At 31.9% G+C, this 71,215-nt stretch overlaps 6 protein-coding genes across 14 annotated transcripts in view; 3 read left to right on the top strand and 3 right to left on the bottom strand.

Annotated features, from left to right (window-relative positions):
• Positions 1-10,740, top strand: part of LOC118047973 (uncharacterized) — a 12,613-nt gene extending 1,873 nt beyond the window's left edge. The window contains exons 2-15 of one of the 6 annotated variants that reach the window (XM_073410160.1): positions 45-469; positions 541-820; positions 1,335-1,621; positions 2,727-2,909; positions 3,224-3,970; positions 4,082-4,176; positions 4,281-4,340; positions 4,422-4,510; positions 5,741-6,325; positions 6,700-6,771; positions 7,126-7,196; positions 7,290-7,347; positions 9,212-9,485; positions 9,661-10,740. In XM_073410160.1, the coding sequence (XP_073266261.1) occupies positions 57-469; positions 541-820; positions 1,335-1,621; positions 2,727-2,909; positions 3,224-3,970; positions 4,082-4,176; positions 4,281-4,340; positions 4,422-4,510; positions 5,741-6,325; positions 6,700-6,771; positions 7,126-7,196; positions 7,290-7,347; positions 9,212-9,485; positions 9,661-10,373 (3,927 nt within the window). In that variant the 5' untranslated portion in view covers positions 45-56 and the 3' untranslated portion in view covers positions 10,374-10,740. Of the gene's footprint in view, positions 470-513; positions 821-1,051; positions 1,114-1,334; positions 1,622-2,726; positions 2,910-3,223; positions 3,971-4,081; positions 4,177-4,280; positions 4,341-4,421; positions 4,511-5,740; positions 6,326-6,699; positions 6,772-7,125; positions 7,197-7,289; positions 7,348-9,211; positions 9,486-9,660 lie in introns of those variants that run through there. The other 5 variants (XM_035057453.2, XM_035057452.2, XM_073410161.1 and 2 more) reach the window with 5 other exon arrangements.
• Positions 10,741-24,846: 14,106 nt separating this feature from the next.
• LOC118047974 (mitogen-activated protein kinase kinase SIPKK) lies at positions 24,847-28,464 on the bottom strand. 2 transcript variants are annotated; one of them, XR_004687412.2, is made up of 9 exons: positions 28,168-28,464; positions 28,013-28,097; positions 27,717-27,851; positions 26,839-27,063; positions 26,554-26,736; positions 26,245-26,468; positions 25,714-25,831; positions 25,457-25,551; positions 24,847-25,225 (listed from the first exon to the last, which is right to left on the bottom strand). XR_004687412.2 is itself a non-coding variant. In XM_035057455.2 (9 exons), exons 1-8 carry the CDS (start codon positions 28,248-28,250, stop codon positions 25,465-25,467), a joined length of 1,068 nt encoding a protein of 355 aa, XP_034913346.1. In that variant the 5' UTR covers positions 28,251-28,462; the 3' UTR covers positions 24,847-25,225; positions 25,457-25,464. The 2 variants fall into 2 exon arrangements, 1 of the variants encoding a protein (XP_034913346.1); XM_035057455.2 differs by having other exon boundaries at positions 25,786-25,831; positions 28,168-28,462.
• A 5,390-nt stretch (positions 28,465-33,854) lies between these two features.
• On the bottom strand, positions 33,855-36,206 carry LOC118047975 (pre-mRNA cleavage factor Im 25 kDa subunit 1). Its single transcript, XM_035057457.2, has 7 exons — positions 35,971-36,206; positions 35,802-35,847; positions 35,015-35,108; positions 34,824-34,894; positions 34,664-34,750; positions 34,479-34,589; positions 33,855-34,120 (listed from the first exon to the last, which is right to left on the bottom strand). Exons 1-7 carry the CDS (start codon positions 36,123-36,125, stop codon positions 34,052-34,054), a joined length of 633 nt encoding a protein of 210 aa, XP_034913348.1. The 5' UTR covers positions 36,126-36,206; the 3' UTR covers positions 33,855-34,051.
• Positions 36,207-46,835: 10,629 nt separating this feature from the next.
• Positions 46,836-49,500, top strand: LOC118047977 (uncharacterized). 3 transcript variants are annotated; one of them, XM_035057459.2, is made up of 7 exons: positions 46,837-47,037; positions 47,177-47,241; positions 47,716-47,832; positions 48,512-48,635; positions 48,733-48,850; positions 49,093-49,154; positions 49,224-49,500. In XM_035057459.2, the coding sequence occupies exons 1-6, from the start codon at positions 46,898-46,900 to the stop codon at positions 49,147-49,149; spliced, it is 621 nt and encodes a 206-aa protein (XP_034913350.1). In that variant the 5' UTR covers positions 46,837-46,897; the 3' UTR covers positions 49,150-49,154; positions 49,224-49,500. The 3 variants fall into 3 exon arrangements, with proteins under 3 accessions (XP_034913351.1, XP_034913350.1, XP_073266297.1); XM_035057460.2 differs by having other exon boundaries at positions 46,836-47,037; positions 48,524-48,635; positions 49,093-49,500; XM_073410196.1 differs by having other exon boundaries at positions 46,838-47,037; positions 49,093-49,500.
• Positions 49,501-49,854: 354 nt separating this feature from the next.
• Positions 49,855-52,760, bottom strand: LOC118047976 (uncharacterized). Its single transcript, XM_035057458.2, has 6 exons — positions 52,575-52,760; positions 52,411-52,485; positions 52,189-52,319; positions 50,718-51,222; positions 50,359-50,469; positions 49,855-50,249 (listed from the first exon to the last, which is right to left on the bottom strand). The coding sequence occupies exons 1-6, from the start codon at positions 52,659-52,661 to the stop codon at positions 50,187-50,189; spliced, it is 972 nt and encodes a 323-aa protein (XP_034913349.1). The 5' UTR covers positions 52,662-52,760; the 3' UTR covers positions 49,855-50,186.
• A 9,092-nt stretch (positions 52,761-61,852) lies between these two features.
• On the top strand, positions 61,853-64,730 carry LOC118047978 (WD repeat-containing protein VIP3). The gene is made up of 2 exons (XM_035057461.2): positions 61,853-62,298; positions 63,990-64,730. The coding sequence occupies exons 1-2, from the start codon at positions 61,960-61,962 to the stop codon at positions 64,614-64,616; spliced, it is 966 nt and encodes a 321-aa protein (XP_034913352.1). The 5' UTR covers positions 61,853-61,959; the 3' UTR covers positions 64,617-64,730.
• Positions 64,731-71,215: the final 6,485 nt, after the last annotated feature.

Here is a 71,215-nt window from a genome sequence, read left to right as displayed (position 1 = left end):
ATGCATTATTGTATCTATTGGGTTTATAACACAGAGTTTGCTAGGAATCTGATGCAATGGCAACGTCTAGTAAGTTCGATATGTCTTCTGATAGCCCGGATAGGCCGATATACTCTAGTGGCCATCGTGGATCCCACTTAGCTGCTCAGATGGACAGATCGAGTAGCTTTCGTGAGAGTACAGAGAATCCAATCCTATCTTCTGTCCCGAACATGGCTCGAAGTAGTGTTGTGGTAGCACAGGGAGACGTGGTGAACTTCTTCCAATGCATGCGTTTTGATCCAAAGGTGGTGGCTGCAGACCATAAATCTAGTCGTCAAGGGGACTTTAAGCGACACATGAATGCTGCTCTTGGAATTTCAGCAGATGACTCTTCTGGTTCTTTGAAAGGCAAGGTGGTATTGTCTCCCTCACCTGAAGAAATCAAGCGAGTAAGAGATGGTCTGCGTGGAAGCTCTGTCAAGGGCAGGTAGTTTTTGAATATTTTGCATTTTACATAGTACCTTTCACTAGTTTAATTAAGTTCTATTAAATAAATAGGGAACGTATGAAGATTTTCACTGAAGCCTTGTCTGCATTCAACAAGTTCTTCCCAACCATACCGTCAAAGAAGAGGTCTAGATTAGAAGGTTATTCTAATGATAGGCCTAATGCTTCAGTATCAAGCGATCGGTCGGTCCTTGTTCCAAGCCTGGGTAAAATGGGAATTCAAAATCATTCTGCCACCAGTGGTTTTGAACTTGAACAGCAAAAGTCAGAAGAACGGACCAAAAATATTGTTCCAAACAAGCGCACACGAACTTCTTTGGTGGATGTGCGGGTATGCAACTTCCTTTTATTACCCGTTCATGATTGTTTTATTTAATTAACTTGTAAAGTTCAGTATGATTTGTCATGTTGGTTATTGATTAGACATCATCACCTTATCTGGGTTGCATTTGTAAATTAGTAGTAATACATTTGACCCTGTTTTGATATCTCCCACAATATTACATGGAAGCCTGCCTGTTTTAGCTAATTTGCCTTTTTATTTTTTTCCTTTGCCTTCCAGAATCTCACTGGATTCAAACCCCTTCTTCTTCTTCTTCTTCTCCTTTGAAGTAGGACGGGATGGTACTATGTTGTTTAAATACCACCTGTTATTTACAACTAAAGTATAAGACTTCCTTCTTTTATTTTTTGTGGCGCCTTGGTTTACAATGCGTATTTGTAATACTAGTGGTGCCTTCCAGGTTTTCCAAATGTCATGAACTTTCCAGTGTCTTAGTTTCCTTAAGATATTGTTATAAGCTTTTAATTCTCATAAGCTCTGACTAATAAAGATGGATGTGCAGGGTAATGCTCTGGTCAGGCCATCTGGTATTGTTGACAGAGACAGGGAAATGCTAAGGCTTGCAAATAGTGGTGCTGTTCAAGGTGAGGATCGAAGTTTATCAATTGGTGTTGATGGTTGGGAAAAGACAAAAATGAAGAAGAAGCGTTCTGGGATAAAGCCAGATGTTGCTTCAAACATGGTGTCAACTAAACCCTCAGATGGCTATCGGGAATCAAAACAGGGAGCGCTGCAAAGACCTGGTACTGATGCTCGTTCAAGAATGAATATTGATTCCCATGGGTTCAGGTATGCCTTCTGAAAGTGATCTATTTCTCTACCTGCGTGCGATGACTACAATAGCACCTGTGAACATACACCACGATGTTTTGCCATTTCGTTTAGTCATCATTTTTCCATAATTTTTGAGTTCCTTACACTACCTCTGTTATCTCCTAATTATTGTTTTTGAGCCTTGTGGTTGCTTTACTCCAATAGGAGGATTTGTATCAAACACTCATGCAGTTTTCTATTGTTTGTCACATGATATTATAATGCTATCTTTATTTTATGCCACTGTTGTTTCTTTCCTTTTTGTTATCATCCTCTTTCCATTTATGGTTGAGTCTAAGGTCTAGAATTTTTGTGGGAGCCAACATCAATTTTATGCATTTACACTACTTGTTGTGGGACAAGGGTGTGTTAATTAAAAAAAAGGGGGAGAAAAATGACACACCATTATGGTAAAATGTAGTTGTTTCTTTTAATTTTTGTGATTATCTCTCCTATATATGATGTTTTCCTGAGCTGTATTTTTCTTATATGGGCTAGCTTCAAGAAATTAGTGAAGAAAAACAACCCAGTTTACAGCAATAAAATTCAAAGCACATTTGGTTACATGTACCTTCGTGAGATGCACAGTTACAGCCTTGAATGCCTATTTATGAAGGAGATAAAAAACATATTTTGTAGAGATGTAATATACTGGTTATCTCAAATTTCACATCAAGATTTTTTTTGCAATAATACAATTTTCCTTTTGTTTCAGTTGTGGAAGTAGTTGTCATTGAGGATTGCTTTAATGATTATGTGGTTAGTATATGATGTGCTTGACTAGCTGTAAAGATTTGTGAAGTTCTTGCCACTCTTTGCTAAGATCAAAACCCATCACTAGTTCTGGGATTTTGGTCCAGATTTTGGCCTCACATGATGGTCAAAATGGCTTTCACTGAAACAATAATCAAAAGTAAATTCAGTTATTCTAAATTATTGTTAGAATCCTTTCTCTGTTTTTTTTTTTTCAAGCTTAATTTAACTTTAGAGGAAGATTTGTTCGGTTATATACTTTTGGTAATTGCTTTACATCCTGCAATCTCCAGTTTGTGAGGCAAGATTAACTTGTATTTCTCTATAGGCCTGGAGTTTCTAATGGTGCTGTTGGAGTTGGAAAAATAGATGGTATCTCACAACCAACAGGCTTGAGCGTGCGATCGATGACCCCTAGGACTGACCTGGAGAACAGTTCTCTTCTAAATGATAGGAGAGAACGCCCTCTTGGTTCAGATAAGGAAAGGGTGAATATCAGAGCTGTTACTAAGTATGCACTGCATCCTTAACACATTCATTCACATACCTTTGTTGTTATTTATATTCCATAACTGTTGTTGTTTGTTGTATTCCATTACCTTTGTTGTTATTTATATTCCATTCATTTAGCTCTGTTTCTTTCCTTATCATATTGGATTTTTCTCTTTGGATAAATGGAAAATCTCTTGTTCTTTGAATTGTTTTTTCCTTGACTATTTTATAGGAAACTTTCTTTTTCTTTATTACGCCCTTCTTTTGCACCGTTAATATGTTTGATCAGGCTGTACATGGATTCACTATCCTTTGTTTCTCTACAATGCTCAGGGCTGTTCGGGATGATTTTAATTCTGCTAGTCCCACTTCCAGTGCAAAAATGAATCCGTCCATTCGGGCTCCCCGATCAGGTTCAGGTATTATGCCCAAGTTGTCCCCAGTTGTCCATAGAGCAACTGCTCCCAATGATTGGGAGCTCTCTCATTGTACGAACAAGCCACCTGCTGTTGGAGCTAACAACCGCAAACGCACAGCATCTGCTCGGTCTTCGTCTCCACCTGTTGCTCACTGGGCTGGTCAGAGGCCACAGAAGATCTATCGAACAGCTAGAAGAACAAATTTGGTTCCCATTGTTAACAATGATGAAAGTCCCACTTTGGATAGTGTATCTGATGTTTCAGGTAATGAAATTGGGGTGGGATTTGCCAGGCGCTTGAGTGGCAATTCTCCTCAGCAAGTTAAATTAAAAGGTGACACTTTATCGTCAGCTGTTTTATCAGAAAGTGAAGAATCAGGGGCTACAGAGGTTAAATCTAAAGATAAGAGCAGAAAGTCTGATGAGATAGATGAGAAAGCTGGGCAGAATGTTCAAAAGATATCACCTTTGGGCCTTCCATCAAGAAAGAACAAGCTGGTTTCAGGTGAAGATATTGGAGATGGTGTTCGCAGGCAAGGGAGGACTGGGAGGGGTTTTACTTCAACAAGGTCTCTTGTGCCAACAGCAGTTGAGAAACTGGGCAATGTTGGAACAGCAAAACAGCTTAGAAGTGCCAGACTTGGTTTTGATAAAAATGAAAGGTCAACATTCTGCATCAAATTTTCTAGTTATCCATCAAATGTCTTCTTTTTATCTAGCATTGCTGCATGTCAGATTGGAAACTCATATTTTCAAGAAATATTTTTGTGCAGCAAGACAGGCCGTCCTCCAACCAGAAAACTCTCTGATCGTAAGGCTTATACACGCCAAAAGAATACAACAGTCAATGCAACAGCAGATTTTCTTGGTACTTTACTTCAAAGTCCCTCAGATAATTTTCTGATACCCTAAATGTTTTCTTTCCATCTCTCTTCTTTTCCATCCATTTACTTTTGGTTTTGGTTTTTTTAGTTGGTTCAGAAGGTGGGCATGAAGAGCTATTGGCTGCTGCAAGTGCTGTTATTAATCCTGGTACTTGTCACTGAAATTTTTTGTTCCTTTTATTGCTTGAATTCTGTCTTTGTTGGTTAATTGATTTGATTGTCACTGCAGACCTAGCCTTTTTGAGCTCATTTTGGAGGCAAATGGAGACATTCTTTGGTTTTATATCTGATGTAGACATTGCTCACTTGAAACAACAGGTAAGGCCTTTTGTTCTTCAATTTAGTTTATGTAGGATGCATTAAAATTGTTCCGCCTCCACTTAGCAGCATTTTATAAACTTAGCCATGATCATTCAATGTATTAATAGTAATTATCTTATTATGAAAGCTTAATCATACAGCTAAGTGAGTCCTGTTTGACCTTCATATAATTTAAGTGTGTGTGCGTGTCCAAAATTGTTGATAGACTTCTATATTTATCAAATTTCAGTGGTTGTGTCCATATCCAGCAGTATTACTCATGGATATTTGTTGCAAAAATGTTTAGACTATTGTTGCAAATGGTAGAGGACTTCTTTCTTTCTTTCTATTTTCTATCATTTTAATGTTTTCCTATTAGATGGAATTATATTCTTGTTTTCAGCAAGATTCATTCATTTAGTTCAGCAGCAGCAGCATGTAGGTAGAGAAAGAAGAATTCCTCATTAAGGGAGATGACAAGCCCATTGATAAAATTACGCATATTGATATAAGCTCTTGTTGCTAATCAATAACAAATGGTTTATATCTTTGAAATTGAACCATTATCAGCCATTCACAAATACTTCTCCACCTGCAGCAGTACCATGTATGGAGTCTTGACTCTTGGAATCTCTTTTTAGTAAACTTGTGTATTCTTTCATGAAGGTTTCATTCATCTTGATTGAGACGAGGAGTAAATAAATGTTTTTTGCATCTCCTAACCAACAATTTGGAAGATTGATTGATATTAAGATGTTAATGAACTTATATATGTGTTTCTTGATTTTGAACATGGAATGGATGTTGTGTAGTGGTGTATTGATGCTTTCAATCTGTTAAATTTGCTAGAATCTAATTTATTTTGCACATTAGACAATTTTCACATGTATATTTGATAAATTGATACTTTTAACTACATGGCGGATTATAATATATTTCTTTCTAGAAAAACTAGTTTTCCTTCTCTTTTATATTCACCAAACATATTCATAGATATATATGTGCTAGTTCTTTTAGGGTTCTACCTATCTGTAATATCTCTGTGGAGCATCCGTACTCTATATAGAATGTTACAAGCAGCACTCATGCCTTTCTAATGCTCAAAGTTATAATCATTGATTATTGAATATTATGGTGAAGTATTACCCAATATTATTTTGTGCCAGTGATGGCCTCTTTTTGTAAAATAAAATCATATCAAAACTGCAAGTTGTATTAATTTCCTTAACCATATGATTCATTTTTCAGGGAAGTATTGTGTTTACTGCACCGTCAGCAACACCAGTCCATTCTGATGCAAACAACTACAGTACTGTCCCTAATGGGTATGGGTTATTTGAACATGATAGGGAGGTTGAGCTTGAGCTTGCTGCTGAAACTAGGACTTCAGAACTTCTTCCAGATCAGTTAATGCCTGTAGATAGAGAAATTCCCCTTTCTCAGCTACTCTTGGCAGCCTTGACCTCAGAGGAAGATTGTACCCTTGGAAATGCAGACCTGGAATTTGATGCATATGGAACTGATTTCGAGCTACATGAGGAGTTGGAATCAAATCGTGTGAATCACCTAGATAATTTTCAGTTTTCTGGACATGTTGCATTTAGTGGTTGCAAGGTGAGTGGGAAGCCAGACCACGATGAGACAGATAATGATATTTCAGGCATCCCAAACATGGGTATTGACTCAAACTTGAGAAATACCATAAATGGTGTCCTTTCAGACCATGCATTGGTATCAGGGATGGCCTGTTCCAAATTTCAATATGATAATATGAAGATTGAAGAAAAACTTCGTTTGGAGGTTCTTAGCCTGGGAATTTTTCCTGAATCAATGGTAAGTTTATTTCCACATTAACGTTATTCTTTTCACTGTTTCATCATTCTTTTCCTGCATTTGATTTGTCTTTGGACCACGAGGCTGGGTAATGTGTTGGATCTTCTAATTTTAGCAGCATAATGGCTTCAGATGTTTGATTCTTTAGTCAGGATTTAAATGAAATTTTTTTTTGGAGCTTATTTTCCTTTTCCCTTTCTTCTTTCTGCCCCCTTTTTAAAGTTTCTTTTCTCTCAGTTGTGGGGAGGTGGGAGCACGGGGGGATTTGGCTGAATGGTTTCTGGGATTGCCTTCGAATGTCATATGTAATGTTATTGCAACAGCACTAAGATCTGTTAATGTATGCCATTTATTACGTAATCTTCCTTAAACAGCCTGACATGCCGATGGATGATGAAGGAATCTGTGGGCACATTAGCAAATTAGAGGAGAATCAACATGGGCAGGTACTTCTGATTTTACTGTAAAGGCCTTAATAGCAAATGACTTCAATCAATTATCCTTTAATTCTCTTTCCCTCTCACTCTCTGTATATGTATTTATATTATGTACATCTCTTATATTAAGTCGAGCAAGACTTATGTTTCTCTTTTGTTTTCCACTTTTTCCTGTCTTTTTGATGTCATATGATTGTTTTCAATTTTCTACAGAATGGTGAATTTTTTAACTCTTCATTTTTAGTAGGAAGTTGAAATATGAATCTATTGCTTGCATTGAAACATACTGTTGAACTTTCCATCCTGCAATGAATTCATTCTTTAAAGGAGGTCATCTCATGGTTTTGTTTGTTATTATGATAGGTTTCAAGGAAGAAAGGTTTATTAGACAAGCTGTTGAAACATGCCTCAGAAATGAAAGAACTCCAAGAAAAGTAAAGAATTTATTCTTGCTATAAATCCAAGTGTGTTTTTGCCTTTTCACTTGAACTCTCACAATGTACTCATGATACTACATGGCTGTATAGGGAATTTGAACAACGTGCTCATGACAAACTCGTCACAATGGCTTATGAAAAGTACATGGTAATTTTCACACTTTATTCTCCTTTCCTACACTTCATACATTCACATTTCTTTTCATGTTTGGGTATGAATATATCGGTATGCTGAGACTGGGGACCAAAGGGCTATGATGCCCAATATATCTGAACTGACCTCTTAAACTAGGAACAATACTTTTTGCAACTTGTTCAGGGTTGTACTGCAAACATGCTTTGGTGAAAATGGGCTAGAATTGGCTATTATGGATCGATAGAAGTGATAGATAGAGTAAATGAGAGGCATACTTTGTATTTTCTGGTGACTAATATTGCATTATTTATGTGTGATTTTTGGGTAGCTTATTTGGAAATTTGCTGTAAGTAATTGTCACCCTTGTAGGATTTGCAGCAGCTTATTTTCACAAACTCATGAAGTATTATTATTTAGTTGGTTGGCTTATAAAGCTATAATTACTGAGTGCTGTGAGTGATCACTACTCATAAATAACAATGTCCATATATGTGTGGTCTTGGTCCTTGGCCAAAATTCTACCTTTTTTATTTTCCTTTCTTCATGATGCTGGCCTCTGTTTTGGTCAGTGGTCTTTACTGCCCCAAAAAATGGGTTGGTCCATTTGATCAACATCCATGTAGTGCAAGGAAGAATTGAATTTGATGGATATGGATACTTCTCACTTTTCATCGCCCACCAAACTGGATGGGTTAAAACAAAAATTTGTTGTGAAGAAACAATAACCCATTAGACTCAAATCTGAAAAGGCAATCTGAGCAAGAGGTAGAAAATTGCATTCAGATGAAAATCCAGCAAAGGCTTCCTAACCAAAAATAAATTTAGCACTGAGGTTCATTAAATAGAAACCCATTTGGCCCTAAGGTAAAATCCTTGTGAATTGTCAAAAGGTTTCTAGAATTCCAAATGCAACGAACATAATCTAATCATGTTACTTTTTCAGAAACTACTTTTTCTTGATCATCACAGGGCATGATAATTGCCTTAAATACCACACTTGTTCATCCTCATGCTGTCATTGTAAATAAGAGTAATCTACAATAGTGTCAATGACATAGTGTGGGAAGAGAAATCAACCTCCTGCATCAGTCAAGTTCTTTTCATATAGCATGCCTGTAGCAAAATGTTTGACCAAATCCAGTGACTGGCTGTTCAGTAGAGATACTATGGGAATGCTCGAAGCATGGAATGAGTTCTTTTCACCAAATCGTCTCATGGTCCAAGTAGGAGGATAGAATTAGAGAAACACATGTCCAAATTGTCTTGATATGGTATGCCTGTTCCAGGAAGATTTGATGAAACCCAGTGAAAGGTTGTTTAATAGAGAGGCAACGTAGGTCTGCCCAAAGCATGAAATGAATGGCCTTTTGCCAACTTTTCTCATGACCCAAGTAGGAGGATATAATTTGGAGAAATGCAGCAAGTCAGCATTGCTCTGAAGTCTGAAGGTGTGAATGGTGTAAATGTCACTAATGGTGTCATCAGAGTACATGAACGGAAGAAAAACAATTGAAATATGTAGTTTTCAGGACATGATTTAATTATAAAGTCCTTGATTAAAAACTTGTACTTTTCTGGTTTGGTTTGCTAGTTAGCTACTTCAGCACTCCCCCCTCCCTCTGTGCACATCACTGAGGGGTGAGTTGAATCAGCGTGTGTACATGCAATTTTCATCCTGGAGTCCGGCCATTTTGTTACTTTGTAGACTATTCTTAACTGGTGTTTGGTAGTTGCTTGGAAAACAGCAACCCATTTTTTTCTCTCTCTTTTGAAGCTTGTTTCATTTACTGTTTATCATGCTGGTGGCTGGTAGGTTATTGTTTAAAAACTTCTGGATATATATTTGATGGTTAGCTAACACAGCATTATTTAATAGACTTGTTGGGGTCCTAATGCCACTGGTGGGAAGAGTTCCAGTAGCAAAATGGCCAAGCAAGCTGCCTTAGCATTTGTTAAACGAACTTTAGAGCGATGTCATAAATTTGAAGTTACAGGAAACAGCTGCTTCAGTGAGCCCTCATTTAGGGATATGTTCGTTTCTGGGACTGCCCGCCTAAATGGTGCACAATCAGTGGATACTCCTGCTGATGGTGAATCCGCAAAGTTGTATGGCAATACCTCAACCCGCTCTTTGGAAGCCAGAGTTTCAGGTATTTTTTCTGATGTCTCAGAATTTGCTTCTGGAATTCATTCATGTGTGGATGTGTTTTCTTTAAATCTCTTTTTTATGGGTTCTTGTTGTCTGTGATGTGTCGTTTTACCCTTTGTATTTGTGTTTTCCAGTCACATGGAACAATTTTGGACTGTTATTTTTGTTTTCTGCAGCTTCCATGGGTTCACAGCCAAGTCCTCGAACTTTACATTTGGGTCAGAATGGGGATAGCCACATCTCAAATCCTTCTGATCTGCTTCCACCTGTTAATCGCTTATCGGAACAAATTACTGGTAAGGAAGATACGTGGTCAAACAGGATGAAGAAGAGGGAGTTGTTGCTTGATGATGTTGTTGGTAGCCCATCAAGTGCTCCATCAGGAATAGGAGGTTCTCTATCGAGCAGTACAAAAGGGAAGAGGAGTGAGAGAGACAGGGAAGGAAAGGGGCACAACAGAGAGGTTTTATCTAGAAACGGATCTATTAAAATTGGTCGACCAACATTATCTAATCAAAAGGGGGAGCGGAAAACTAAAACGAAGCCCAAGCAAAAAACAACGCAATTGTCTGTTTCTGTGAATGGCCTTGTTGGCAAGATATCGGAGCAACCTAAGACAACTTTGCCTTCCGAGGCAAAGTCAAGTGAAAACAACAGTAATAGCAAAGCAAAGGAAAAGGATAGGCTTGGCTTGGATGTGTTGGATGATGCTATTGATTTGTCCAACCTGCAGCTGCCAGGAATAGATGTATTAGATGACAGCCAAGGGCAGGATCTGGGTTCATGGCTGAACATTGATGATGATGGATTACAAGAGCATGGTGACATTGATTTCATGGGCCTTGAAATTCCAATGGATGACCTTTCAGATCTAAATATGATGGTTTGAAGTCTTTCTCTGTATAGTCTTGTTCATTATACTATTGACAAACAACACATAATCACTGTTGTCAAAAACATGACCAGTTATATGGATGGTCATTTGGCCACCGGTCCACAATTAGGTTATATAGATTCTTTTGTAGACTTCACAAGATTTTCAAGTGAACCTTTTGGATGCTTTGGATTTTGTTCCTGTATTAAGTTGGTACCTTCACCATAAAGATCTTTTGTTCAAGGTACAAGCTAGTTTGTCCTATCATTTACATGTTAGCAAACACTGTATCCTGGCTGTAGCTTTTACAAATCAGAGAACAATGCCTCCTGTACATACATTTTATATTTCTAATAAAATCAGCTTTTTGCTCAGTTATTTATATCTTGCAGACATTCTCAGAGATCTCTTCTTGTCTACTTAGTTTCTGATTCTTAATAGATATCGTTACTGTCAAAGTTGTGATAACACTGACTTTATTAGATGCAGTAACTTCTTTGAGAGTTAGTCCCTGACAAGTCTCAAGAAAAGATCCAAAGACAATAAAGTTTTTGTCTTCTCTTTGATATATTTGCCTTTTGATTCATTTACAGGTTCCCATTAAATGTAATCTATAAGGGCATTTCATGGTAAGAGTTTTCCTCACCCATCTTTGCTTTGTTCTTTCAATAGAATTCATGTTGGCAGATTTTGTCTGTTTACAGAGATATGGAAATTGTGCTGAAACCTGACAGGTCAATGCTTTTACCATTAGACCAAGAAATGACCCTAATTAATAATCGTTGAATTGTGTTTCTCCCTATTGGCCCTTTTATAATGGATGACCTTGATATTTGCAGGGAATGTTGCTACAATCAGAGGTCTGGCTTGAATTTTCTTTGCAGATTTATTCGTGCCTGGAATGCAATGCTAGGTGCCCTCTTTCACATCCAAATAAATTCACCCTTCAGTTTACATGACCAAGGCAAACCTATTATCTGTCACTGGTTGTTTATATGTTGATCTAACAGATTTAGCTATTGATTGGCTGTCCTTTAAAGCCAAATCAAGATATAGTTGATAGTAGAATAAGTTATTGTAAGGAATGTCTTTATGATGTTTGTTTCTCATCTCAGCATTTGTTACCGTGCATAACAAACTGAACTGGAAGTTCTGAATGGGCAAATGCTCCTCAAAATCTAATAGACTATATCAGAGTGTTCATTGATGCATGGATAAACTTAAAAGGTTTAAGACTATAGTAAACCTTTCGAAGTAGTTTAAACTGCCCAGTCTTAATGATGTGGTTTGCTGCACTATTTGTCCTTGCTCGTGTACACAGACACAATGCTTAACTGAAACTCAAATTAGCTACTGAAGTGTTCCTAGCATTTCTTCACCATCAATGCCTGTCTCAATGTTTGGTTTCAGCTGTTCACCATTTCTCTTCCGTTGTCTTTTAGAAATGACCAAGGTCCTCTAACTTTTTTTTTTATATGCCAACCAGAGTTGCTTAAGGTTACTTGGTCATAGTATTCACGAATATATGTTACAAGATCCTTTCAGTTTTCCTTGCTATGTTTTTGAGAAAGCCATTGCCAAGCTAGATCTACACTTTGGGAGAAGAATCGTGCAAGGACAGCACTTTGGACTTCAGATGTCCAGGTTGGTGCCTCTCTCTCTCTAATTCTTGTAAGTCAACAATACTTTTGCCAGAATTGGCTATGGTTTCTCTGTATCACTACAAAACCTGATTGATCAATAACTATGGATAATGGTTTTACTAGCAGGACCAGTTAGATGAGCCATAAAAGGCATCATAAGCTTGACTGGTCCTAGTCCCCTTCTGGAGGAGGGCTTTTGAATGCCATCCATTTGTGCTGATTAATGGTGTTACTTCAAGAAAATCTGGCACCACCCTGTTGACGAGATGTTTTTTTTTATTATTATTATTAATATGGGTGTCTAGGCTAGTTTGTACGCATCTCGATTAATCTCACGGGTCCTGAAGTTAATGACCATGTAAGTCTCCAGTGGTCCTGAGATTTGTTGAACTCGAATTGGTGACCTCTAGGAAGCAAACTTAGGATCTAACCAGTTGAGCTACAAGATAGTTTCTTATTTAGACTAAACTTGCTTTTGAATTTCAACTGGTTTGGAGAGAGTTGTATTTGATGTGGGTTTTAATGCATATGGTTCTTGTTTATAGCATTATTTCTCCTTTGTAAACTGTGCATGGAGGATCTACATGTTCAGGGCACAAGCATCACTGGAAGTGTACAAATTAACCCTCTTTTTTTGCAGGCTCTTTTATCTTAAAACAACCCAAAAATAAATGCAACCAGGACACTGCCGCTCCTATTACAAAGGTTTTATTTCTACACCAGCTTCGTTGGTTAATTCAGCGGCAGTTGTCTACATTTCATTGTGGCTGTGTGTCGGTGTTCTGAGAAATTTGATATCATATTGGAAAAGGAGAATGCATATTTAGTATCTTTTTTTTTTTTCATAAATTTATTTTTTGAATATCTCAGCTTCAATTCTATCCATTTGAACACCTTAGTTTCTTCTTTTTTTCATTTTCCCTAACCAGTTCTTACAGTTCGTGCGTTGCATGTGACTTGAGTTGTTTCTCCTCCTTAAATGAGTGAAGTACTAATATGTTGAGAGACTACTTAGCATTTTTTTATTTATTTATTTTTTCTAATCTAATTAATGACTTCTGTATCATTTAATTTCCTAATTTATGTTCTTAAAATATATTTATCCGACAAAAAGCAAAAAGAACAAATACCTACTTTTTACAATATATTAAATTTGATTCTTGATTGCTAATATTTTCTTCTTAGAAATATATTAAAACTCTCACATCAAAGAATATTGTTTTTAAAATTATGATGTTATCTGATTTTGTTAAAAATAATATGCAACATTTTTTAGAAATAATGATGATCTCATGTTACACTAAAATTAGATTTTTTCCATCACACAATTTAAATAACTTTAAAAATTTAAATTTAACGTAAAATTTGTATTACACACTTTAATTGTAAACTAAATATCTTTGCAAGTTTTTATACTTTTTTATATAATTGTTAAAAATAAATAAGATGAAACTCGGAGGGTTGACTAAGAAAATCTACTAAGTTTTGTGTTTGTTTTTTTTTTAAATAACCACTTTTTAATTTCCAAACATTAATAAAACTCACTTGTATGTTCTTTTTTCTTCATATTACATCCATATAAGTAAATTTGGTTTATTGACATTATAGGTGTATTATTTTTAACAAAAATATCCTTTTGGTTTCAATTTGAACAATTGGATTTTAATGGTTGTTAATTAGACAACAAGGGTTCATTTAACCCAATTTTTAATCAATTTTGACTTGAAAAAAAAAAGAGGGAGGACATGTATTAACTTTCTATTCCAAGAAAAAAATAAAAGTAGATTAAATTTTTTTTAAAAAAAATTCCAACTTTTAATTTATTTATACCTAAAGATTATTTTTAAAATTCTGTTATTTACTTTATTTCAAAAGATATAAAAAAAATATTAAAAAAAGACTTGTTGATTTTTTTTCATTTTTATTGTTTTCCTATATGATTGCTTTATTTTATTTTTAGAACTTGTAGAAAAAATTTAAAAATAAAAATAAATATTATGTAAAAATTGTAAAATTGAGAGAGCATAAAATCATAATTTCACTAAAATTTAAATTGAAAAACCATGCCTATAATAATAATAATAATAATAAATTGAATCAAGTTTCATCAATAAATCCATAATTGTTTCCTTCTTAATTAAGAGAAAAAAAAATAACATTTTTTTTTATAAAATAAAGTATAAAAATAAAAAATAAAATTCTATGGTAAATAAATAAATAGTGTAGCTAAAAAGCACAACAAATAATAACAAATCTAGCATAAATTAATAAAAAAAATTAACTAAACTTTCTTAACATAAATAGATAATTTGAAAGAAACATCACTTATCTACAAGACGGTAACAAGAGCCTCTAGTCTACCATGAACTCAGCTTGTGACCTATGCTGAGATGTTATCTATGAAGTTTTGATACATTCATCAATGAAGATTGTGGGGAATTTAGGCTTCTATCCAAGAAGAAAAACAAGTTCATGTTTGAATTCACTTTCACGAAGCTATATAGCCAAAGAACCAATATTGTCTCTAGGTTCTTTATACAAAGCATGAAAAAAAAATGAATATTATTTTCCTTTATTTCAACTGACACTCTGAAGCCCCATTCAAAAATATCATTTGATTTCCTTCGTGACCATGTGGATATTGTGACATCGACAAATCATTGGGTTTTACCCTGTCACATACACAATAGGCCATGTTATTATGTGTGTAACCTTACTACCAAACAATGGCAGAAGATCCCAAGTTCGAAGACATGATATGATACCATGAAATTTGACACGATGGTTGAAAGATCAAAGCCTTTACACTACAAGATCGTGAGATTCTCAAGGCCCAAGTTCCACCGCATGACAAAAAATTCTATATGTATCATTGCATTAGAGCTGAGTTGTTTGACTCAAAGACAAGGAGATGGAAGCTATTGGATGAAGTAAAGTTGCCACAAGAGGATTCCTTTATTGTATCACAAAAGTATTCATCAATAACTCACTTCATTGGCTTACTAGGAACATAAACATATTTGTATTTAATGTGAAAAGGGAGAGCTATTGCTTGTTTCTACATCCTCCACCAGTCTACGAGTGCAATGATAACAAATATATTTTGCTTGTTGAATACGAAGGAAAACTTATCATGACTTGCATTGATATGGAGAACGATTTCATGGAAGTATGGGTCATAAAGGATTACAACAGAAAACAATGGAATAAAAGACATTCAATAGATATAGGGGTTTTAACAAGAAAAGAACCCTATGTAAATCATTTGGCCTTCTGCAATGCTGATATTATGTTGATGAGAGAATATTTTCTTAATGTGACATTCTTTAACTTCAAGACTGAAAGCATTGATGTGTTGCAATTAGGGAAATGTTTACTCAATGGATGCCTCCCATTTCATTTCACCTTCTTGCCGAGGAAGAAGCACAGTTGGACACAAAATTGAAATTATCATGTCCTCAAGAAAAATTGCCCCAATACACCATTCCCTAGGTGTAATAATCTAGATGAGATGTGAATAGTTGCGAGAACTTCAAGAATCAGGTCCAGAAGATGGTGAATAAGAGGCAAGTTGAGTTTGTGAAGGATGGTGTCATCGACTATATTGTCACTAGATCATCATGAACATAACAAAGATCGATAAACGATGATAAGATACATATGATTGCTCGAGAAGTTGATTAGGGAGTCGTATTGTCAATGATTTTGTTACATAATTTTTCTATTCAATACTTTTTTTATGGGATCACACTTTGTGCTTTTAATGAAATATGTATTTTCTTTGCCTCTTTGTTGTTTTGAAATTAAGAGATGTTTAGCATTTTATTTTGATAAAATATTTTGATTAAACTCCAACATGCGAGATTAAGGCTAGTTAAACCTGAAAGATTAAAAGTGTTTTGATTGCAGAAATGATTCAATGTTTGTTAAAATGACATGACAAACAATATAGGGTGACCAAATAAATTTTAATCTCACATACAAATTTTGATCTCACATCATGCAACTAAATTTTAACGGTATGCATAATGACATGCAGTGGATTCAATAGTTATAGACTTATGAATCATGATTCCTTATAAGTCTAAATTATTACACTAGATGAGGTCAAAATTTATAGGTTCTAACCAACCTTGCTTGAAATGAGAAGAGGCCATCTTTGTTTATTCCTTTCACAATTCTGTAAATATATATCCTTTGTAATCTCATTTTAAGCTTGATGGAATACTTCTTTTAAAAAAGAAACCCTGACATGGATCACACCTCATACTGGGAGCAAATAAGGGATTTTTGGTTAAAAAAATAAAGACAATAGTAGAATCAATGGTAAAGGAAATGCTGAGAATGAAAGCCCAACGATTAAGAAAGGGCTAAAAGTGAGAAAACCCTAGATTGGAGGTATCTAAGAAAACTTTAAGGAAGGCTTTGTGAAAACTAAAAAATAGAAATAGCCTGAACTTAAAGACAAGTCAAGGTTAAAGGTAAGAAAATTCTTATCAAGTCTAGAAGGGCAAAAAAGATTTTTTATTGAGAAAGGGCATAACAAATATCAAAAGTCGATGTTGAGGATAAGAGTAGGAACAAAGATATTGAACTATAAACATGTCTTTTGGTATCTATAATGAAGCCTTTAGTTTCTTCAAATGCTTAGATTGGGTATCTATCAAAGGAAAAGTTGGATTTGCTTTATGGCCTCTATTAAGAGAATATTGATCTTTTAGGTGAACATGGAATGTGTGCCATGGTTATATGTCATTCTTTTACAAAGATAAAGAAATAGAAATGAGAAAATGACAGGCTAAAAATTGACAGAGAACCTTGACCTTTCATTTGAATTGAAATTTGAGGTAAATGAGAATTATGAGATAAATGATGGGCAATAAGCTTTAGCATTCTCTTTAAGTTTGAGATTGATAATGAAAAGAGTGGCATGATGATAATCCAATGTTTGACCTTGATTGATAACATTGAAAGTTTTTTACTAATAAAAAATCATGTTAAGAGTGAGGCATGATTATATGTCATTATGATAAAGTTTCTTATCTAGTTTTAGAAAATAAAAATTATTGATGAAATATATGGCATGTCACTTTCTTCTATAAAGAAAACAAGAGAAAAAGAGTTGATTAATAGTTGATGGTGATCTTAGGTCTTTGAAACCCTTAAACACTTCTAAGCTTATGAATTTACCTTTCTTTCATAGCCATGAACCATAGCTTGCATTACGTGCTTTTACAAGTTCTTTGTAATCAAGTAAGTGATTTGAACCGATAAATGATGCTCTTAAAATTTGAAGAGCTTTTTCATAAGAGTTGTGGCTTTATGAACTAAGTTACTAGTAATTATGCATGTTGATAAAATAGATGCTTGAAAGAGACATATTTTCAATGAAACCTCAAGTCTTTACTCAAAACCTCTTGTTGTTGAAATCCATAAAAGGTCACCTCATCACATATCATCAAATGACATATTCAAAATTGGAGATTAAAATTGACACAAAACCATAAGAAAACTATTTTAATCTTATAATGGGTCAATTTCTATTTTTAAAATACAAAATAAGCAAAGGATTGTATGTATTGAGTAACGTGTGTTACGTCTTTGACCAAAGAAGCTTGATTTTTAAAAATACTTCCAAACACTAACATCTCTTTGATTTCATTTCAACAATTAGACTTGAATAGATATGATCTTTAAAATGTGCGAGTTAATTCTAGAATAAGAGAAAATTCTCAAATAAAAAAAAAAAAACCATCGACACTTCTTACTCATCTTTGAAAAGTTGAGTAATCAAGGGCAATACAGTGGACCTTGGTAAGGAAAACAAATAATATTCAGATTAGCCAGCGGGAAAAATCAAATGATGAATTAGTGAAATCCATCAAAGTTATGGCAATGACAATTACCTTTTGATGATAAACAAAAGAATAAGCACGATTAGATCAACTAAGAGCTATGTTGCTTAAAGAAAATTTATGATTTAACAAACTTTATTGATAGTTGAGAGTAATGATGCACTTAAAGGGTGCCATCTTTATGTCTGAAATCTTGGTTTACCCTCTAAAGTATGATTATGACACTTTAAAGATGTGATTGCATGGGTACATTTGGATAAATACATACCACCAACACTAATTGAGGGACAATCTACTTTGAAGCCCATTGATTCAAGTTACATTTCACCATATGAATATGGGTGATAAAAGGGAATATCTGGTTAGACAGTTAGAGAGAAATTAATTAAAAAGAACATTGAGTATACAACAATGAGCCTTTGTTGTTTGTCTAAATGACTTAACAGTTCCATGAAGCTTGATGATAACGTATACTTGAAAAGTATGGTTCAAATAAAGGCAACTTTATGGCTGATTGACAATCTAAGATAGGTTGATACTAGATGATTGTTGGCAAACTGCACATAGCTAATCAGAGGGCAGTTTTGGAAAAATTCAAAAAGTTAATGAGTTGTTAAATTCCTTAATAGTGAATCAAGCAAAATCACACCTAGGGTTATTATCAGACTTGATAAATAATGAGAGCAGTAATCATCGTAGACAACCAGGATATGCACTACATTTACATTTGAGTAGAGGATTGGCATATGGTAGACTCGAATGAGCCAGTGAATCAGAAAAACTAAGAAGGCTTTGGATAGTAAATAAAAACACCCTATGATGATGAAGCATCATCGAGGGGGTGTATATTTCAAACCGAGTAAGGATATATACATGTTATATAACCCCAAAACATTACATAAATGTTTATGATTTTTTTTTTAAAGTACTCGATTAAATCAAGCAAGATTTTAATGAATTTGATTTGACAAAGAAGGAATCCTTAAGCTATGATAGCAAGGAAATATCAGGTCAACCCTGCAATCAGGAAGCACCATGTTCAAACCTTGTGATTGGTAAATTATTCCATGAAATATCAGGTCATATAATTTGGACATTTATAGATAAATATTAGTTTATATATATGTAGGAATAAATAAATTCATGAATTCCCATTTAAAAGCTAGTTAAACGAGGAAATTCACCTCTTCAAGGTTATGGCCATGTTTTGAGAAAGAAGAGAAGGAGGAAAGTGAAATTTCCTATTGTAAGAATAGGAAATTTTCATACTAGAAATTTCAGGAACATATCTTGGTAACTTAGGCATAAATTTATTTATAAATGTCCAAATTATATGATCATGGTATGAAAATAAATATTAGAGGAAGATCTACAACTTTTATGTTTATGACTTTCTTAAAACAAGTCATTCTGATAGCGAAAAAAGGGATCAAAGTCAAAAATTAGAATGTACCAGTTTTGAAAGGAAAATAAAGAAACAAATAAAAGAAGATTTTAAACCAAATAAATAGGAGGAGATTAAGGAAAGAGACCATGACCAAATCTGATAAAAAAAAAAAAAAAAGCTTTTTATCATTAAAATGAGACAAGGAGAGGAAGATAGAGCCATAAGAAATCAGACGATGTCGTGGAGTGCTTCATCAACCAATTCCATACAAAATAGTTTTATTCTTCTCCTTAATTTTTTGTTGATGTATTCTAATAGAAATATGGTTTATTTTAGATTCATTATAAACTAAAGTTGTTTATATAGGGCTTTGATGTAATCTAGTTTTGATTACACAATTTAAATTCAAAGTTATTTTATTTTCAATTTCTTTCATATTGAGTGTTTATCCTTAATTGTATTGCTTATAATTAGGCCAATTATTTTTTTTTATCTTTTAAATCATAATGAGACTGAGAAACAATTAATGATTAGAAACTTTTAGGATTAAACACCATTAGTTGAGCAAAAGATAGAGATATTTTACCATGATTAGTAAGATTATAGAAAAATCCAATGAACTTAATGAATATTCAAATAATTTAATTTACATGGAGATATGTTGAATTATTAGGTGGAGGTATTTTTAATGTTTTTCAAGAGATAACATTGAATAATTAAGGGATCTTTTAATCATCAACATGACGTGATGATTGTATAGGATTAACTAGGTGAAATCAAAAGCTCTAAATTTATTTTTATTAGTTCTACAACCTTAAGTTTTATTCTTTATTTCTTTTAATTTACTTTTTTCATGCACTTTAGTTTAATTTAGAAAGTTAGTTATATAAAATTTTGGTTTGATTTCTAGATAGTAATTAATTTCTTAAATTTTAATACTCAATAGCATAATTAGTCATTGTGAGTTCGACACTCTTTTATTCATAAAAACTTTACTACTTGTTGCTATTTCTTTCACACCACAATTGATCTTGAGTAATAAGAGCAGTTGTGCCTAGAGGCCTACTAAGATATGTTACACATAGTAATGATGTATAGAACACCCAACACTCATATATAATGTTTTAAATTCTTTTTTTGTGTATGAATTCATGGATCAATAAAAAACTGTGTAGTTCACTAAAAGAAACATGTTCTGACATTCAGTGAGGTTGTGACAATATCCTTGAATTCTAAATGCAAGCCCTTAAACATGTATAAGTTAAAATCAATTATTTCAAGTGCCTTACCCTAATGTGTCAAGTTCATCATAATATTTTTTTTCCTTGCAACATATATATCATGACAACTCATTTAGGGATTGCTTCAATTCTAGCAAAGCCAAATGAAGTGACATGACACGAGTAATAAAAGGTGATGCTAAAGTTTAGGCTAATGCATCTCAAATAACTTTCGATGTAGTGAAATCACGAAGGATAATACCTCTATTGATCAGGAGGCGATGAAATTACTCATTAACAATTGATCTTGTTGTATCCATATAGTATAGTATAGTATGGATTGAGATTTGGTGTTGATGTGTTAGCTTGTTAAATATATTCATAAGGATAGGTGTTACTTCAATCTATGAATCTATATAGACCTTGTCTAACAAAGAATGGATTTCATAGAGCTTTCCAAAATAAATAACGTTTGTAAGAAAGTTTGAAAGAAATATAGTGGTGACAATTTTGTACAACTAAATTAAGGTTAAAATAATTAGAGTTAGTTGCCATGGCTACAGGATTAGCCATTATAGTTATCTACCATAAGGTAGAAGCATAAAAGGTTGTGTTTTCTAAGAAAGGAATATTGTAATTATGAGATAGGCTTTATTACCATGTCAAACTATAAATCAAACAACATAATAAAGAAAGGAGATCATGTTACAAATACTACAGTTTTAATCTTTGTATTGTGAGTCTTTAATGAGACATATATTTATACAATTATATTTATAGAAGAAGTATTTCCCTAGAAATGTTAACCTAATAGGCTTTAGACACTCAACTAGTATTACATATAAATACAATTAGTATAACCTAAACATCACTAGATTGTCCTTAACAATGCAAAGATTAAAAGGGGAAATCATAGAGAGAAAGAGAGTTTTCTTAGAAAAAAAGGAGGTTAGAATTTGGTTGAAAGGTTTAATTTTGGATTTAATTTCTTTATACAAGAAAAAAATCATAAGTCGAAGGAGAGAATGAAAGTGAGTGAGAAATTGTGATCATATAGGGGTAATTTAGTATTTTAGAATTATAGTGCATAATCTTTAATTCCTAGCATTGAGGATGTAATTTATAATTTCATAAAAATATGCAAAGTGTTATAGAGCTATATTATGTAGTTTATTCAAATCAAAATTAATAATAATAATAAAAAAAAAAACTAGATTGATTATAGATTGAGAGATCTATGTTGTCTAAAGGATTAAAACATAAGGATTTAATTGTTTAAATTAAAAGCACGAAGATTTTTTTATATATATAAAAAAAATCAATATCACATATACTTCTACTATCATTAAACCAAATAAATTCAAGTTAATATTTGATTGCTCTATTTAGAAAGTTGTATCATTCTTCTAAGGAAAACAATAGTTATAATATTAAATATTAATGCCAACAAAAATTAATATAATCAAAGAAAAATAATTTTTTTTTACTAGTTGTTTTTTACTTGAGGATCAATTGTAAGAAGATTATATTAGAAAAATATGGTTGGTATATAACTAAAAAAAGTGATCTCCCCTTTGGGTTCATAAAAATTTTAAAAACTCAAGATTTATTTCAATATATATCTCTTAAGTTTTATGTTGTCTATGAATTTTATTGGTTTAATTTTTTTTGTTTATGTTAATGTTTAATTTTTTTCAATTTAACCACAACAAAAACAAAACAAAACAAAACTTTCAACTAAGATAAACAGAAAAATATTCTTTAATGAAAAGGGTTTGCTTCTTCTTCTTCTTCTTCTTCTTCTTGTTAGGCATGTAAAGTTATTTTTTTAGTTAGAATATATGATTTTTACAATTTCCTTCACTATTTTTTTGAGTTTTTTTTAGCCATAATTAATGGAAATATTACTATTTTTCTATTGTAATTTTGTAAATAAGTAACCAATTAGAAAATGTTTTACATAGAGTACTACTTTTCTCCACAACAAATTAATAAAAGAATAATATTGGCGTTATAGTCACAAAAAATTATCCGTGAACCAATCAAAAATACTTTATTTCATGTAAACCCAATGTTTGACTGTTACATTCATGCTAAAACAAGAGTTAAGTTTAACGTAGAGATCATAAAGGACAAAAATGTTGCCAGGCTTAAGGTTATAATATCACATCTTAGCATATTCATAAAATGTTGTTAAGAAGATTTTACATATACCATCACTTTTTTGCATTACAAGCTCTAAGATGCTTTTCATGTTCTATATGTGCTCTCTTGAGTTTTTAATACTATTATAGTTGTCTAAGTTAGCATTCATAAAGATGCAATCTTTGTAGATATTATAATGTATCGCTTGATGAAAAATTACAAAATCTTCCACTTGGTGAAGGTGGTGTTCGTTTTAAAAAACTCAAATAGTTACTAGTCTTGTCTCATATTTGGGTCCTTTTCTATAGGAAGCACACAAGTAAGGATTTAAAATAAGTTGATGACGGCAACCACTTTTATAGTCAGGACTTGTTCAAGAGTGTTTAGCACAACTTAATAGAGTTAGGGTATAAGTGTTCCCATGCCTACTAGCTTGCACGTTGTTATAACATATTCCCTCAATGAGCTATAGTTATCTTTGTGCATTTAGTGCATGTAATGGTGCTAGGCATTGTGTTTCCAATTAAGTAAGAGAAAAGGTGTACAGCTATTAAGCACACTCACTTGGTGTGAGAGTAATTAGATATTTGGAGGAGTTGGTGTCCTCGTGGTTAAAAGGTTCGTTACCATTTTGTGTCTTGGAGTGTCTTAGTCATCAATTATGGAAAGAAATGTTTAGTGCTAGGTGTGAATGGGAATGGACTAGCTTTTTTTTCCCCTACAGACAACGCTATCAATGAAGTTGTAAGAGCTTTAGAATTTGATTAGGCTTTCCATGGCTATGTCTTGGACTGAAGTGTGTGGGTTTGAATGTAGGCTTTGTTTTAGGCTTGGTTGTTCCTGTAAAAACAAATCTCATGTTGAAATAAAAGACCTTTTGAGGTTTAAGTTAGTACATATAAGAAGAGAAATAATGCACACAAAAGAGAAATGGAATGAAGATCCTAGGGAGTATTTGTGATTGAATAAATTGGTGTGAAGCCCTTGAATAAGCGTGAATGGCTTGAACATCAATGTTTTATCTAGTGACCATATGTAGTTCAAGTCAGCTTACCTCAAGAAGAATGGAGTTTCAAGTGAGTTGTTGTTTGTTGTACCATTAGTGAAGAGTCGGTGCTCGTCATTAGTTGTTGTGCTTCATCGAGTCGTTAAGGATGAGCCGCACATAGGCAACTATGCTTATGCTTTGTACAGAGAATTTGGTTGGCATCAAGAACACTATTAGGTGGTTTGTTGGTGCATAGAGTGTGTATTAGCGGGTGGTGCACGACACTGCTCTTAACTTCTTGAAATTAAAAAAAAATACATTAAGGTGTGCCTAGGATAGGTGTACTAGGTCGAGACCTAAAAATATTACAGTCAACTTGTTGGGTTCGAAGAATATTAAAATAGAGTGTTTGGCCATTCGAGATTGACCCTAATTAGGATTATTTTTTTTACTAGATTTTCCATCCACCATCACTTTTGGTTTTTAAAAATTAAATAGTTTTTTCTAACGCATATTTAGGAGCCTATTTTATATTTAATGTTTTGTTTTTGAAAATGTAAAAAACCAACAATTGATTGTCAAAATCTCTCAAAACCTAGTGGTTTTCAAATATTGTGTCTGTAATTGTTGGTTTGGACTTTTTATTACAATAAAAAAATCTTTTCTTGTTTTGTTTTCAAAAATTTGAACATAAAAAAAAATGATAACCCAAATTATACCAAATAAACTCTTGGAGACCGGTACACGTGAAAATCATACGAAAAAGGAAAGATGTCGGTGTTAGTCTATAAAAAAGATAAGTGAGGTAAATTATAACTTAGTACGTGTGGTTGAACAAAACTAGTTTATTAATCCTTAGTTTTAAAAACTACTTTATTTAGTCCCTATATTTTAATTTCTTAATAATTTAGTCCTTTGGAATTTTATGTTTTTTTTTTTTTTAAATTTGTTCTTTTCTTTCTTGAGAAATAGAATAGAGAAGTATTCTATTTTAAATGCTCGCCCAGAGGTCTAGTTGCAAGGCTACAGAGCTCAAACTAGTTTCTTCAAATTTTCTTGATCAGCAAATTCAGTGTCTCCCGGGATAAACCAATACAGAGAAGTATTCTCATGGAACGGATATGGTCACAAGTGAGCAACTCTTCGGATTTTCCAATTACGATTCTGCCAGGGAAAACCAGCTCGTGACTACTCAAAAACGTAGACAGATGAGACATCAAATGGTAAAAGGACTCGTGAGTTCCTCATAGTTTGCAAGCTCAAAGTCACACGCAGCCATATATTGACACCTTTCAAATAGGAGTTTGATACATTTGCAACAATCGACATACAACTAAAACAATAATAATAAAAAAAAAAAAAAAAAATCATTTCGGTAAGTTATACAGGAAACCATATTCCAATGATATCTCTCACAACCCAGAAGCTTCCTTGAAACCATACGCTCTCTATTCCATGATTAGTGCATGGCATACACTAAATATTAAGACCCTGGGATGTTTTGTGAATTGCAAATGCTTTGAAAACCTCTGCCCTGGAAATTGTAATTGCAGCAGGTTGATTTATTTTAAGCCACGATGACATTTAAGAATCTTTCTTCAGGCCTTCAAGATCGCAATCATAGGGTATCTGCTTGTAAAACAGAACTTTTGTCAAGCACGATAGCCCAAGTTCAAGAACATGAATTCTCATAAGAATTATGGTTCACACGGTAAATGCATTAGTCAAATAGACAAACAGGCTTAACTTTTATATGATTATAAGACCTGGATTATGCAACTACATCTTCACATGAACTCCATACAAAGAAACTTCAAGTAACGATTTCAGCAAGGATATAAATGGAAAACTTAGACTTACCACAAGTTTCAAAGGGTTGCAAGGGAACCGGCATTTGTAAAGTATGACGAGAGATCCACGTGCTGGTCCTCATACATGTTCATGAATGGGTGTTTCTGGTATTGAAATTAGAAAGGGAAAAAAAAGTCAGGCTGTTATGTGTCCACTCATAGCATATACATGGCTAAAAGAGGGGGGGGGGGGGTTATTAGCACTCTGCCGAGTATTAATAGCAATCCATACTGATAGAGATGAGAAAAGAGTGTTAGAGAGCGGACATGAAGTGCCATTAATACTTGGTTGGCAGCTAATTGCCCCACCCAGAAGAACAATCATAGGACTTCAAATACCATCAGTTCATGTGCTGACTGCCTATCCTTTGGATCTTTCTGCACACTGGAGACAAAAGAAGAGGAAAGAAAACAAAGAACCAAGGAATGAAAATCAGTAACTTCACAAGATTATCTGGGTCAAAGTTACTACAGAGGTATTCAGAATGGGTAAAAAGTAGAGCATTAAATTCCCATTAAAAAAAAAAAAAAAAGCAGCTTGCAGCCCTAAAAACAAATTATGTGGAGCATGCCAAAGATCAGGGAAAAAGAGTTTTCATCCGATGATATTTCAAAAATGAAGAGACTAGAAATAAATGGAAAAACATTGGACATGGATAAAAATAATACTTCATGACTTCTGTTTTTTTCTTGATCTTAATTCAACTGCAAATGAACATCCTCAAAAATACGAAAGGATCGGTGCTATATGAGTATTAGAAGGTGCATTAAGAAACTTCAAGCATGACTTATCTTTACCATGCAGATATAAATGAACAAAACTCTGGAGAAAATTGGTCTGGTGGTGCAGAAGGTGGAGGTTGATCAACAATGGCTACCATAAGTTCATAGACATTAGTCCAGCCTTCATCCGGCACAGGAGGGGTAATTGAGAATTCACCGGTTGCAAACTCCAGCAATACCAAGCCCAAGCTCCAAATGTCACTTTTATAGTCATATTGTCCCCCACTAATTCTCTCAGGCTACAAAATAATCGAAAATCTTACTTGATACAAGAGAAAGAAAAAAATCCGGCATTAATATCTTATGTGTAATCAAATTACTTACAGACATATAGTTGTATGTGCCAACAAAAGTATTAGCCTGTCCAGACGTGCTTTGCATGATTGCACTCACTCCAAAGTCTGTAATCTTGACTTCTCCTCTATGATTAATCAACAAATTAGAAGGTTTTAAATCCCGGTGAATGATGTGTTTTTCATGATGAAGATACAACAAACCCTTGAGCACCTGCATTTATGGGACAACAGATAAACAAGTTGGATGATAACGAAATTGGTATTTGCTATAAGTATAGAGAACAAGGGGTTAAATGATTTTCCATGTTTTAACCTGCTTACAGATGGCAGCAAGACATGGTTCTGAAATTTTTTTAACACTTTTCAGAAAATCTGCTAGAGATCCACCATCCATGTACTCTAAGATGATTGAAATGGCACCATTATCATAAAAAGACTGGTAGCACATGACAACATAAGGACATTGTGATGACTGATTAATTTTCAGTTCCTGAGTAATGGCCTTGCGTGCAGACTCTTCGATATTCATTTGGATAACCTGAAATGGAACAAGAATGCCAAATATTTAATAACCGATTAATAACCAAACAGAAACCAAAAGATGATAGGCGTCCCTCCCAGAATACCAGGGAGTAATCTCGGTAGAGTTTATAAGAGCAATTTTCAGTTGAAATAAAAGCAATATTCAAAATAACTGTGAGAGACCTATTCCTCCAAGAGTGTAAGCCCAAGTTCAACTCAAAATACAAGAAAATAGACTGAAGGGCTAGTAGAAGCACCATGTTATTGCTCTATTTTTAGCAAACTAGAAGACATGAATGAAAAGGAGGTTTCCATTCTCAAAACTTAAATCCGGAAAATCTAGTTCGAGTGGAAATGGGTTGATAAAATTTAACTATGGCAAAAGGCAAATAAGGAATCTGGTGCGCCAATGGCGGAAGACTAGGTATTCCTTATCCAACTCAAGGTTTAAAAATGTTAGTGAACAAATCATTTTGATAAGTCAGAAACCAGTGGAAAAACCATGCAGCATGTCTCAAAATAATTTAACCGGGCAGCACAGCAGCTTCAGGCATTAACTGATCTGATACCATACTTACAGACCAAGACGGAAATTGTAGTTAAAATAAAAATAATATAAAAAAAAAAAGCGAGTGAGAGCACGGTAAGCGGTGAATGATATGATGATACCTTCAAGGCAAAAAACTGGCTTGTCCATTTGTGTTGCACCAGCTGCACAATTCCACTACTTCCCTTCCCGATGACCTTAACCATGTCTAGATCCGCTAAACTCAATTGGTTGTCTGTGGGCGTTATAGGTGGTGGCTGAAAACAGTCAGACAACAACTCTTTAAAAAAAAAAAAATTCATAAAAAACCAAGTGCAAATAAATACGAGAGGGATCAATTACTAGCATAATCAATGATAATGATGAGGCACGGATGTAATAATAAAGAAACTGAGAATATGAGAAAAGTTAATCTTACAGGCTGGGTATCTATTTGAGAGACAATCCGAACACCGTCTCGATTGACAAGCAGATCACCATCTCTAAACGTACCGCTTTGGGTTCTGCAATCATTACCAGAAATTAAGAATCATGACAGAGCTTATAGGATGAGAAAGGGAGGTAGATTTTTACAGGAACTTAGCGAAGGAAACTTCCTTAGGAGGAGGGAGAGAGAGCTTAAGCTTGACATTAGGGTTTAAGCTTCCCTTCTTCATTTGCTAGTCTCTGAGGAAAATCAAAAATCAAAAGGTGGGCTGTGGCTGTGGCTGTGGCTGTGGATGCTGCATAAATAAGTAAATCTGTTGAAGTGGCATGAAATGGAAAGGGGTAATAATTCTTATGGGCAGTGCAGGCAGGACTAATCATTGACCATTACAGAGACCCGGAAGAAGCTGAACCTTTCCTTTTTTTTTCCACGTTTACTTTTCCACTCTAGCTACCCCCTTCCTCTTCCCCTCCTTTTTTAAAAAATTTAAATGGTTTATTTTTTTTTTAATATATTTTTTTAATTTTTACTTTGTATTAATATCAAAAATATATTTTTAAAATAAAAAAAAATATATTTTTTTATTATATTTTAAAATAAAAAATAATCGTTATCATAATAACAAACAAACTTTCAACGATATTCAAAACTTTTATTAATTTAATAAAAATAATAATAACATTACCATAGTTGGTTAATCTAACATTATAATTTACTTTTCTTACTTAAATTGAACAAGATACCTATAAATATTTTTTTACAAAATGATAATATTAAAATGTTTATATTACATTTAAAAATAAGAATTTGATTAATATAAGGTCTTTCTTTTTGTGATTTTTATATTGCAATTTTATTTCTTTTATCATTATTACTTAACACCAAATTTAATCTCATCAAGAAAAAGTTGTGGTCATATTACAATTTTTTTTCTTATTAAAGAATTTATTTTATTTTTCCAAATATTATCCACCAATAAAACATGTATTTCAGAAAATATAATAAATTAATTAAAATTTCAAAAAACTACTTTATTTTTTATATGCTTCTTGTTTTGTATTTGAATTTATTTTTAATTTTAATAATTAAAAAATCTCAATAAAATCTGATTCTATCGTAATACAATACTATAATTATATACTAAGGATAAAGGTATAATTTATTAATAAAACTTGTAATAAATATGAAGAGAGATTAACAATTTATAGAGTGAGAGTAACACTATAACACCATCATAATAATATTAAATTTTTATATGATAATGAGTACCTTTATTATCTATTCAGCTTGATTAGGGATGACTATTAATGAAAAAATTGTTTTGAGAGAGGTTGGTTATTGGTGAGAGAAGATGGTGTTGTGTGTGCTAGGCTGTGCATTCTTAGGAATAAAAATATTTATGAGAGAAAAATACTTGTATAAATATTATCTTTATGGCTATACTTGCCCGAGAATGTTAATGTGGCTATCCCTATGCAAGCTTGAGAAATGAATGCACGCCTTTTTTTGGTTTTGGTTAAGGTTTTTATATGAGGTTTCTTCTCATAATTATTGTGAATATTTATGCAAAAGAAAAGAGAAAAACTCTACTCAAGTCCACCCAGGTTAACATTCAAAATCAACGACTCGGTTGTGATACATGGATAACTTTATTGAAAACAAATTGAATAAAACTCTAAAGCTTAATTATCAAACAATTCAATGTTTAAGGGTGCAATAACTCGGTTTTATTTTCAAAATAAGTGAGAAATCCAATTAAAAAAAATAACAAAAATCAATATCAAATTAAATAAATATTGAAGGATAAAACTGAAAAACATGAGCTAAAAAAAAATCAAACTCGAACGAATCTCCTATACCTTGATTAATTTTCTAAATTATGAAATCCAAGACCTAGGTTTAACTAAGAAGCTCAATTCCCAACCAATTTAAATGTTGAATGATGAAATAAGAAAAAAAATATCAATTTAAAAAATTTATCACAGCAAAAAAAATTAGCAATCAAAATAATAAGGATAAAATTTGATAGGAAAAAAACTGCAAGAGGATGAAATCACAAAAAACTATTTAATTTTAAAAATTATCTTACATTAAACAAATATGAATAAAAAAAAGATAGGGATCCAATCTAATATATGAAAAAAAATTAAAGGAAAATGAAATTAAAAAAATCAAATTTAATAAATTACTTTATATAAAATAAATAGCAATAAAAAAACATAAACCACATCTAGAGTAAAACCAATTGAAATGATGCCTTGAAATTTTAAAGGATTAGGAGTAAAAATCAAGGAAAAGCGAAAAAATAAAAAGGTCATCGATGCTAACTGGAGGCTTGTAAGCCACATAAGCTGCCCGGATCATGGAGTGATCGCCACAAAGATTCCAACATATTAATAATTTTTTTAATTATATTTATATTTATATTTATTAAATTACCAAATACCCTCTATGTGAACCTGAATATAACAAAAAAAAAAAAACTATAAGAAAAAAGGCTAAAATACCCTTGGACACTAGCCTTATAATTTCTTGATCTTAAAGGTAATTATATCATTTTACTATGCTAAAAAAATATAAAGACAAAAAAACCCTTTTTGAAAGGCTATTTTTTTTTTAGGGGGTATTTACACTATTTTATTGTGCAAAAACAAAAATCAAAATGACAAAAAAAATACCTAGATGAAAGTTATATATATATTTTTTTAAGAGTAATAAAGTTATTTTATTGTGAAAAAAAAATACACATACCAATTTGTCTCCAAGCAATTTGATAAGGTCCAATAAATCCCCCGAAAAAGATGTAATTACCTCTAATTCAAGCTTTGTTAGTATTTTTAAAAGGTAAAATAGTCATTTTAATATTCCAATCTACATTAAATTATGTTTTGATAAACAGAGAATCTTTTGGTTTTTTATTTAATTAATGTGGGTATTTGGATCAGTTTACACATATCTCGACTAATTCCACGGGTCCTGAAATTAACGATCATATAAATCTTCAATGACCCTGAGGTTTGTGGAACTCGAACTGATAACCTTTAAAAAGCAAAACTACAACCTAACCAGTTAAGTTATACCCTCCCTCATGATTTTCTTTTAGCTTCTATTTTAATAGAAAAGGAAATGACTATTGGCACCAATTTTACCTCAATCAGCACACTCCTGCTAGTTTTTTCCATGAAATAAAATGACCTTCCCAGTTCTATATATCCCGATAATGTTTTTTTGTTTTTAAAATTTTTCTTTTACTTTCAACATTGAAAGAATATTTATCTCCTACTGTGATAGTTTTTGTGTTTTGCTTAACGATAAAAAAATTATTTGGCTAACTAAATAGCTTATATTTTTTACATTGGATAATATAAACTTGGTTTTATAAGAGATAAAATAATATATTTTGTATCCCTGAAAACTTAATTTTTATTTATTTTGCGTACAAACAATTTTAATCAAAACATATATTTTAAAACCATAAATAAAAATGTTTTTTTAACCTATATTTTTAAAACTGAAATAGGAAAAGCAAAAATAAAAGCTCCTACAATGATAAACACAAAGAATGCAACCATTTGCTTTGCAGACTGCGAAAGAAAGCGTAAAAACAAAGCTTCCTCTCCTCTATAATAACAATAACAATAATAATAATAAATAACCTATTATTTATCATTCAAGGTAACTGACCTCGCTGAATCCTTGTATTCTTGAACTCGCTAAAAACCATGCGAGTGGAGGAGGTTAGCGGATAAGATGATGGAAACAGACGTTTCTAATCTTTTGCTGCTGCTGCTGCTGCTACCACCGCAGCCCTTGTTGACTGGCTTGATAGGGACCCTTCCACTTTCTTTAGAAATCAAAGCTAGCAGCATATGGGCCCGCATGCTTCTTCTTCTTCTTCTTCTTCTTCTTCTTCTTCTCATTTCTTGGAAAGAGTTTATGCTTTTTTCTATAATGGTTTTGGTTTCTCAGTTGAGCATAATTGAGTTTGCAGGAGGTTTGCATTAATAGTTAATAGTTCGCAGAATAGGAAGGACATATCACCATGAATTCTGAATTGGCCATTAACACAGAGATAAGAGGTTACTCCAGCTTCCTAGGAATTTAAACTTGTTTCTATTGATTTCCCGGTGTAAAATATAAAAAAAATTATTATTTTGATCTATTTTTAAATAAAAATTATTATAAAAAATAATTGTTACTGTAATATTAAAGGAGTTCTAAAACACCCGATAAAACATTCTTCCCAAGAGCATGTTGACCAAAACTAGCTTACTCACAGGGAAATAATATTGCGATTGAGCTTATGATTCACAGATCACAATTTAGAGCAATATTAGGGAGGGTAGCTAGCGCATGCACCATTTGCCTTGCTCGTTGATAGAACACGTTATCCAGTTTTGTAGCTCTATCCAATTTGCATTGCCTGGTAGATAAAAATTGTTGAATGGGTTAATAAAAAATAAATAAATCCAGGTAGAACAAAATGGCTTCAGATACCACTGCCTCCTTCAAGGAGGATAACCCCACAAGAAACACAAAACCAAAAGCCTCCCAGTAAGAAAATCAGCATAAAAAGACTATATTTTCTCTACTGCAATTTCTTCTGTTTAAGCATGCATGCATGCATCAAAAAACCAAAAACTGATCAATTGTGTTCTCAATCTAGTCGTCTATAGATTCATGATTTGCCTGTCATCTCTCTACTTGTCACGACCCAATTAAAACCAGAAGCTTTCTCTCTCTCTCTCTCTCTCTCTCTCTCTCTCTCTCTCTCTCTTTTAAACCGTGGCCTGTGTTCTGCAATGGACAGACATGTCAAGGTATTAGAAATGGGAAACTTCTCCCTCCATTCAATATTTCAGAGCCCACAAGTGCAATATCTTTGCAGGGCATGGTGTTTACAACTTTGAAATATGGGCGCCATCTCAAACCCTTTCCATATAGCCTTGGTATGATTGGCGAAGTGTTTGGTATGGGTGGATAAAGGTTAGATTAGTGCAGCAGGATAACTTGCTAAAACCAGGAGATAAGCCAACTGCTTCACCATTGTCACTCTACACAGATTTTGCCAGTAACTCTGTTTTTAAAGGACCAAACTAAAAGTTGAAGCTAGCTGATGGAAATAGCCAAACCTAACTCCAGTCTTACGTCTAACGCATGAAGCGGCAACAATAAAATATTCATCCAAAATGAAAATTAGCTGCAGTTGGCCGGAATAAATTAGTCTGACAGCAACACGGACAGGAACATTGTGACAGCACCAGCCTATAAGCTTTATGTATGATGAAAGAAGCTAGCTTCCCCACCAAGCTCAAATAATTAGAAAAAAACTAGAAGATAGCAGTAAGTTAACGGAAGCTTGCTTCCTCAGCAATTATAACGAGAGAGAAAAAAAAAAAAAAAAAAAAAACATTGACCTGAACGCCTCCAGAGAACCTGTTAAAACTTGAAAACTATAGTTGCCGGTCTGAGCGGAGATGATCATTATCGGATGCCAACATTGCGAAGTTCAGGATTCACAAACATCAAGTAAAGGAAACAGGTTAATAATTTCTTCTTTGCAAGGATTTCATGCTCGGATTAAAATTTTGTTTGTTTATGAGCCTTAAATAATGAAAATCTAGTGAAATAAACATTCGAAATACATATTTCTTGGAATGGCATAATATGGATAAAGGTAACATCTTTCTTCAGTTTCACATTATTAATGCCTTTTCGTTCTTTGCTAAGCTCAGTTTGGATGTACTATCACGAATTCCAAACAATGGCAAATAAATACATAAAAACTTTGTATTGAACTATATTATGTGCATTGAACATCCAAACAATACCGTAACACAAAAACGTGATATGTTTTCATTACAAAGCATCAAAAGCTACAGCTTGTAAAATGTATGTTAAAAACAACACATCCGTTCAAGATTTCACTAAAAGTACATATCCTGGGACAAAAATTATTTCCAGGTAAACATTATACTATTTTCTCTATAATTAACTCCTAGCATCCGCAACACAATGACCAAGCCATCTTCAATGGTTGATGTTGAAGGAGAATTTTGATAGCAACTGCGGAACTCCTGATATTATTGGTCCATATGTCTACAAAATATTATAATTGGTGAGCATTAGAAATGAAAACCACCTTTATGAAATTTTAACAAAGAGATGTCCAAGGCAATTGAATCAGTTAGGATTTAGGAGCAATCCGATAGCAATTGGAGAAACAAGTTAGTGATGCAATATGAATATGAGACTACAATCAGCAAGACAGAAGGGAAAGACAGCAGCCCATCAATATCCCCCAAACTTCATCTCTCAAGGACAACTTAAATGCATTCCACAACGTAATAAAGCCAAATAAATCTTCTGTAAAATAAAAATTTGATCACTGATTTAATCTCTACAGACATCCAAACACCATTGATGTTTGCCGATCCCCGTAAATAGTTAGTTATACCTTATGATTTTCATGAACTTGGCATAAAGGAACTGCAAGCAGTTTAAGGTTCTTTGGTACAATGAACTTTCGACTGGCTGGTAACTTTACAAGGTAGAGTTTCGTGCATTCCTGAATAATGAAACAAGTATTATTAATGACCTTCAGAAACCAGAACTTTGAGGGAACAGTTTCAGCGTACTTACCTTAGGCACTTTGAGATTAGGGGGCAAGTACGGATACAACAAGGTTTCAAAGTCAGACCTCCACCACATTCCAAGGCAATCTCCCACCTAAAACATTGATAATCCGTAACCTCCAAGAACATGCAAGGGTAATACCACAACTAAACACAATTTTGATTACCTCCCAGTGATCAGTTTCATCTTCATTCACAGAAAGCATTCTTGATAGCTTACGTTGCAATCCATCAATATCTGAAAAGTCCAAAAACACACACTTCAATAATTCCTTAGAAGCATACCCCTTGGTTCAAGAGCGATTTACCTTCCTAATTTCAGTTTCATAGAATTGCTTAATTACAGTTTAAGATTTACCTGATTCACCTGGTCTTAATCGACCACCAGGTAGCTTAAAGAAAGCATTTCTTACTTGCAATAGCAAAAGATGGGGATGTTTGAACAACTCAACCTGATTTAACAACCATTTAAACCTTTTAGTATAGTGTATTATCAAAAGCTAAGATTTCGTAATTGTACAGTTGAAACATTAAAACTGTTCATTTTAACATGTTATCAGAGGCTAGTTTCTTAAACGCTAGAGGGAGACGTTTGAACAGCTCAACTTTACAAACATAAAATCTTCTGTTCAATATGTTATCATATTCCAAGTTTTCTTAGCCACAGGATTGAAAAGATTGCGGATTCCAAGCTTTTTCATAGAGTCTCCACATCGCACACCTTCATTTCTCCTTTATAAAGCAAAGGAGAGGAAGGGGGTTAAGGACTGGTGCTGCACCCTTCAAAACGATGTGAATCAAAGTGTGGAAATCCAGTTGCCTTGCCCACTATGGTAGCTGTAGCGAGAACCTTATCATATCCTGTACTGCAAGATGCCCGTCTTCCCAAGTTCCTACTTGTTTTAATCAATTTGCTAAAACTTTAAAAAACTACAACATGCTTGTTATGGTCATCACATGATTTTATCTATCAATTCTTTCAAGATTAAATCAAAAACAGCAAAGAAAACACTAGCAAAAGACACACTACTGTGCTAATTTTCATTCAGCAAGCCCTCAAACAACTTCAAGAGACAATCAAACAAAAACATAGAGAATAAAGAATTTAAAAGAAAGACGATATTGAAAGGAAGCAATGAACTAACCAGCATAACAGCTTGCACACAAGTCCTCAGTCCACGAGCATTAAAGCTGAATTTAAACAAATAAATTAATTCAAAATACAATTCTCAAGTTAGTACAAAATCAATGGACTAAATAAAGAATAGAGCTACTATATTGAACAAAAAAGAAAAGAAAACAGAGAGAGAGTACTTGGATTTCATTCTTTGGACACGGTCAGCTACAGTTTCATCCCTGAAAACAATAGGGTCTTTGGATCCAAAGTAATAACTACCCAGAGGATATATTTCTATTACAGTGCTTTGATGATTGTTATTGTCAGTTACAGTTACTGAATGATCACCCATCTTCAGCTCTGCCCCCGACACGCCCACACAGAACCAGAGAGACCTTAGAATATAAATAGAATACTACACCACTTAGTTAATACTTAGTAATAATAAAGAAAGAATTTTCACCAAAAAGATAAATAAAGAAAGAATACAAGTGGAGAAATTAATTAAAAATATATATATATATATATATATATATATATATATATATAAAAAAAGGACGTACGAGCCTTTTGATTTTTGGTTCCAGTAATTTTGATAAAGTTAACAAAAACACCCCTTTAAATAAATAGAATTAAAAACAAATACATGTCGGCATATAAATATATTTGGTTATATATATTTATATTGACACATACACACACACACACACACTTAAAAAGGTATTTTACATTTCGTATATATCAGCATATACCAATGGTAGTAATATTAGCAAATATGAGAGCATTTAGTTATAAAACAGTATATTGATTTGTGGTCCGCAACACATTAATATTTGGTTAATATTACAACAGATTAATATTATTTTTTAAAAAATATTAAAAATATAAAAATATTTCAATAATGTTATGAAATCTAATAAAATGAGTTAATTTTTAAAGCTTCACTCAACTTTATACTAGTCAGAACCAGACGTCTTGAATCAAACAACCATGTCAAACTCAATTAAAATAAGACCCATGTTTTGGTATGTTAACCATATCAGACCCAAACATTGTTGTCAAACCAGAGTAGCTTAGGTGAGGTGTGGTTACCAGACCTAGACACAGATCTGGCATTGTTGTCACACGCGTCCCTAAATTTCAATCAATTCTTTTTATTAATCTCTAATTTTAATAAAGAAATTATCTACAAAATTATACAAATTAAAATAATCAAAAGGACAATAAATCTTTTATATATACAGTATTTTCTTTTACTATAACATAATTTATCAGTTCAAAAGTTTTCTCTTATGATCATATATTTTAAATTTTCATATATACTAAAAGTTATAATGTAGAATAAATTCTCCTTGTAACAAACTTTGACAATTAGATCATGCAACAGCATCTCAAATTTAAAAAAAAAAAAAAACATAAAGCCTTTAAAAAAATATCCAACACTTAGATGGAAACATAAAATTAATATTGTCATCCATAATGCATACGAAAAAGAGAAGTTTATTTTTGAAGACTTGAAGTAAATCACTTAGAACTCAATATTTTTTCTCATTATTTCCTTGTCGAATATAATAAATTTATAAAATAAGTTCCACAAACAAACAAAAAAACATTTACGGTTAAGTTCTACTACATATGAATACAAAATCTGCTTGAATAATATATCATTTGTTTTTTGTAATTTAATCATGCTTTTAAAAAATTTAAATTTTTTTGACTTAGATGCAGGTTTGGCAGCAACAATGTGTGGGTTTGACAACAATGTCAGATCCACACATGGTTGCCAAACACATCCCTAAAACTCACTCAATTTTTTTTATTAATCTCTCATTTTAGTGAAGAAATAATTTACAAAATTATACAAATTAAGATAGTTAAAAGAACAATAAGTCTTTTACATATACAATATTTTCTTTTCCTACAACATAATCTATCAGTTCAAAAGTTTTTTTTTATGATCATATATTTTAAATTTTCATATATATTAATAGTTATAATGTAGAATAAATTCTTCTTATAACAAACTTTGATAATTAGATCACGCGACAATATCTCAAATTTAAAAAAAACATGAACCCTTTAAAAAAAACTATCAAACGCATGGATGGAAACATAAAATTAATATTTTCATCCACAATGCATACAAAAAATATAAGTTTATTTTTGAAGACTTGAAATAAATCACTAGAACTCAACTCTTTTTTTTTCATTATTTCCTCGTCGAATATAACAAATTTATAAAATAAGTTGCACAAAAAAAAAAGTTTGTAGTTAAGTTCTATGTATATGAATGAGCCAGTATTTGTTTTTGCAGTCCAATTATGTTTTTGAAAAATTTTAATTTTTTTGGCCCAGACGCTTGACCCAGGGACAGGTATGTCAAACAAAGGTGCGTGAATCGGCATGATTGCTAGACCCAGGTGCTTGGATCAAGGCCCAAGCAACTTGGATCTGGCAACTATGCCTGACTTGACAAACAATAAACAAAGAAAACAATTGTGCACTTTAGTTATCAAAATAGAAAAAAGAAAGAAAAAAACACAAACAATTGATCACCGACGGCAATTCAACCACTATCTGCCTACATGCCCCATACCATATGGAAGAGTTCACGGCTATGCATCTAGTGAGACGATAGATGACCAGATTTAGCCACCGGAAAGCATCACATGCGCCTCCTTAATGGTGTGGGCGCCACTTATTTGCTGGGAAGAAAAAGAAAGCCAAAGAAACGTCTCGTGAAAAGATGAGAAATTGAAAGTCAAACTAGTATTACAATCCATAGTAAAAGGTCTCTTGATCTACAATGATTTCCCCACACCATTTAACTTTTGTTATAACTAGGTAGCTTGCCTCGCGATGTTAAATTTTTTAAAGTATAAACAAAAAACAATGTTTAAATGTTGTAAATGTTGTTTTTTTTTAAATAACTACTCAACATCATACAAAAAAAACCTGAAAAAATAACAACAGTCAATTTTCAAGAATCAAAACGATGAAAGATGAAATCAGGAAAAAAAAACAATGAACAAAAAAAGTAAAAAAAAAAACAAATTAAAATTTGATAAAAGGACAAAGAATAAAAATTAAAGATCAAATCATTTAGGGAAAAAACCTCAAATATCATCAAATATTGAATTGAAGGGAGAAATTAAAAATTCTTAAGGCCACAACTTTTCACAAAAGAATCCAAAACAAAAATCAAAATTAAGAGAATGAGGGGTCAATTTGAAAAAAAATAAAAAATCAAAATTAAAGTTATGCTCGGCCCAACGGGTTTACTCATGACCAAAGCTTGGAATGAAGGACTAGTGTTGCACCCTTAGGCTAGCCTGGTTTTGAAAAGAAATTGGAATAAAGCACAAAAAATGTTTGATGCTTATATTTAATTTAAATGTAAAAATCCTCATAAGAAAAACAAAATTGGACAAAGCCTGAAAAAAAATAATTCGGTAACACGTGTTTTTTTCTCTCAAAATGAATGGAAAATATCTTAGGAAGTGGAAAAAAAATAAGGAAACATCTAAAGATGAAACCGATAACCAATGATCTAAAAAGGGAAAAGAAACAAGGCAAATTCGCATGAACCTTTTAAACTCAGGTTAATCCCTCTAAGCTGGAAACCGTTAAATTCCACACCTATGCTCGACTAAGAAGCTCAATGTAAAACATATTTAATGTTGAAGGGTGAGATAAGATAACTTAATCAAAAAAGATATTTTTAAAAAAGCAAGATCTAACAAAGAGTACAAAAAAAGAAAAAATTGAGGCAATATTAGATCAATTTAATGTTAAAAAATGAAATAATATAATTTAAGAAAAAAAAAATTAAAGAGGTCGATCTAGCAAAGATGGAAAAAAAAAACGAGGTAACACGTATTACTCTTAAAAACTCAACAAAGTCCCATCAAAAATGGAAAAAAACATTGAATGATGAAACAACAAAAAAAACATATTAAAAAAAGGAATGAAAAAAACCTAGCAAATTTGAATGAACCTTTTAACTCCATATTAATATCTCAAACTCGTAACTCGTTAAGCTCTAGACCCGTGCTCCATCAAAAAGCTCAACACCTGAAAAATTTAATGTTAAAAGATGAAATTACAAAATAAAAATAAAATAAAAATTCAACAGGTAAAAAAACCCGAGAAGAATGAAATAAAAAAAACAAACTAATTCTATAAAACCATTTTAAACACAATAAATAGAAATGAAAATAATGAGGACCAAATTAAACATATGAAAAAAAAATCCATAAGGGATGAAATTGAAAAAAATTCTAATTTTATAAATTATTTTAAATAAGAAAAATGCTAATCAAAAGATCAAGGATGAAATCTAAAAAAAAAAAATTGAATGGTTGCATTGAATTTTGTAAAGACCAAATTTCAAATATAAAAAAATCTATCGGGGATGAAATTGAAAACAATGTCTTTTTGTATAAATTATCTCAAATATTAATCAAAAGATCAATGATCAATTCTGAAGACAAAACTAATTAAAGGGTTGTATTGAATTTCTTATGGACAACATGCTTTCCTAGGATGAGAGAGAGGGAAAAAAACAACAACAAAGCAATGACCATTGATCGTGAACCAAAGGCGGAGAAGAAACACACGCTGCCTAGTCAGGTAGGCATCACTAAGAGGATTCAATTTCTGCCTTGGAAGCTGCCATTTGGTCACGTATCTTGGCCGCACACGCTACCACAATTGTTTTGGTGCCCCACACGCCTCCAATTTAATAATGTAAATAATATAATATAACTAGTAAAAGATACAATAACCCCTCTTTCAATTTGATAATTGCCCAAAAAATCAAAAGAAAAATACATAAAGGCCCTTGTACACCCGTTTCTTTTTCTTTCTTTTTTTCTTCAAGGAGTAAGTTCGTGAATTCACTATACAATTAAAGTTGAAACGCCAAAAATACCTCGAAGTGATAGGTACATATCATTTTGTTTTAAAGGTAAAAAACCCATTACATTGTGCCAAAATTTTATGTGAAGACCAAACCGCCCCTAATGAATTTAGCAATGTTGATCGAATCCCCGTGAAAATACAAAAACACCCTTAAAAGCAATATCTTTTAATTTGTGAAAAAAGACTTAAATGTCATAACACCATTCTAATCCAAAGTGCTATGAGTCTAAGACCACAATAAAAGACTGATGTCTTTTAGGTTTTTTTTTTTTTTTTTGTAATTACTAAGGGAAAAGTTGAAACTAAAAAAAGGCATATATTTCTTACACGTAAGCGTATAATTTCTTTTGTATATAATTGGCATAACATATCAACAAATTTAAATCTACCAAGGTTTTCTTTTAATTTGAGCCTAACAAGGCTCCTGTAATTTGTTTTTTCTCTTTAAACCTAGCAAGGTTCTAGTAAATTTAAATTTAGCAAGACTCTAAAAAATTTAAATTCAACAAGATTGTTTTTTATTTTGAATTCAATAAGGCTTCAACGAATTTAAGTTTGGCAAGACTCTAACAAATTTGAACTCAATAAAGCCTCGTGTAATTTTTATTTTATTTTTAAGCCCAACAAGGCTCCAATGAATTTGAGTTTGAACCCAACAAGGTTCTCTTTTATTTTAAACCCAGCAAGGCTCTTGCAAATTCTTTTTTCTTTTCAGTCCCCACAAGACTCCAACAAATTTCAGTCCAACAAAACTCCAACAAAATTAAACCCAACAAGGCTCCCTTTTATTTTGAGCCCAACAAGATTCCTGGGGTGTTTTTTTTAGCCTGACAAAGTTCCAGTCAATTTGAGTCCAACAATAGTCCAAAAAATTTAAACCTAGTAAGGTTCTATTTTATTTTGAGCCTAGTAAGGATCCTGTAATTTTTTTTTTCTTTTTGAGCTTAGTAGGGCTCTAACAAATTTAAATCCAGCAAGGTTATCTATTATTTCACCCCAACAAAGCTCTTGTATTTTGTTTTTAGCCCAGTAGGGCTCAACTAATTTGAGTCCAGCAAGACTAACCTTTTCTTTATAAGTTTACTAAACAAAGCCTAAGAAAAAGCAATTTTGTAGATTTTGTACCGTAAACATTGTAAGGAGGGGGAAGCTGCTATAACTTAATTTATGACCCCTCTCAAATATCCAGAAATATATTTTAGTCAAAAAAGAAAAACATATTTCAAAAAAATCAAAGAAAGAAAAAAAGAGAGAAAAATTAAAAAATTGCAATCATGGGTGAAATTTGGAAGAAATTAAAAGAAGCGTGTTGAAATTAGCTAAAAAATAAAAACTAAAACACAGAGGACTAAATTAGAAAACACATTAATATTGGGACTATTTTAGTACAATTAGGGATAAAAAGAGAAGAAATTGAAGAAAATGGTTGAAATTGGTTGAACACTGTAAATTAGAAGTCAATAACCAAATTGAAAATAATGCCAATATTGAAGGACTATATTTAATATAATAAAAAAATTGAAAGAAATAAAGAGAAAAGGATTGAAATTGGCTAAAAATAATTAATTAAAGGTTCGATGACCAAACTTAGGGGACCATTAAAAAAACATCCTCATTACTTAAAAAACATCATTTTACAATTTAAAAATACAGAAGTAAGTGAAACAAAACACTTCATTTTAATTAAAATAGATTATTTCACGTGAAATAGTGTCATTTCACTCAAGAAGAAGAAAAAGAAGCAAAAGGCTAAAAAGATGTTGTTTTGGTGCATGACACCAAAATAATGCCTTTTTCTTCCCAAGACGCTATTGTGCATGTTTGTTTGCTTGTTTTTTTTCTTCATTGTTTTGGTCAGATGTTTGGCCTTTTATTTTTCTCATCCAAACCTCCTACTCAACCCAAAAAACACATCACTCTCCTTATATGCATGTTTACACATGGCTAGCTCAAGAAATGAAGCTTTAAACTTTTAAAACACTACAAAAATCGGTGAAGAGCAATTTGAGCATCTCGCCAATGTGTAAAATTACTATGAAAGGTTGAGATTAACCTAAAAGGACTAATGACCATAATCATGCCACCAAGAAGAGTTCTAGAACCTTCATCATTGCCTATAAATAAAGAGGTGAAGCAAAAAACAAAGACACCTTGAGTTAGAGAGAGAAGAATACTAAGAGAGAGAAAGAGAATAAAAGGAGTTTTTTAGATATAAATCGAGGTGGTATGAGTTATTAAGAGAGAGAAAGAGAAATAAAAAGAAGAAAGAAAGCAGATAAATGAGAGAAAAGAGATGAAACCTGAAAAGAGAAAAAAAGCTCGAGAAAACCACCCAAAACTAAACCAACCTGCGACCCAACCCCATCACTTACATCACTAGCCACCATCATCCATCAAAATAGCTCCTTCCTTATTTAGAACAAGCTCTAGGGTAAGACTCTAACTCTTTTTTTCTCTTTTTTACTCTAATTTTTTGCATTGAGGTTACTATTCACCAAAATTTTATTTTCTTTGTATAGACTTTCAAATAGTATAAGATTTATTTTGTAAAACTGTAATGTCACCTTTTTACATATGCATTGGTTTGAAAAAAAATTCTATTTTTAGAAATCAGCAACTTTTCACTCATGCAATTTTTTTATGTTCCTTTTGTTTTATTTTATTTTTAATGGCTTTTAATAATGTTATTAGAACTTTATAAGACTGTTTTGTCATGTTTTTACTTATAAGTGTGAAAAGTTTATTTTTAGAAATTAACAATTTCTCACACATGCATTTGTTATTTTATTTTTATTGGATTTGAAATAACATTATTATCATTTTGTATATTTGTGTTGTCACCTTTCTATGTGTGTGTGCATGTAAATATTTATTTTTTAAACAAGAATAAAAATTGTGTTGACAAATTTCATCAAGTTTGCATCATGTTTTAATGTAAGCTTGATATTTAAACAGCTAGGAAAACATGTCTCATAGTTTTTAGGAACCGAAGTAGGCCTAACATGATGTTTTCAACTTTAAAAAATATGTGTCAGTGAGTTTATGTCAAGTTAACTACATGTTTTTTTAAAACTTGGGTTTTAATGGTTAGGTCGATGAGTCTTCTAGATTTAAAAACCAATATAGGCTTAGCACAATGTTTTTAACCAAAAAAAAAAAAAAAAAGGAAAACTAAAAGAAATCATCAAATTATGAGACTTATTATTCAAGGCCCAATACTAACTCGACCAAATCCACCAATAATAAATGACTAGATAATAAGCCTGGAAATAATTTGGATAACAATGGCATGCATACAGGTAAGTTTAGGAGAAAACATAAAGCTAAGGTAACCTTTTATTTGAAAAGAAGTTATAAAGGTGATTTTTATCTTTTCTTATGCGTAACCAACCCTTTAGAACCATTGCATGTTTTAGAATTTTTAGTTTTCTTAAGAACTAGGTGGGACTCTATTTTCCATATTTTTCCTTTTAATTTTGAAGGTCTATTTATGTTGGGTAGTGACAAAGTTAATATTTATATACTTCATATAAAACTTGTGATTCAAATTTATAAATCTTCTACTAAATCAAAGTTAAGTATGTTTTTGACAAATATGATGTTTTTAATGGAAATTATGAGCATGTAAGGGGTTAGAGAGTTTTGATTGGACAACCATAAGATCCGGGTAATAACAATTCGAACTCAAAGACAGGTTCTTTTTAACCTGAAGAGACTATTATGGAAGGATTTTTAGAGAAATATTATTTTTCTTAGTTATTATTGTTATTTTCTATTTAGTTTAGAAAAATCTTTTACTTTATGGTGTTAATATTGAGATTAATAATTTTATTTTTTGTAGTTTATTTATGACTTTTATTGCTTTGCTTTTATTTTTAGGTTTCCTAACTTGTTTGGGTTGAAAATTATATAGTGTAAATTAGTCATTAAAAAAATTCAAGATTTAAGCAACCTTTTTATTAATTAAAATCAGCTTTTCATTCGATTGTTAAACGGCTAAAAACACACGAGAGACATGTTTAAGAAGAGAAAGAATGGATTAAAATTGATTTGTTTAAGAACTAATTGCATTCAATAATTTATTCAAGGATTAATTACATTTCAAACAATAGTTTAGGGGACCATGTTTATAAACATATTCTCGTATGGAAAAAAAATTATATTGAAAGGAAATGGCTGCATCATCATTTTTTTTTTAAGAACTAATTACATAATTTTATTTATTGATCTCTTGAGTTCTAACTTTGAAATCAATATTGAGAAAAATTAAATTGTTTAAATGTATCAAATTATATGAGAAGAAGTGAGCTCTTAAGATTATTTTTTTTTTATTAAGACCTCATAGAAAATTGACTCCTTAGATTTCCTCAATTAAGAATCGATGGACTTTATCAAAATATAATTAACTCGATCAATCATGGAAGTTGATTACTATATTAATATACATGTCTTTTAACGTTAAAGAAATGAATGTGTAGGCATTTTTAACATGTTTTTTACATTAAAAAAAATTATAATGGTGAATTGAAAAGCTAATATATATATATATATATATATATATATATATAAATTAAATAAATTAAAAATTATATATGACAATAAATATAAGAAAGAGTTGTCAACACTAACCAAAAACTTAACCAAAAAGTTGAGAAATACATGTAGATCAAGATATTCAATCTTGAATGACGGCTAATAAATCTTATTGGGTTTAATAACTTTAGTTTTTTGAAAAAAAAAAATTTATTTAATTAATCAAAAATAAAAATAAAAAAAAATCATAGGGAAGTGATTTAATAAACTTCAAAGAAATATTTTTTTTTATGTAAGACTATATAGAAAGAACACCCGCTAATATATATAAAAATATTTTTAATCTTATTTGAAAATTAAATAAAAAATAAATGAATTTTTAATTTAAAAATATAACAAAAATTATAATTAATTTGTTTTAGTTAAAATTGAGCATCCGGCAAGCTAGGCATGACACACATATACTTAATTAATCCATTTTAATTAAAGTTTACAAAGCAAAAGAAAGAAAGAAAGAAAGAAAGATAAGATAAGAATATATATATATATATATATATATATATATATATATATATATATATATATATATATAAAGGGCTTTAATAAAAAAAATTTCAAGTATAGAGGTAGGCGATTAATTGTCTCTCTTTAAAAAAAAATATTTAAATATAAATGATGTATTATTTACTATGATGAAACATCATTCACCTATCCAGTTTTTAATCATTATAGTAATGGTGGAAGAAACATGATGGGTAGTTTTTTATTTGAAAAACTTGATTTTAACTAACCTTAAACAATCCATCTCCAAACTAAAAATTAAAAAAAAAAAACCCAAAATCAATAAAAAAAAAAAAACAAAAAAATCAATTCAGTGAAACACAACTCCTCCCTCAACTCTAATTTACTTTTGTTGGTAATATGAAACTTTAAAAACACCCTAATTGCATTCATCTTATCCATGGAAATACTTTGACACCAAATTTAACTATTATTATAATCAAAGTCATCAAGCAACTTCTCTCTTTTTATTTATTATTTTTTTGATGATTTTCTCTTTATCTTTTTAATTTAGAGACTGAAATACAAATAAAACAAAATTCTATACCAAAATATAAAATTATAAAACTAAAAGAACTAGAAATGATTTTGAATAATTTTTAAGAATAAAAGGTGTTGTACCTATTGTTTTTTAAGAAAAATTAGTTGTTATTATTTTTTTTTTAATTTTTATCCATCGGTTTTAAATCCTTTACGAACAATAAAATTATATATTTTTTATAAAATCAAGCAAATATTTTTAGATCATAATAACCTAATAAAAATAATTTATAAAATCTAATTCTAAAAATTACAATATCAAAAGATTAAATACAAGCCGAGAAAAAAATTTCTCCATAATAAGCGAAACTTGACATAAACTAATGTGTCAACCAACTCTAATGAATCATTGCCGGCAACCACGACTGCAATTGTTTTCCAGAAACAGCTTTAACCACAGAAAATGTGGGTCAACGATAGGGGCACAATAGTCATTGGAGATGCTCCTCCACTCAGACTTGATTTTGCCTTTTGTTTTAATTAAGGGAAAAAAAGGGGGGGAAAAGAAAAGAAAGAAAAGAAGGGACAAAGGAAGAGTCAATCTGTGTCAGCTTCAACACCTAAGTAATGAAAATACCAAACAAGACCCTTTACTTGTCTTCTACAACACTTTCTGGCATCTCCACCTCCTATATATTTTTTATTTTATTTTTTTTATCTACAATAATCAAGACTCTCACAATTCAGCTCCTGCTTTCTTTTCACAGGCAAGTACCCACCCCTCTTTTCTTTTTCTCTTTGCATCATGACCTGTAGTTTGTTTCATCTTTCTGTGTTTTTTTTTTTTTTAATTTTATCTGTACCAAATTAACTTTGAAACTTTCCTCTCTTTAATTTCTGAAGCAGATCAATATACATATTGAACAAATCCAGCCTCTTCCAATACCCAGCCATAGCTCACATGGATCCAAGTACTGGGCACCCTTTCTTTATTGCTTCTTGTTCTTAATTTTCCAGCCTGTAATCTACTAGAACGAGGGGAGAGGGGCATGAAATGCAAACAGTCCTTCTGGGATTACTAGTTTTTATTTATTTATTATTATTATCCACTACACCACAATTGGGTTGGTTATTTAAGCCAGCATGAGATGAAGAAATTTAGTTTACAGTGATCCGATTCTCATGATGGATGATGACATTGCATCATCCCTTGTCAATATAGCATAAAGTTTAGGTATAGAAGGGTGTTTTTCATTTTATTTTTTTTCTCATTTGCGTTAATGTGCTAAGAAACAAAAAGTTGGTAGGAACATTATGCTTAGAATTTATTTTGATTCTGTAAATTTTCTACTTGGAGGATTTTGGTTATTGATTGCCAACACCCAATTAAAGTAGAATTAACTCAGGCACTTCTTGACATAAGTTCAAACTTGTTGGTGCTGCAGATGCTGCCTTTGAGGAGAGAGAGGGTTTCAGGAATGGCGTTGAGTTAGGGAAATCTGTCTCTGATAAGCACATTGATCTCCTCAGGCCATCTGCTCGATACTATACAGCATCAAAGGGTACTGTTCTTATTCAGACTTGATTTATGTTCCATGAGTTCTTTTTCTTTTTTCACAATTACAATATAACATGTTATGATGTGCATAGACAATGTTTTGCTGGTTACTGTCACGCTTCCTGCTTTATGCATTGATGATCAAGTCTCTGTCCTCCCATCTATTTACGTGACTGAGCTAGAATGATAAAATTTTCTCCTTTTATGCTACTACTCATGGCTGTATGTTGATATTAATCAGCGGATTAGCAGCCCTTTGTTTTTCTTTTCTTGTTCTCTGGAGATGCAAGTCCGTGGGCTATGAATCTGAAGAACTCTGATATTTTTGGGATTTACTTCTTTCGCATTAGGTGCTAGTCTCGCTTTTTATAAATATCAATCATTTTTAGGAGCCATTGTCGCTTCAAACTATATCAGGGTTATTGAATCCTGCTGCATTTTCAGTTTCTACCTCCTTGTTGATTTAGTCTTTTTTAAATAGTCTTCAATTTTCTTCTTGTTTTTTTCTTATAGCACTCTTGCGTGTTTGATTCGTGTACTGTGTTTAATTATGTATCTCATCATGTTACTTTATGTGGTGGATTATCTTCCTGTTGTATTTATTTTTATGTCAAACAGTTGATGTTTGCACTATTAATTGCTTATCCAAACTCCTGAGAGACGTTCTGATCTGCTGATTGTAGGGCAAACAACAGATGCTGCAGATGAAGAAAAAGGAAAATATACTCTTATTAGAGATCCTGGGGATTTTCAAGGGATTTATGACAAGCCCCTTCCATGCTTTGGCTGTGGGATAGGATGGTTTTCGTGAGTATTCTTCAAACTACTGTTTCTCCCTCCCATTACCATTTCTCATGTTCTGATAGTTATCTTTTGTTTTGTTTTGTTTTGTTTTTTTTTGCAGTTTTCTTTTGGGATTTGTGTTCCCATTGATGTGGTATTATGGTACATTTCTTTACTTTGGAAATTACCATCGAAGGGATCCAAGGGAGCGTGCAGGACTTGCTGCTGCTGCAATTGCTGTAAGCTCTCTTATGCTCTCTCTATCAAAATAAATACTGTTGTTGGTGAAGCAACAAGAGTCTGAGTCTGAATAGCTTTAGAATGATGATGATAATCAGATTCTCACCACTGTCTTCCTTTGTCACTGACTTGATATGTTAAACAGTGACATTTTTAGTCTTTTTTATGGGCACTACAAACTGCACCTTGTTGAAAGTCTTCACAATTTTGATCCTTGATTTTAATGCTATCCCTGTTGCAGGCAATGGTGTTTTCTGTCGTGTTGATGGTCATAGCAGCTTATTTTTCCCTATTTTAGGCCTGGTAATCCGCTTCCAAGTTTTCACATTTTCAAAACAAAACAGATTCAAATTTCTTGCATGTGCAATGTAGATAACATATCAAAGCGGAAGAGCAACAAAGAATATGTTGATACGAGATCCTTCACAGATGGAGATACCTTCTCGGCTACACTAAAACATACAAAATCTTAAAAACATTCTTTCCCCCGTCTGCTGGCCTAATGTAAAGGCTTGAGCAGAGAAAATTCTCAATTAGCATGAAATTTACTAGTGAATTTATGAACACAGCAGTGAAATTGGATACTTTGTTTATATGTAATACATCTTATGATACCTCAAAAGGAATAAGTTTGTTACTTGATGGTGCATGCCCATTTCCTTTAAAACGTTAAATGGAGCGTTATTCCTTGCACTTTGATGTTGCCCTCCTTGGAAGGCTCAAAACTAACCAGTTCTGTTATCGAGAGCCTCTCCTTGGGAGGCCGATTATGGTGATGAAGATAACAAAGAGACCGTTTATGCTTGTATAAAGTATTTACGGTATTAAGGGAACGCTCTTGGATAATTATTTGATACCATAAACAGCCTGAACTCGTTTTCTTCAGCATGTTTTTCTCTTATTTGATGTCAAGACACATCGTTTAATCAATTGAACACCGGACTAAATCCAACTCTCCAAATCAGTTAAAAACATATCATTCTCACACAAGCAGGCGAATAGGTGATCTTAATGAGAAAAGTTCGTCTATAAGATTTTCTTTTCCAAAAAATAAATTATTCGGTAGCAATACAAGCCTTGTGGGCATACATGTAATACGAAAAGTAATTGTAAGAACACTGCGCAAGCAACACAATAGAAAGGAAAAGTATAAATCATAGGGCAAGCATCAAGCCCTCTAAAATGGTAGTCCAGAGAGGACCTACGGCTCAAAATGATTCTTGATCGAATAGGAGGCTAATGAACAAATGCTGAAGGGCTCTATAAAGGAAAATCGCCCTGATAGGCGCAGTTGTCCACTAGGAATTCTCTTCTACATGGCCCAGAAACTTGACTTCAATCTTTAGCTGCTAGATGAACATATTTGTCGTCAACTCTAAACCGGGAGCTCGAATTGATCTACAACAGCCCCCAAAGGAGAATAATCAGTCAGCAGTATTCAGAAATAGAAGCCAAAGGGTAAGCATAGAAGAGGTGGCATAAAGTAAAATTCTTTTGAAAGGCTGACCTTTTGTTCAAGTATATTATCGAGTTCGGTTTCATCTTTTGCAGTGCCAGATTCTTGGAGGGAATTCAGGACAAGCTTTTTCAGTTTCCTGATCTTCAGAACTCCATCATTCTGCATCGTGCATCCAAAAACCAAAATCTTAAATGTCAGCATGAGGATGATATTAAAGAAAGCAAAACGTAAGTCAATTCAGTATTAGTCATGTTTATGCATGCCATTAAAGTTTACTTCGAAGGTGGCTACTTTAATTGATGAGTGTATGATAAAATTTATATATTTGGCCCTGATCAACACGAGGTAGTAAATTGAAATACAATTGAACTGGAAATGCAAGGAAAAATATGATCAAGGATACATACAGATTTCAAGGCTGATTTAATCAGCTTCCTCCACTTTATATTCTTTTTATTATCTTCTTTCTTAGGGCTAGTAGCCTTGTCATCTTTAAGAGCATTGTGTTTAGCTTTCTTCAACTGAGTCTCAACATCATCGGATTTTCTTCTTTCAACCTGACTTTTACCATTGCCCACTTCATTTGCAGCACCATCCTTTGTCTTATTCCCAGTACCATCACTCCCAGATGCATCAACCTTTCTCTTCCTTTTTGAAGGCAGCTTTCCGTTCTCTATTTCTGTGTTGGTATCTGCACTGTCAACACTTGGAGTATCCTGCAATTTTTGCTCCTCTACATGTTTATTCTCAATCAATGCAACCTTAGTAGGACCAATTGAATCAAGAGCAGATTCTTCTGTCTGTTTAGGTTGTTGCTTGGCAGCTTGAAAAGCCCGGGCCTTTCCCCGGTGCTTCTTTCCATCAGCATGGAGAAGAAGAGCCTGCTTACTGGTAGCCTTGGTATTGCAGAGACTGTAATTACAGTGTTGGACAGAAGTTGATGACTTAGATGGAATCACTAGAAGAGATATAACACCAAGCACCTAAGAGGGAAGCAATAAAACTACTCTTTGACTTCCTATGCATGCATAAGAGAGATTAAACAATATTCATTAGAACAGAAAGTTACATAATTTTTTAGCACTACTGAATTATTGTCTTTAGATTTAGTTCCCCACTAAATATTGAACTAAGATAATGCATGCAAACCCCGCCATGGATCCAGGCTTGCCTCTTGTAATCATCTTAACAACTTACTTTCCAAGAGAATTCCATTCAAACAAGTTTAGTACTTCATTACTTTGTAGGGGTGAGAGTTTCAAGTCTACGTGTTAATCAATCAATTCAGTTCCAGCTGAATATGGAAATTATGATCAGTTTTGGAGAACCAACTACACAGACTTCTAAAGTTTGTGCGGACCAGGCTAGAAAAACTCAATCACTCAAAAGACTGAGCAGTAGCAGCAATACACGATATTTAAAAGTTAAAACCAGCCCTATTCATGAAAAAACACCTTCAAGAATTAATTAACACATTGTACAACACAGCTTGAAGATTCTAGTTGTTCAAAAACATATGATTGACAAACATTATTTCCAGGTAAAAGATAAGGCATGAAGCTCTAATATCTTGATCCCATACATCATTTAACCTTTCTTTTACTTGTTTTACACATGAAAAAACTCAATGTTGTCTTTGATGTTTGGCGAATGATGAAATTACCAATTTCTGGCATTTTCTTAGAAAACTAAAATATATTTTAAGACCGAAATGCAAGTCCCACAATATTTTCCACTTTTAAATTTAAAAATTTGACTTGGGAGATGGCAAAAAATCAAGTTTATAATCAGTCCGACAGATCCAAAAGGGCCATACATCATGGGAGAACACAAACATACATGCATAAGAAAGGTAATAAAGTTTAAAAAAGAACATACCTACAAAACCATGGTGGGCGTTCAGATAACCCAACATTGATATCAACATCGGGTTTTTGCTTTGCATCCTTGTTGGATTTAGGTGTTGCGCCATTTGAAGCTTTCCCTTGACCCTTTGGACCATACTTCTCCTGAGAATAAACAAATAGCAATTCAGGACTCCCTTAAGAAATTATTAGGAAAAAAAAATCAAATATTAAAGATAGAAATGAGCATCGTTACCGCCTCGGTAATGCACTGAGTGTGGCCCTGAACGCTTTGCTTCCCAAATGTCTCTCCACAATCAATGCAAGATAGCTACACAATTTTAACATTCCAAACATACCAGAGTTTTTAATCTGTGACCAATGTTTTTTTTATATAAAAAAAGGGAAGATGGAGAAGACCTTGGTTGCAGAACACATTCTGAAGTGATTAGGCAACTTGGGTTTCTTCAAGTTCTCTCCACAATCCTCGCACTGAAACCACACCATCTCTCTCTGTTCCTGATGAATTGAAGGCCAAAGCAAGCAATCTCCTCTTTAGCTGCGACCTGGAGAAACTAGAAAGGGTTTTAAGACCTTTATTAGGGTTTTAATCATCACTGTCCTTGTTGCTGGCTTCTGCTTCTGGAAGATTCGGGGCTGCATTTAACTCAAAACGCACCGTTTTGTTAACCCCAGCTGGGGAAACAAGCCCAGGAATAACGTATTAACAAAAACTGTGGGTTTTTAACTGTACAGTAAACCGTGGATTGCTATTATAAAATTATTATTTAACCCTTGAATTGAATAAAAAAGTGTGTTTTGGTTTTATAATTGATCTAATAGTTATTAAAAAAATTATTTAAGAGTATGTTAGTAGTTTTGTTTTTTTACATTGTAAAATATAATTTTATCTCTAGATTTAATAATTTCATAAACTGTTGTCCAATAATTTTTTAGTTTTTTCAAAAACATTGACCTTTAAATGAGTTTGAAAATGCATTGATGATATATTTTTTTTTATCAAGTTTTTGTTAATTTGACAATGTTTTGGTTTAAGTTTGGTTTCTAATAACTAGCTAACGAGTGTCCTAACACCAAGGATCAACATAGCCTTAGCATGATCTTTTACTAAAAATTATATATATATAAACAAAAATTATCTTCAAGTTGCGAGATTTTTGGTTCAAAGTTCAACTCTAAATTGACGAACACCAATCAATTATAAATGACATGTGAAAAAGCTTAGAAGATAATTTAGATAGTTAACCAAATACATATAATAAATTTAAGAAAAATATATAGCTAAGGTAACGTTTTGTTTGAAAGAATATAATAAAAATAATGTCTATCTTTTCTTAAACATAATCAACCTTGTACTTATATCTTTGAAACCAATATATATTTTATGATTCTTAGTTTTCTTAAGAACTAGGTGGCAACTTCATTTTCAATATTTCCCTTTAAATTCATAGGTCTCATTTTCATGTCAAGTGCAACATGATTGATTTGATCACATACAAGAAATCAATCATGTCTAAGACTAATTTGGTCATGGTAAAAAAATCAACCATGTCCAAGACTAGTATTAAGCCCAACATTTTAGCTAATTATATTATGGTTGAAAAATTATGCTCGGTGATGGACATGATTGATTAAGGAAGGTATTTATGAACTTAAGACCAAGGAGATATTCCAAGAAACTTTAATTTGAAAAAGTAATTTTTTGGTTTTCTAAGGTATTTTTTAGAATCCTAGTTTCTAATTTCACATTTTTTTTATTCATGCCTTATTTATTTCTAGGAAAATATTTTCCTCGAAACTATTTTCCTCACTTTCCTAGTATTTAAAGTCAACCTATGTTAATATCCGAAACTCAAGACCCTTTTCATGACCTCGGGATCAACATCAAAGAAGACAAACCTTAAATAATAAAAAAGTAGAATTCTTAACCACAAAATGCCAAGGGATGAAATTGAAAAACAATATAGGAAATAAACAAAATAAATAGCAATAAAAAAAATAGAGATCAAATTTGACACAAAAATAATTCAAAATCAAATGATAAGGGATGATATTGAAGAAAAAACTCAATTAGAAAAAATGATAAAAATAAATGATAATAAAAATAATAAGGATTAAATTTGATATAAAAACTAAATGAAACTATATGATAAAGGACAAAATTGAAGAAAAAAAATTAATTAGACAAAGATAATAAAAAGTATAAATCAAATAGCAATAAAAAAATAATGATCAAATTGGTAGGAAAAAAAATACTTAAAAGGAGGATAAAATTACAAAAATAAACAATCTTTTTAAAATTATCTAAAATAAAATAAATATTAATTAAAAGAATGGGAATCAAATTTGAAAGATAAAAAAAAATTGAATGGGGTGAAACTGAAAAAGAAATTCAATTTCATAAATCATCTTAGATAAAATAAATAGTACTCAAAAGAATAGAGACCAAATGTAAAATAATAACAAATTGAAGAGTTGCTTGTGAATTTTGCAGGGTTAGCGTGCAAATCAAAGAGGAGAGAAGAAAAAATAAATTACAGGGGTTTGTTTGCTTTTTTAAAACAGCCAACGCTAAATTTGAAATGGGGAGAGAGCGAAAGAAAGAGAAAATGGTTGTCGACACCAAACTCTATGTGTGTTAGGGGCACGCGCCACCTAATTTCATCAGAAGATGCTGAGACTTTTTAAGCGTTGCATCATAAGGTGGTGTTTGGTGGTTGGATAACCCCACACTTGCTATATGAATGACGTGGGGATTGTTAGCATGCTCCAGCAACTTTTTTTATTGAATAATATTTAATATATATCAATTACAATAATACCCCTAACTTTAAAATTTACAATAAAATCAATGTAAAATGACCAATATATATATCAAATTGACACGACTAAACGATTGATGTCTTCTTCTAAGTGTAAGAGTTCAAAGTAATAAATAATCTGGCATGACCGGGGTCAAACCACTAGGAGGTTAATTGTATAAATTATAGACAACAATAATACAACAACAACAACAACAAACAACAATAATACTAATACTACTACTACTAATAATAATAAAAAAGAAGAAGAAGTTGATGAGAATTTTGAAATGGAAGATTAACGTAAGGATTAAACAATTATAAAAACAAATGTCAAGGTTAGAGGATCTATTAATAGTATTCCAAACAAGTATAGTATAAACTCTTATTACTCAACTAGAAACCACATACAAAGGAGGTTCCAATCGGATGATTTGTTATTAATAACTCATTATAAATTGTTAACATGATCATATTAATTATCTTATTTACGTAACACCAAACTTTTAAATATTATCAGGAATTCATGATGCTAACTTATGTTAACAACAAATTATGTTCCTTTCATAGCACATGTGTAGGTAATACCATACAGTTGGACTATGAGAGTGCCAAGCATTTGTTGTACCAAGTGTTATACAACACAAATCTAGATTAACCATTTAACAAGCAAGGTATTAATAATTGGTAAGATAAAAAGATAAGACATGTTAATATTAAACATCAAGGTCCATGTTAAGTTTACACCATACTTATTCTTACACCATTAGTGTAACCTTTTTACCTTGACATAATAAACTTAGTTAAACATAATGAAGAAGAGAAACATAAATAAACAAAATAAGAACATAAATAAGATACAAGTTAACTAAGTAAAGGAAAGGAAATGAAAAGTATAAACAAGATATTAATGAAAGCAAAACTTAAGAATTATAAAAAAAATATAAAGAGAGAGAGTAGGAGCAAGTTCTTAATCTGAATAACCAAGCTCTAAATGCATGGCAAATGCCTCTTTTTATAGGCCAAAATTTGAAACTATTGATTTAATGACTAATTGTTGAGTGGGTGGCCAACTCTTGACTTGGTGAAAATCCTTATCTTCCTGTCTGAATAAAACGTCATTACTAGCATCAGAACTGGAATCACCTGTACTCATGAAAGTTATAGGAAATTATCTTATCTTTCCAGGAAAAAAAATTGAGGTCATTTGGACTTCTAAAACTCGAAATATGAGTTGAACACTGAATAGTGTTTGGGCTATAGGACAGATTCGGACTTCTCCGTTGTTGCTATAATTTGGACTTAAAAATGGTCTTTTTAAATCTTGGACACCACATGAAAGTTGTAGGCCTATGTCTTACCAAATATGTTCAAAAAATTGAGGTCATTTGGACATCTAGAACTCGAGATATGACCCAATTACCGAACAGTGTTCCAGCTTGGACTACACCAACATCTCTTTTCTAAGTTTGGCCCTCTCTTTGTCCTTTTAATTTCAATACTTAAACTCATCAATCAATCCTTTCATTTATGTGATAGACGTGCATTTAAGATGAACATTTACCATAAATTAAAGGTATCTTATATTATTAGATATGTTATTATAAAACATGTTTTAGTTAAGGAGTTATTGATACTTCAAGTGCAAAATGATGATATAAAACCTTGATAAAAATGCACTTTTAAGTACTAATCACACCCCCCAACCAGCTTATTACTAGTCCCTAGTAATCAAAGCGTTAAAATAGAAAAACAATTTGCAAATTCCACAAAGCAAGACATTCATCATTTAACTTCCATTAATCTATCCAGATAAATAAACTCTCATTAAATTCATATATCTGCTCAATACCTCTTAAACAAGATATTAATAAACCTTTCTTCTGTGCTTATAATATCAACATATAGTTATAGGGCTTTACTTGGAAGAAAAACAATTTTTTGTTATAATGTTTAAGGTTAACTTCCTTGGGTTACGATTATTATCTTCTCTTTTTTTTTTAATATATACTTATAACTTAAAACAAAATGCATCTTTAACCCATGTAACGAGCTTTCAGCTAATGACTCCTAGACCAGTTGGTCTTAGGGCATTAGGTGTTAAGACACCCTTACGAGCTTAGTAACTCGGGTTGCAGATACTGATATATAGATAATGCAATGTTTGATTCTCTTAAGCTCTTCTCCTCAACCCATGTAACAAACGTTGGGCCAATAGTTCCCAAGTCAGTTGACTTTAAGGTATTAAGTGTTAAAACACCCCTTCGAGCTTAATTGCTTAGGTTAGGGAGGATACGAAACCAAACTTATCTACGTTTTTTTTTTTTTATTTTTGCAAATTATATACTATCCCTTTCCCTTAGTTGTTACCTTTAACAAAAGAACATAAATAATGTAATAATCCAATGTACAACTCACAATTATATGATAAAGTGTGTGTGTGTGTGTGTGTGAAAATAAAGATTTAAGAATACTTGTTAAATGAGCATATGAGTAGAATTAAGTGATTACAATACGAGAGTTTGTAAACCTGAATATTTCAAAAAGTATTCTGATAAACTTTGTTAAGAATGTTTACTAAAATGTGTCTCAAGAGTCACTTTAACAAAATAATTCCTTTTACTATGTCATCTTAGTAACAACAGTTTTACAAATAGTTTATAAAATAGAAAACACATTTAGTTTTTTTAAAAAATATATATATCAACTACTACTCTTTCCCCCCAACCAAAATGAGACATTGTCCTTAATGTTCTAAGGTAGAAAAATAGAGTATAGAAGACAACACCTGAAATAGTGAATATTAACAAACCTGAAATACGCTTAAACAAATATAAGAAACAACAAAACATAATAATAAAATAAAAAAACACAAGGTTTTTACTAGGGGTGAGCAAAAAAATCGATAAACCGATTAAACCGAGAAAACCGGAAAAAAAATAACCGAAAAAACCGAACCGAAAAAAAAAAACCGAACTAACCGATTAAAAAATCACAAAAAAATTCCGGTTCGGTTCGGTTTCGGTTTTCAAAGTTTGAAACCGATTGAACCGAACCGAACCGGTTCAACCAAACCAGCAATTAAAAAAAAAAACACATATAAATAGGATGCTTTTTCTAACCCTAAACCTAAAGTTAAACTTTGCTCTCTACATTCTGTAGCCGTCCATCCCCTTCTTCTCTATGCATCTCTCATTCTCTCCCCTCCCTCTCTCTGTGCCTCCCCCCCTCCCTTTCTTTATGCATCTCTTCATTCCCTTTCTCTTTGCATCTCTCCTCTTTGATTGGAGAAGGAGACTGAGTTGGTGCAACAGAGTTGGATCGGTAGCCATTGAAAGAGAGTTTAGGGTTTTTTCTTTGCAGGTGTGTGGCGGCGGCTCCAAAACAAAGTGAAGGGAAGATTGGAGAGGAAAAAGGGGGGATTTTTTTAATTAGCGTGAAAGGGTTTGGCCCTTCCTCTTTGATTTGTTTCCTCTTGTTTAAATAATATTGTTATGATCATTTTACATTTTAATAACAGATATCTTTTGATTTTTTCTTTGTTTTTTTTTTCCTCCAGTCAAATGACTTGTGTTCTTTCCTTTTGTTTTGTGTATCTTTTTGCAAGGTTTAATTCTTGGGCAAAGATCTACAAAAAGAAAATCGGGATTGAATTTTCTGGAGATCATGGATGCCCAACCAGTCAAAAAAAGTGTCATACTTGTTGAGAAAACCAAGATTTCTCAGAAAATAAGCATAGAAAGCACATATCTGTAAAATTAGAAATAAAACGAAAATAAAATCCTTGAAAAAATTTGATCAGTGAAAAAAACCAAAAATAATTTTCGGTTGAAGTGGGTTTGGAAGGGAAAAAACCCGAACCGAACCGAACCAAACATGGTCGGTTTGAACCGGTTTTCGGTTCGGTTCGGTTCAAAAAATTGAAAAAAAAAAATTCGGTTTGGTTGTTTATTTTGGCCCAAAACCGGACCGAACCGAAAATGCTCACCCCTAGTTTTTACCAACGAAGGCTTAAACCCAATCTAAGCTTTTTACGACTTTCCTTAGTTGACCAATTTATACGACTCATGGAGGGATTAATTACAGGGATGAAATATTGTAGTTGGTCAATTAATTGTTCAGCAGTAGCAGCAGAGATTATGATTTGTCGTGACGAAGATGTTAGAAATTCTTGTTCTACAGCATGATTAAAAAAAGACAACAACTTATCATAAAAACCATTAACATTTAACAGACCTATAGGTTTATGGTGAATGTGCAGCTGGGCCCAAGAGAAAATATAAAAGATCTCTTCCAATGTGCCTAGACCACCTGGTAAGGCAATGAAGGCATCAACATGGTTAAACATTGCATTCATTCGATCAGACATTGTAGGGACATGTAGTTCCTCTCCAATTGTTTTTCCAATGGTTAAACACTCTTTACATGCCCCTAAAAATTGAATAACCTTCCAAAGATCTATACTATACTCCTCCACCTAGTTTTGGGCTTTGGTGGGGGGGGGGATAGTTTCTATGGTCTTGTCTAAACTATCATTACTTGGTCTTTGCTCACACCTATAGTCTATTCTTTTATTAATTAGTATATTTTTAGATGATGTTTGGTATAAGATTAAAAATGAGGGTGAATTATTACATGAGTAATTATTAAAAGATATTTTTCAAAGAATATTAAATTTAGTTTTTAAAAATATTTGATGTGTTAATAAATTAAAGGGTTAAATGTTTGTAGAAACAAGGAGAAAATAATTAAATTATTAGCAATGAAATATTAAACATTATTTAGTACGTACCCTTATATATATATATATATATAGGTTAATACCTTCTAAGGAAAGCATACGAGGATATCAACACCATCCTTGAAATTCCCGTTGCCAAACAAATCATAGCAAACTAACTTAAATTTCATAAAGGTAAAATTTACCCTTCATTCACCTCCTATCAAACAAAACCTTAACCTTAATCCATAATTATATTTAATAGCTATGTTGGAATATTTGATTCAATTAAATAGCCTTTAAAATCTTGTTAGCTTATAACTAAAAATTGAATTTTAATTGATATAAACTTAATTAACTAAAATATGAATTACAATTGCTTTCCCGTTTAAAATTATTAAATTCTTACCCCTTTTAATTTAACTCAATTAACTAAAATAGGAAAAAACTTCTTTCCATATAAACTTAATTATTATCTTAACTATGACTATCAATGGAGTGAATCTTGATCCACATCTAATCCAACTTTGATGTAATTAAATAGAGCCAGTATATAATTTTTATGATATGAATTCGATAATAATATGAATTTATTAACCCTATCAATTAAGGATCTATCTTGATTTGACTCGACAATAATTTAATTTGAAATTAATATAAATATTATTTTTAATAAATATAATATTTTTAAAACATGCAAATTTTTAAATATAAAAGATAAGAAAAAAAATATGGCACTAGATTTAGACTTAGCATTTATCGATGAATAACATGAGATACTTTTGTTTTTTATATTCTCTACTTTCATTGTTATTCTTTTAAATAATTATGTGATAAGTTTTTATTTATCTTTTTTCAAATATAAATTTTTTTTTTAAAAAAACTATATATATATATATATATGAAAAAAAAATCAATGATTTTTGCTTCTAATAATACAAGAAATCATAACAAAAAATACTTCAAAGAGCCAATGGATATTGCCGATGTAGATGATGCGTTACAGATCCTGCAAATGATAGAGTTGAGTCTTTTTGGAAAATCAAATTGCATTAACCTCTAAAAAAAGATCTTGTGTTCATTGATTTTTGGCAAAACATGACATTATTTCACAAGACTCTCTTTTTCTTACCTTTTTTTAAATATCTAATGGTATGTTTGATTTGAATGTAATGGATTATGTAATGTGTGGTTGTGTTATTTTTTAAAAATAATATAGTTTATAATTATATTTCTAATTATGTATTAGGGGTTTGGAGTCTTAGTATTTGATGTATGGATTATGGTTAGTATTAGTTAGGGTTAGTTTTTTGTTTTATGATGTTAAGGATTATAGGGTTATGGGATATAGGTTTGAATTTTAATTAATTTTTGTGATTAAAGGTTCAAGAGTTAGGAATTAGAGTTTAGAGTTTGGATTAAAGTTAATGTTTAGGGTTTGAATTATAATTAATATTTAATGGTTAAGGAACTTACATTAGTTAGGGTTGAAGTTTGGGGTTTGAATTAGAATTAATAAGTATTTAGGGTTTGTATTAGGGTTGAACAAGTTTTTTTTATAGTTGATGTTAGTTATAAGTGGTTACTAAGGTTTAAATATTAATTAGGATTAAAGGTTAATTAGAGTTTAATAGATAAAATATGTATTATTTAGGATTTTAATTTATAATAAATATTTAATGTTCAAGAAACTTATTCTAATGAGAGTTCAAGTTTAGGGTTTGAATTAGAGTTAATAAGCGTTAAGGGTTTGTATTAAAGTTAAATAAGTTTTTTTATCGTTTATGTTAATTAAAGTAAATGATTATTTAGGTAAGTAATTAATAAGGTTTAGATATTAATTATAATTAGAGGGTAGTTATAATTTAATAAATGAAATATATATTATTTAAAATTTTAATTTAGAATAATTTGGTTTGTTGGATGTCTACATTCTGAACATGATATTTATCCAATATTATGTTTCCAATTATAACTTATTTACAAGTTGTATTTGGAGTACAAAACTGTTATTTTACCAATATTTTGTACACGTGCTATTTGAATATATTTTTTTTTTTAAAAAAAATTTAGATGCTAATAAGCGAAAATACTTTTACGACAAGGACCTTTTTTTTTCCCAAAATAACAGGCTGTCTCTGCTTTTCTAGTTAGTGACGTGTCGTTTCCTCTCCGAAAAATTTATCACCAACCCAAAGCTTGCGAAGAAACCCTCACTTCACGACTAGGGTTCATCTCAGCTCCTCTCCAAACAGAAAGGAAAATGAAACTAGCAGGTCTAAAATCAATAGAGAATGCTCACGACGAGTCGGTATGGGCAGCCACATGGATCCCGGCCACCGAGACCCGTCCCGCTCTTCTAATGACTGGCTCACTCGACGAGACAGTGAAGCTTTGGAAGCCTGACGAGCTCACCCTGGAGCGCACCAACACTGGTCACTGCCTCGGCGTCGTTTCGGTTGCAGCGCATCCTTCCGGGTCCATCGCCGCATCGGCATCTCTCGATAGCTTCGTTCGAGTGTTCGATGTGGACTCCAACGCAAGCATTGCTACTCTTGAAGCTCCTCCTTCTGAAGTTTGGCAAATGCAGTTCGATCCCAAGGTAATTTTGTTTCCTTTTCTTTTGATTTTCATATTTAAGTTTTTGTATATTTGCACGGTAGAGATGAGATGACCTGGCTTATATAAAAAGAATAGTATATTTTGGAGAATTCTGTTAATTAGATTGATTGTTTTACTTATTTTCCGTAATTTGATCGATTTTATGGTTGCACGAACTGGAAGTGTTGCCTGCCCTATTAATGTTGGCAACATAGAAGTCATATAAACGAATGGGCTGCTTACGTCTGAGAAGGTGATCTGCCAAATTAGCCGTTACTTAAATAGGTGAAAGTATTTTCCACCTAGCACTTTTGTTTCCCTTCTATGTGCTTTTTTCATTTCCCAAAGATTGTTAGCCTATTTGCGTTTTGAGAGTGGTTATCTTGGAAAGTTAATTTCTTTTTCTTTTTCAAGATTAATTTTTTGCAAACTTGTGACAGTGTAAATATAAAGATATGCATTCATTAGAAATAGGTCTATCTCTAGAAAAAGATTTTTTTAAAGATAGGATTTGCAGAGGCAAAAGACGGATCTGTGCCATACAATAAACAGAGAGAAAGATGGAGAGCTTCTTGAACTTCAGTAAAATCACGTTCTGGGACTTTACTTATGTACCTTCTTTTACCGAAAGGATTTATTTTAATGCATTTCACTTTCATGGAAAAAAAAATCATGAGCAATCAATCTCCTTTGGTGAGTTCAATTAGTTAGATAGTTAGCAATGTTCTTTTCTTGTTGATTAAATTATTGGAGGAGGATGTGGGGGTTGATATTGCAGCCATCCATTACGCAACAGGCATTGATGGAGTGTAGTGTGGCGTACATAACAAACTACCTATTAAAGTAGATCATTTAGGTAGCGATGTTATATGAACTTAGTAATTCAGTGTGACATATTTGTTGATGTTTAAGGTTTTTTTGTTACAGGAATTCAAATCAAATTCCCATAAATTGATTCTAATCCCTTCATAGCATCAAAAGGGTGTTTTCTGCTTATAATTCTTCGATTTCCCCCTCCTTAGTATATCGGCTAATTTCACTTGCCTCATTGCTTTTCATGTTTATGAAGCACATAAAACTTGGTTTGATTACCTATTTAAGTAAAATTGAAGCTAAATTAAACTGTTATGATACCTGTTATGTAGCAGCTCACGGTTCCTTGTCCCATGTAAATCGCAATAAATTGTGCTCTGACCTAAGTTTTTTCTATTTTTTTTCTTTTTCCTTGAGGCCTAAGTTGAAATGACACAATTTATTGAGTTTTTAATTTTGAAGCATGCATGCCATAGGGAGCACTGCAATCCCAATCATTCTAAACTTCTTTTGGGTTAATTTACTTATGAACAGCTATACTCTGCAATTTTATCCCCATCAAGCTCCACTCTTCTTCTGTTATCATTGTGTCTGCATACAAATTTGTATTTTTATTTTTAGAGTTTATGTACTCTTTCAAGGCTGGTTGGAATTGTCTACATGTTGAACCTGTCTTTAATATTGTCATTCCAAAAAAAAAAAAAAAAAAAACTCATCAGTATGAGCTACATCTTATTTAGAAGGTATGAGGCATAGTTCAACCGAATTGCCAATGTTGGCTCTCCATACATAGATACTTTGTAATTGAAGTAGAAAATTGGAAATTGTCACTTTTTTATGTTTGAATTTAACCAGTGCTAACCATAGCTTTACCTATAGGGTATCACTCTAGCAGTTGCTGGTGGTGGAAGTGCATCAGTCCAGCTTTGGGATACAGAAAAATGGAAGTTGATTGCTACCCTGTCGATTCCCCGTCAAGAAGGGCCCAAGCCCACCGATAAGAATAGCAGCAAAAAGTTTGTACTATCAGTGGCATGGAGTCCTGATGGGAAACGGGTTGCTTGTGGCTCCATGGATGGCACTATTTCTGTTTTTGACGTAGCTCGAGCCAAATTCTTACACCATCTAGAAGGCCACTTCATGCCTGTGCGGTCTCTTGTGTATTCCCCTGCTGATCCAAGGGTGCTCTTTTCTGCATCGGACGATGCCCATGTGCACATGTATGATGCTGAGGGGAAGAGTATGATAGCAGCCTTGTCAGGTCATGCAAGCTGGGTATTAAGTGTTGATGCAAGCCCGGATGGAGCAGCTATTGCAACAGGCTCAAGTGACAAAACTGTAAGGCTATGGGATCTCGGCATGCGGGCTGCTGTGCAGACAATGAGCAACCATGGAGATCAAGTTTGGGGAGTGACATTTCGACCACCAGGTGGTCCTGGTCCCCGTGCAGGCCGGCTTGCTAGTGTGTCAGATGACAAAAGCTTATCACTTTATGATTATTCCTGAATTAACCTTGGTATTGGGCCGTGTAAAAACATAAAGGATTTGCTGTTTTTACAAGACTTACTGCTGCTCTTGTTATTTATCAAATTATACCAATGAGTCGAATGGTTTTAGGTCTGTCACAGAGTTTTGCTCGATCCCATTTGGTTCATTATATGGTAAATATTGATGATCCGAGGTCCAGTCAGCATTTGAGAATGGATCTAGCGGATCTGACCATGGTAATGGGTTGAGCCAATTAGGATTGACATTTTCCAGTTGATCATGTCTCTCCTTGACAACCGGGAATGGCTGCCGCAAGATTAGCATGGCGGCCACATAGTTGCAAGTACAATGTTGCACCTGGTGGCTGGCTGATTGTGAACAATTTTGCGGCCACATAGCAAGCTTTGAAAAATCCATTAAGTGAAATTTTTAGATTTTTGGTTAAATTTTGATAGTTATTGCTGTTAAATTGCTCACTCCTCTCATGTGTCCAGATAATGCCTGCATTTTATAATTGTCGTTTGTTTAACAGCTTGATTGACCTTTTTTTATGCTAATCTTATAATGTTTTTATTTGTACGATGTACTTGTTTTGTATTCTTAGTAACAAATCATCAATGTATTCATAAAAATGTCTTCTTACTGTAGTGGTTTTAAAAAATAGGGTGAGTGAAATTATACATTATATATTACCATGGGCTAAAACACTGTGTATACACTCTATTTATCCTATCATATTTTACCAGGCTAGCTGTTTAAACTTTATTTTTTTTCAATTTGATTTTTCATTTCTTTTTTTGTGTGTGATTGCATTCTTTTTAGGCTAAATTCAAGACTAATTGAATTAAATTTGTTGACTAATGATAAAATTAAAAGATAAGAATCAAAGTAGAAAATGCGCCATAAATGGATGATGGTTTCAAAGTTCACATAAAAAAATTTAATTTAATCTTCAAACTTTATAAATTATAAATATATGGCCCTTCAATATTTTTTTCATTTTATTTTTATTATCTTTTTATCCTTGGTTTGAGAAAGAAGAGAGAAGTCTTTTGATCCCGGTGTTAGAGAGAAAAATATTGTTGGCACCAATTTCGGCCACTAAATTAATTGATTTTTGTGTCAACTGATTTCATTTAACGAGGAGAGTTCGGCTTAAGTGTGTTTTTTTACTTTGAAAGTATCTTAAAAATTAAATCTAAACTCAGTAAGATTTTTAGTTTCGGGTTAATCTTGGGGTTTGTTATGATTTTTTGGGTTACTTTGAGGCCATGAATAGATTTATGAAAGTGCTTAGGTGTTTTTGGTAAAAAAAAAAAAATCTGAAAATTGGTTTTTAGATAAGAAAACCTTCAACCTTGATTTTTCGGCCACCATATCGGCTAAGATTTGAGAAAAATCAGACGACACGTATTCTGTCTTAGCAAATGACATGTCATTTGAGTTAATGTTTTTTCAACAAAAAAGGGGGGAGTAATATGCTACAATAAAGAAAATATTAAGGCCTGAAGCGTAGACCCTTACGAAATGGGCTAAACGGGTTGACCTTACTTGTCAAGTTCAGCAGCACTTGACCTTTTCCTCTTTTTTATTTTTCTAAATTTTTTTTTCTTAATTGGTGACTTTTTTATATGAATTTTTTCAAAATTATTTATTTGTTTGTTTTTAAATTAATATCTCTTCTCTCTTTTATTTTGTTTATATAACCTCTTTTAAATGTCAATTATTTTTTTAGTTATTTTGTATGCATTTAATTTTTAAAGAGATGATTCTAGTTCATCTATAATATTTTTTATGTTTTATATAAATACAAAAATATTTACTTTTGGATAATATATATATATATATATATATATATATATATATATATTGTTAATGATTTTTTTATTTTATTTCTTAAAGCGCATAATTCTTAATTTATTTTATTATGTGTATGTATAAATTTTTCAATTTATACTTATAATTTTTTATATATGCGTCAAAAAACTTGCACATGCAATTTTTTTATAGGAAAAAAAAATATTTGACCCATGACATAGTAAGGATCAAATAGCTATTACAAATAAGCTATAGAATGTAAAATGTAAAATGTTTTTACTAATTTATCCATATCTAAATTATGCAATTTTAACACTTGGAAGATATATAAATTTGAAGATTTGGATTTAGAAACTCTAAAATTGACTATTTATGCTGAGTGGTTTGCTAAAAATGTGGGTGTAGGGGAGAGTTTTCATTTTTTTTTTTCATTTCATTAAAAAAAAAGGGGTAGAAATACGATTTTACTTGACACCCAATGATTGATTCTCTATGGAATCCGCCATATCTCTACAAAAACCATCGAAACTCATTGGTGAAGACAATATTTGATAACGCATTGTCCACCTTATTTTAATTTCAATCCTTGGCTGCTTCCCATATGTCTCAACTCTGTGTGCCTAGTATCGATGTCAAGGATATTTAGAAATATATTAATGATTATGGTTTAAAATATTTTTTATTTAAAAATATATTAAAATAATAGTTTTTATTTGAAAAAAATTATTTTTAATATCAGCACATTAAAATAATATAAAAATATTTAAAAAATTTAATTTAAAAAAAGCACGGTTTCAACCATATTTTTAAATACTACTTAAACCACTAACTCATGAACTTAATTTAACACCGGAATCTTGAAATTTTTTTTAATATTCTTTTCTTATTCTTTTTAAATATAGTTTTTGTCAAATATTTGTTTCATATATGATGTATTACAAAATCTTCTTTATGAATATCATAGAAAATTAATAAAACAAAATAGATTTATAATTCTTTTTTTTGTAATGTATATCAATAAAAAGATTAAATAACCAAAGTAATATAAAATTTATTTAATCAATATTGTTTTTAGAAATCAACATAAGAAATTAAAATAAGGGATTTTTTTACTAGATTAATATATTTTTTTTTACTTTCATATTATGAAAGGAAAAAGATTTGAAAAATGATTGAATAAGTAAAGTATGCGTGACATAGTGAAATGGAAATGAAAAAAAAAATCTAGTGTTTTAAATATAGTATATACTGACAAGACGATACAAGGAAAAATAAAAGGTTTTTTTTTTTTTTTTTAACATTCTGCATTGTCTTCTTTAGCATTGACAAGATATATATATATATTAAGAGAGTTGATGTATTATTCATTGTAATTGTAATAGTATTTTTTAAAAAAAATCTTTAAGTCTATGCTTTTTCCTCTAATTTTATTTTTTAATATTTATTTTATTAAAAATCAAGCCCATAATTTATTATGGTTTGCTTTCTATATAGTTATTTTAATTTTATGATTCATGTCACGGGTTTGACAAGTTAATTCAATTAACTTGATTTTTTTTGTCCTTTTTTTAATGGTATTTTTTTTTTTTCAGTTTTATCCTTCAACATTTTCAACAATTGCTTGGCTAGGAATTGTTCTTTGTCAATTGTTTTGGCTTTTTTTTTTCTATAAAATTATTTTGGTCTCATAACCTATGTTAGAGTTAACCCGATTAGACATAGGTTTTTTTTTTTTTTATTGTGTCCTTTTTTATATATATTTTTTCAATTTTATCGTTCAAAAATAGACTTATTGGGAATTGGACTTTATAATTTGTTGAATTTGTTTTATATGAGGTTATTTTAATCTTATGATTCTAGTCGCAAGCTTGACAAATTAACCAGGTTGACTCGGTTTGTTTTCTTCATTTAAATCAAGGGGAAATTGCAGGCCTAGGGTTAGCCATGTAGGAACCTTTGGGAAATGGATTGATTTAAACAAAAATAAGTGAGCTATTTAGACGGGGACTTGATTTAAATGAAAAAAATAAGTGAGGTATTTGGATAGAAACTTGGTTTAAATGATAAATAAGTTAGCCATTTGGATATGAACTCAATTTAAATGGAGAATAACCTCACCATAATAATGGGGACTTGGATGAATGAATGGAAATAAATAAGTCATATGTTGGGACAAGGACTTGGTTAAATGAATATCTAAGTCTGTCATTTAGATGAAGATAAATATATAATTTGCTGTTATAATTTATTTGAAAATTTTAGGAGAAAAATTAAGAATATTTTGTTTACGTGGAATAATGTAATTTTAAGGGTTGTTAATATAATTATAGGTGTTAATCTTTTTATTTATGAAATGTGTAAGTGAATATTCAATATTTCATTTATTGTTATATATGTTACAGGTTCATTCTGATCAGTTGAACAACATTGACTTTGTCCTTTAATTTATTAGTTTTGTTATAGGTATAAATCTCATATATAAGATGTTATAATCTTCATTTTGTTCTTGCATGTAAGTTTGATATAAAAAGACTCTTAATAATCATTTTGGTGCTCCTTTAAGGAATTTATAATATATTATATTTCATATATGTAATTAAATTGGGGATTATAGAATTATTATAAAACTATTATGAAGTATCAAGAATTGTCCTAAGAATATGTTGCAAGATCATTAATTAGAGAAATGCAAAAATTATATAGGGGTATAATTGAGGCTACCTACGTGGTGATAAGGTTATTTTGTAAAGTGGTTTTATGTAAGAAATAACATGATGAAATTTTAGGTAGGGTCCTATATAGGAAAATCTCTACCCTTTTGTAATGATAAACCATTGGTAGGTTGCAATGCATATGAAATGTGTTGTAGGTGTCGACCTTGATATTAAAATTCATTTGGGGTAAGATTTAATGTTATGTTTGGATGCAAAGGACCTAAGTGTTGAAATTGATAATCTAATGAAAACAATCCAAAATTTAAACATGTATATATATCATGACATTCCATTTATCGTAGGACTCACATTGAAATTTAATATGTACACCATGGGTTAATGGAGTAAGAGGTAGGTACGAGAAAAAATACATTATTTTCATGTATATGATATTGTTAAATCACTAGAAATGCATAAAAAATTCAGGGTTGTTACTATCAATATCAGCACATCTAAATATGATTTAGTAGACTTATGTGATTAAAAAGTGGTTTTACTAATTAATAGGCAATGTTTATTACAAAATGGTTCATACTAGAATGATAACTCGAACAGACCCATCTTTTATTGATAATAGAGAGGATCATATAGGAGATCCCTTAGGAGATACTACATCTCATTCACCGGTTGTGCCATCATAATTAGTCTAGGGGGAGTCTGTTACCCCCAGAGATATCTCCTCATCATTGCCATAGTTTGAGGCATCCAGCAGGATGGGATAATCCAATAGGTTATTGTCTATAGCGCCACCAAGAGCATTTTTATCATATCAGGATCCTACACTTTAAAGCAAATTATGAGGCTATTATGTTTGGTATGGTGAGAGTAACAAATGTTGCGAGTGAAGAAAATACCTTCACTTTAGTGCACTAAATAAAAAATATAAAAGAGATGGGATTTGTCCCATTCATAGAAGAGAAAGATGTAGAGGTAGTTAGACATTGACTTTAAAATGTAAGAAAATCTCCCACTCAGATTTCTATTTAGAGGAAGTATAGGTCAACTATATGATATGACTTCTATTTGATAATGCATATTCATGGTGGGTAGTTATGTGAGAAAGGAAAACCATGAAAGTGTTATCGTTGATGGACTTTTAGATTAAGTTTGAAACCAGGTGCTACTTTTGGCAGCATCACAGGAGTAAAGAGCATGGGTTTCTTACTCTTAGTTAGGGGAAGTATAACAATATTGGAGTATAAGATATGATTATAGAATCTTCTAATTTTTGCTTCTGTTTTGGTTCCCCTAAGTAATATTAGATTGAAAGGTTGAGAGATGAGCTTAGAAAAAAGTTGGTCATTTTTTTTTTTAAGGATAACTAGGGAACTGATTGAGTTTGCCCACTATTTGAAGGTAGTGTTTGATGAAGAGCAACCAAAAATGGATAAACAAGAAAATAAGATGTATGGAAAAGGAAGAGCTTACATCTTACATAGGTAAACCACCCCTTCTAAATAAGATAAAAGGTGGTCGAAAGTGGCAGGGACAATCATTTAGAAGATGGAGAAACTTTTCCTTAGGAATATCATTTAGCAAGTATCATTCAACTAAATATAACTAAATGTAAATTGAACAAAGGACTAGATATTAGTATACATCCAGGAGAAATGATATGTATAGATGATACTTATAACGAGTGTATTATAATAGTAAGGCGTTAGTGCATGAAAGCAAACATGGTGCCATTATAAATGGATGATTTTGATGGAATACTAGGAATTGATTGGTTAAGCATGCATCAGGCTAATATGGATTGCTTTACCAATACATTAACCTTTAAGGTACCAAGTGTGAATGAAATGGAGTTTAGGGGCAAGAAACATGTTGTGCTAAATTGTATAATATCAATAATAACTACAAGGAGATTAATGAGAAAGAGGTGCATTACTTATTTGGCATATGTTGTGGACACTGAAAAGAAGAGTATGAAATTGAATAATATCCCAATATTGAGAGAGTTTCTATATGTTTTTCTTGGGGAATTACTAGGATTACCTCTTATACAAGATATTGAAGTCTCAGTAGAAGTATTACCAGGAATAATACCTATATCTTAGTCCCTCCTGTATAGGATGGCCCTTA

Source organism: Populus alba, chromosome 6 (assembly GCF_005239225.2).
Source record: "Populus alba chromosome 6, ASM523922v2, whole genome shotgun sequence".
Taxonomy (NCBI): domain Eukaryota; kingdom Viridiplantae; phylum Streptophyta; class Magnoliopsida; order Malpighiales; family Salicaceae; genus Populus; species Populus alba.
Note: the sequence above shows the minus strand (reverse complement) of the source record. Positions and strands in the feature narration are given on the sequence as shown.

Excerpts from the sequence above, each read along its gene's own strand:
- LOC118047974 (XM_035057455.2), bottom strand. The coding sequence starts at position 28,250 with ATGAAGAAGGGAAGCTTAAACCCTAATGTCAAGCTTAAGCTCTCTCTC. Across the intron at positions 28,098-28,167 it reads GTTTCCTTCGCTAAGTTCCT|AACCCAAAGCGGTACGTTTA; the intron begins GTAAAAATCTAC and ends TAATGATTGCAG. Across the intron at positions 25,552-25,785 it reads AGTCAGCACATGAACTGATG|AAACACCCATTCATGAACAT; the intron begins GTATTTGAAGTC and ends TTTCAATACCAG.
- LOC118047975 (XM_035057457.2), bottom strand. The coding sequence starts at position 36,125 with ATGGGTGATCATTCAGTAACTGTAACTGACAATAACAATCATCAAAGC. Across the intron at positions 35,109-35,801 it reads GTGTGCAAGCTGTTATGCTG|GTTGAGTTGTTCAAACATCC; the intron begins GTTAGTTCATTG and ends TTGTTAAATCAG. Across the intron at positions 34,751-34,823 it reads ATGAAACTGATCACTGGGAG|GTGGGAGATTGCCTTGGAAT; the intron begins GTAATCAAAATT and ends TCAATGTTTTAG.
- LOC118047977 (XM_035057459.2), top strand. The coding sequence starts at position 46,898 with ATGAAAATACCAAACAAGACCCTTTACTTGTCTTCTACAACACTTTCT. Across the intron at positions 47,038-47,176 it reads CTCCTGCTTTCTTTTCACAG|ATCAATATACATATTGAACA; the intron begins GCAAGTACCCAC and ends TTTCTGAAGCAG. Across the intron at positions 47,242-47,715 it reads CATAGCTCACATGGATCCAA|ATGCTGCCTTTGAGGAGAGA; the intron begins GTACTGGGCACC and ends TTGGTGCTGCAG.
- LOC118047976 (XM_035057458.2), bottom strand. The coding sequence starts at position 52,661 with ATGGTGTGGTTTCAGTGCGAGGATTGTGGAGAGAACTTGAAGAAACCC. Across the intron at positions 52,486-52,574 it reads GAATGTGTTCTGCAACCAAG|CTATCTTGCATTGATTGTGG; the intron begins GTCTTCTCCATC and ends AAAATTGTGTAG. Across the intron at positions 51,223-52,188 it reads CGCCCACCATGGTTTTGTAG|TCTCTGCAATACCAAGGCTA; the intron begins GTATGTTCTTTT and ends CTGTAATTACAG.
- LOC118047978 (XM_035057461.2), top strand. The coding sequence starts at position 61,960 with ATGAAACTAGCAGGTCTAAAATCAATAGAGAATGCTCACGACGAGTCG. Across the intron at positions 62,299-63,989 it reads AAATGCAGTTCGATCCCAAG|GGTATCACTCTAGCAGTTGC; the intron begins GTAATTTTGTTT and ends CTTTACCTATAG.